The 71,860-nt window shown below is 43.6% G+C and overlaps 2 protein-coding genes and 1 pseudogene across 2 annotated transcripts in view; all 3 read right to left on the bottom strand.

The window, feature by feature from the left end:
- Nucleotides 1-16,391, bottom strand: part of SMC3 (structural maintenance of chromosomes 3) — a 32,332-nt gene extending 15,941 nt beyond the window's left edge. The window contains exons 1-12 of the mRNA XM_004265852.4: nt 16,253-16,391; nt 15,199-15,274; nt 9,916-9,954; nt 8,340-8,407; nt 6,366-6,437; nt 5,910-5,989; nt 5,555-5,633; nt 4,036-4,153; nt 2,890-3,065; nt 2,239-2,319; nt 1,846-2,010; nt 1,399-1,520 (exon numbers count right to left, since the gene is read on the bottom strand). Of these exons, the coding sequence (XP_004265900.1) occupies nt 1,399-1,520; nt 1,846-2,010; nt 2,239-2,319; nt 2,890-3,065; nt 4,036-4,153; nt 5,555-5,633; nt 5,910-5,989; nt 6,366-6,437; nt 8,340-8,407; nt 9,916-9,954; nt 15,199-15,274; nt 16,253-16,267 (1,091 nt within the window). The 5' untranslated portion in view covers nt 16,268-16,391. The remainder of the gene's footprint in view (nt 1-1,398; nt 1,521-1,845; nt 2,011-2,238; nt 2,320-2,889; nt 3,066-4,035; nt 4,154-5,554; nt 5,634-5,909; nt 5,990-6,365; nt 6,438-8,339; nt 8,408-9,915; nt 9,955-15,198; nt 15,275-16,252) is intronic.
- A 4,535-nt stretch (nt 16,392-20,926) lies between these two features.
- LOC101272921 (60S ribosomal protein L28-like) lies at nt 20,927-54,504 on the bottom strand (annotated as a pseudogene).
- On the bottom strand, nt 53,010-68,728 carry DUSP5 (dual specificity phosphatase 5). The gene is made up of 4 exons (XM_004265853.3): nt 68,134-68,728; nt 62,952-63,100; nt 59,677-59,896; nt 53,010-56,904 (listed from the first exon to the last, which is right to left on the bottom strand). Exons 1-4 carry the CDS (start codon nt 68,510-68,512, stop codon nt 56,498-56,500), a joined length of 1,155 nt encoding a protein of 384 aa, XP_004265901.1. The 5' UTR covers nt 68,513-68,728; the 3' UTR covers nt 53,010-56,497.
- Between the last annotated feature and the right edge of the window lie 3,132 nt (nt 68,729-71,860).

Here is a 71,860-nt window from a genome sequence, read left to right as displayed (position 1 = left end):
GAGACAATAACCATTTCTATAATTCCATAAAAGAAGGAATTAAAGGGAATTCCCTGGCAATCCAGTGGTTGGGACTTTGCTCTCTCACTGCTGAGGGCCTGGGTTTGATACCTGGTCTGGGAATTAAGATCCCACAAGCCGCATGGTGTGGTAAAAAAAAAAAAAAAAAAAAAAAAAAAAAGAAGGAATTAAGTATAAAAAGCAACTGTTATCTAATGGAGCTCCTGGGACTAGTTCTATATAACATTAATTTAACTGCAAAATCACAGTTACAGTCAGGTAAAACAGCCCATCCCCTAAGGATTTAAGGTCATTCCAGGTCTGGGTTAATCAGTAAACCTACACAAATCTAGTACCCCATATCTCAGGAATTTTCAAAATAGCTCCAACTATATTTAACTATTTGAACATTTTCAACTCCTTACAATAAAAGACACTATAAAGATTAAAAGGCAAGAGAAAACACTTACAACATACAGAACAAATATTAATGCCCAAATAACATAAAACAACCCTATAAAACGTAAGAAAAAAAATCAGAAAAAAGGGGCTTCCCTGGTGGCACAGTGGTTAAGAATCCGCCTGCCAATGCAGGGGACACGGGTTCAAGCTCTGGTCTGGGAAGATCCCACATGCCACAGAGCAACTAAGCCCATGCACCAGAACTAGTGAGCCTGTGCTCTAGAGCCCATGAGCCACAACTACTGAGCCCGTGAACCTAGAGCCCGTGCTCCACAACGAGAGAAGCCACCCCAATGAGAAGCCCGCGCACTGCAACGAAGAGTAGCCCCCGCTCGCCACAACTAGAGAAAGCCCGCGCAGAGCAACAAAGACGCAACACAGCCAAAAATAAGTAGGATAAAATAAATTATTTTAAAAAGCCGACAAAAAAAATCAGAAAAAAATGGACACAAGATATCAACAGGCAATTCATTAAAATGAACATAAGTGGCATAAAAACATGATAATGTACTAAATTGTGAAATCAGCAAACGTTGGCAAGTCCAATCTATGGATAAATATTAAAATGTCTAGATGTTAAAACGACATAAAGTGGAGAATGAACACACAGCAGGATATAATTTGGGTAAAAAAAGAACAATCATCATGCATGTTTTTAAATGCCCAACATTTAGCTATGTTATCTTGGGCAAGTTATTGAACACCCCCAGAGCCACAAGTTTGTCAAATTTACAGTGGTGATACTGTGGATCTCCTAGGGCTTTTGAATAGGCAATAAGCATACAATAATGCTTGGCCGACACTGCCTATTACTTTGAAATGGACATTTAACTTTTGCCCTTATTTACTGTACCTTCTTAACCCATAACTACTTAATAAGGTTCTATAGAGGAACAATGTAGAAAATTAGAATTGTTGGTGAAAAAAATCCCAGACCTAGCAATTCCTCGCTCTTCTTTTTCTTTTACACTGTTGAATTTAGGTTCTGTTTCTGCCAGTTCTTTCTGCTTTTCTTCTATTTTTTCAAGCAGCTTCTGCCTTTCTTTTAATAAGCGTTTCTGTAAATGAAGATAAGTAAAAATGCAATCTATTTAAAAACTGTTGTTTAATTTATAAGTCTAGCATAAAATATTTTCTCATGAAAAAAATGCATGAGACTGATCACGCAACACAAAACTCATTTTTAAACTGATCCTGCAACACAAAACTAACTTTTAAATGTAAGTAACAAAGATAGTACTCAGTTGCAACTTGAATGCAAATTATTTTAATGTGCCAAATCTTTTACAAAAATTCAAGCACCCGTGCCACAGAAAGGACTGTCCTCTGCAGTTCCCACTCACCTGAACATTTATATCTTTCATTTTTAGCACTTTAACTCACCCTCTGTTCACTATTGCCTGCCAATTCATCTTGTAAATCCTTGGCTTTAAGCTCCAACTTAGTCCTCTGCTTAATTTGTTCTTGTCTTTCAGCACTGAGCTGCTCCTTTTCTTCTTTCATAGCTGAAATTTTTGTTTTCAGTTCTCTAACTTGGCGCTCAATATCCTACTCAAAAAGTATCAAATAGAAACGAGTTAGACAACTAGAAATACAACAGCAAAATCAGGACACCACTGATTTGTCTCTTCTTTTTCTTTCATTTAAACTTTCAGTACTACTGTCTTTCCAATACTCAATCTCGGTGACACCCCACTTGAAGTTACCATTCTATAATTCTGGTACAAAAAGTTTACTGTGGTCAAAAATGTGACTAAACCTGGTTTATAACCTTACCTCCATTTTATCTCTTGCATCCTGCTGGGCGTCTCGTAATTGTCTGGATTTTTCTCCACTAGTCTCTCGCTTAGCAGAAAGCTGGGAAAAAAACCAAGCTATGATTTCTAACTCATTTCGAATTTGTTCAGTATTTAAAATTTTAAAATATCTGCTAAATTTTAAAATATCTGCATTTTTTAATATCTGCTAAGTATTTTTAGCAAAATTTTAAAATATCTGTTAAAATAAACATTCACTTAAAAATTTTTTTCCAAAAATAATTGTAGTGGTTTTAAATAGAAAATGCCTGTAGTTTTCAGCATTACCTAAAACCAATTTTTGTACAAAATGTCAGTAATACTAATTACAAATTACACCTTAACAAGCCAGGAAAAAAATTCATGAAACTTTAAAGGTGGCTTCCTCTCATCCTGGTCTGCCTGACATCACCACCTAATTATATTTCAGATACAACTACAGCAAGGACTATGTGGGTCTAGGCATTTTCCTTGGAGTAAACTGATAGTGTAAATTTGCTGAGTAATGAATTCACTAAGAGGTTTAAAAATTTTGAAGTTTGTGTTTAAAAATCATTGAAAAGTATAAATATAGAATGAGTTTAATATATTCGTAAAAATAAAATTAAACTGAAGTGGCAAAGTATTTTACCTCATCAAGTTTAGCACGAGTCTCGTTAAGTTCCTGATTGTAAATGGTGTATTCCAGGGCTCGTCTCATCTTATCCCACTTCTGATACTGAGCTAGTTCTTCCTTTTCTTCCTCTAAGGTATGTAATCTCTCTTCAATGTATTTTAACAACTCATTGATTTTTTCCCGTTTGCCCTCTTAAAAATAAATGGGAGAGGGGTGAAGGAGTTCAATAAAATTTTTATGTAACATCAATTCTCAAATATACCATGAGTTAAACTTAATCTTAAGAACGTTAGCATTATTTCTTTGATATTATGTGGTAACCAAATCCAAGATGCTAAAATTGCCATTAAAATGCTTTATTATGAAAAGCATTGGAGAATAAACACATGGTGACACTGATTCTTATATTACATGTGGTAAAGGCCTCTGTTTAAACTTCCTTTAAAAGCCAGTGTGCCTTCCCATGACATTAAAAAAAAAAAGTACTTAACATCACTGGTGTCACTGATTCTCAATTCTTACAACAGCATTATCTATAGCTACCATATATTGAATACCAACTATATTCCAATCGTGGTGATAGTTTGCTCCTCTACTCACCACTACAAACTATAAAAAAGGATTTCACAAGATGGGAAAGTTATGGACCAGGGAGGTCAAGTCTAAAGTCACAATATCAGGTAATTATTAGTAAGATTTTGAACCCAAAACTGTCTGACTCTAAGCCATGAGAGGGCACAGCACTTGAAAAGCAAAGTAGGGTTTCCATAATAAATGTACTAAGGAAGACTGAATTTCAAAATTTCATATTTACTTGCTCCTGAACAACTTAAAGCCTAATGCCAACTGATATTCCAGCAATTTTTTTTGAGGAATACATACATTATTATCCTCACTAATAATAAAAAGGACATTAGAGGCACAAAGTAGGTGACCTAGAAAAGCACTATTATCTCACAGTAACAACTCTTTATTCAAAGAGACAAATTATTGGAACTCTCAAACCTTAAGCTTCCTGAAACTAATTTTTTCTCCATTCAGTATATAGGCAAATTATCATACAATACACTTCTGAGAATAGATAACTCCTCTCAAGTATCGTAACACAATGAAAATGTAATTCACAACAAAAAGAATAATGTAGAATCATATTTATTTTACCTGTTTCCTTCATTAAAGAGATGCTTTCTTCTTTTCGTTCATCATACACTCTAGTACCAGCTACTTCTCTTAATAGTTTTAGTCTCTGAGAATCTGGTGCTGTTGCCATCTGGTTGATCTAAAAGTTTTAGAAAAATAATTATTTACAGAGCTACAGAATGCTCTTTAAGAGCTCTACCTTGAAAGTTATTCACATGCTAAGCTTTAAGTATGAGTTCACACTGGGGAAATAGCAATGAACAGAAAAGGTCTTGCCCTCGAGGAACCTACTTTCTAGTGGGAAAAAACCAGGAAGTATGCATACCATTACATTATAATTGCTATGCGGAAAAACCAAACAAAATAAGAAAATACAGCATAAAGAGTTGGAGTGACAGTAATGCTCTTGTAAAAGAGGCAGACATAGATCGCTTATATGAAATGACATATGAGCAAAAATTGAAATGATGTAAAGGGACCTACTATGTTGCATGTGTGCAGGGAAGACTCAGATAACGGCTTTCAAATCAGCCTCCTTTTATTTTATTTTTTAAAGTTTTTTTTGATGTGGACAATTTTTAAAGTCTTTATTGAATTTGTTACAATATTGCTTCTGTTTTCTGTTTTGCTTTTTGGCCCCAAGGCATGTGGGATCTTAGCTCCCCAACCAGGGACTGAACCTGCACCTCCTGAGTTGGAAGGCGAAGTCTTAACCATTGGACCGCCAGGGAAGTCCCCAGCCTCCTTTTAAAGAAATTTCTCTTATAAAGACAGTCTTTTCAAACTCTTGCTCTTAAAGTGAAACTCCATATTCTTTCTAATCACTTCTTCTGAATGCTAACTTTCCAACACATACCTAAAAAAGCCTCCAACATGAAATAAGTGGACATTTTAAAAGGATTTTCCCCTAGTTCAATATAGCACAACAGAAAGCTATTAGGACACTGCAGGTATGTTCTAAGAAAAAGAAATTATTTTAGATATATATAGTTAAAACATACGAGGAAACAGTAGAACAATCAGATAAAGTATATAACTCCTAAAAACTATAAAGCATATAAATTGTATTAAGGGAAAATAATATGTAGCACTACGGTAGATTTCTGGTAATTTAAGCATTCTAGCATTTTAACTCTGTGATATACTAACAGAGAGTATTAATTTCAGAGAGTAACTTTTTTCAAATGTGATTTTTATAAAGTTTCTACAACATCCTTAAATATGATTGTAACTTCTACAAACCAAAAATGTCTTCCAGTACAGTGCACCTTGGTAAATGATACAGATCACCAAGAAAATAAGATCCACTTAAATAATTCTACTGAAATACTTTTATCCCACTATGCAATGGATCTATTTTGTACATAAATTTATGGCCACAGAAAAGGTAATACAAACTTCAGTGCAAAATAAATCAATGAAAACAGAAGACAATAAGGTCTATTTTCACTCCAACTTAACCTCTAGAATGAAATCAAACTCATCATTCAATGAATATACTCAAAAAACAAATTCCACTTAAAAAGATACTATTTCTTACCTTTCCTTGTTTAACAATATAATAAGGATTGCTTCGAGAAAAACCAGCACTTTCAAGGAGATTCATCACATCATTTTTCCTGTTGATAAACAATTAAAAAAAAATTTCAAATACATAACAATCCAACTATAAGCAAAAAGAGTACACTAACTCCTGAGTTAAGGTGCATGAAGGAGTACAGAACAGTCATTTAACCCTTCTGTTCTATCAGCCTCAGAGAATCTTCTGATTCTTATGTTTATGCTCTAAATTGTGATTTGTTGAACATGAGGCAAAAAGTACCATATATGAGGCAAGTAAAAGAATACTTTTAGTCTTTTGTATAGAAATTACAAACGTAAAGAAAAATGCTTACGTGACCATTTTCTTGTCTAAGAAATACTGATCCTTTTTGGCACCGATAACTCTTCGAAGTGAAACTTCCTCTTTGTCGATCTAAGAAAAAAAGGAAAAGCCTAAAGTTAAATCTAATAGTAAAAGTGGAAACTTTATAGTTAATAAGGTCATTTCAGAGTCCCTCACCATAGCAATTATTTTGAAACTTCAATCATCTCACTAAAGATATGCCACGAATACTCAATACTATGACAAAGACATTTTTTCACAATGGCTTGCACATTCCCATTTGTTTACCAGAATATTCATTACAACTTTAAGACAAAATTAGTATGTAAGCTGTAGTTATTTTAGTATGAACTAAATTATAAAAGCCTAAGTACAACTATAAATAAGTGTTTCAAAGCATGAGAAAAGTCAGTTGCATCAATAAAATTCTCAATGTTACTGCTGAAAAGAAAAAGCAGTTACTCACTGGCAACCGGTTATCTGAATTGTCAAAAATAATCTCCACAAAAGCAGAAATAACACGAGGTCCTGTACCCTCCTAAAACATGAGAAAAATTAATATGTTGCATAAGTGGGATTTTCATATTCTTTAAATACATTTAAAGTTTAGTGCATGGTAACAAGCCTGATTCAATGGAGAAAAATTTCTATCAGACTAATATACAGCCCTCTTGCCAAAGCAGCAAACACTGGATTAGGATAATAAAACTCAACCAAACAGCTTCTGATTCTGAATTTTAAAAATGAGAACTATGCAAGAGACGTCAAAGTTAGATTTACATAGGTCTTGTTCTGCATATCACCTCATTAGAGCATAAGACCCCATAGCCACCCAATTTTACCTATTTGCTAAAATATAAAACACTTTGAGGCTTCTCTCTTATAGATTCACCTTAATGCTAGAAAGGAGCCCTAACAAGTCACATGATAAAAACTGTCTTTTTAAACATTTGAGATATTCTATATAGTTTTAAATCTGCTATGAAAACATATGCATTTAACATATGGGTCACATTCAGACCGATTTGTGACCCAACTACTTACATACCAAGCCCAGATAATTTCTAGACTGTGAAAACTGCTATTATGTAGTAGTTCAATACAATGAAGAATGATACCTAAAGAAATTATTCTTTTAATGCTAATCTGAGAAACCTAAAGAGAGATTTTTCTATAGGGAATCAATCCTGATTACTGGACTAAAAATTCAAATGTAAGAGGTGGGGGAGGGAATTTCCTGGCAGTCCAGTGGTTAGCACTTGGTGCTTTCACTACATGGCCCTGGTTCAATCCTTGGTTAGGGAACTAAGATCCTGCAAGCCACACGGTGCAGCCAAAAAAAGAGTGAGGCGGAGAAAAATATAATGGTGAGAAAAAGAACTTTAAGTCTGAGAGATACTGTGGAGATATATTGAAGAATCTCGCTTTCTGGTCTTAAAATTAATTATAAGCCATATTTAAACAAGACAGGGACTTCCCTGGTGGTCCAGTAGCTAAGGCTCTGCGCTCCCATTGCAGGGGGCCCAGGTTCGATACATGGTCAGGGAACTAGATCCCACGTGCTGCAATGAAGATCCTGCATGCCGCAACGAAGACCCAGTGTAAGTAAGTACATAAGTACGTAAGTAAATAAATAAAGTTACATCATTTTATCATAGCCTTTTATACTTTCTTATCCTAAAATTAGTTTATTATTCATAATTATCTAAAGAAAAATTCTAACAATTTTCATTACTATATACTGTCTTTCATATTGGATGTTACCGTTGTTACCAAATGATGTTACCATTTAAGTATAAATATGGCTAAAAGTAACTTTATGTTGTTTAGTTTGTAATGGTTGCTTTTCTATGCTCCCAATTAACTTATTTATTTATTTACTATTTATGTAGGCTACACTGGGTCTTGGTTGTGGCGCATGGGCTCTAGAGTGCGTGGGCTCTAGAGTGCGTGGGCTCAGTTGCTGCAGCACGCAGGCTTAGCTGCAGTATGTGGGATCTCAGTTCCCTGAGCAGGGATCAAACCTGGGCCCCCTTCACTGGGAGTACGGAGTCTTAACCACTGGACCACCAGGGAAGTCCCCACAATTAACTTTTGATTCTGAGTCTCAAAGTTTCTAATCCCCAACCTAACTTTCTTCTTTCTCAGCAAACCTGCTTCCAGACCGTTACCAGGCCATACTCCTAATAAAGAATTTATATTTATATGGAAGGCATATCCATCCATAGGGAACTCGCACAATTTTCTTACCATTATATAAAATTTAAGCCTTTATCCTGCATTAATATAGTAAGCTAAATTTCACAGCAGAATAACATACATAAGAGACACACTGTGTCATGTTCACAAAGGATCTGAAACTTGAAAAAATAATTTTGTTTACCAGAATTGACAATGTATTTTTAGAAGTATTTAATATCCATAAAGCAGTCTCACTCACATGTAACAAAGCCAATCTCTGTTCCGGACGAAGATGGCTAAACTCATCACTGAGAACAAACTGAATTGCTAGAAATAAAAAAAGAACTATTAGTAGGATCTAAAAAAGGATTTATGCCTTAGTTATAATTTCCCATACCTTCACAGAATACAGTATATCAGGTAATGAACAATGCAGATAAAGTAGATTACCTGTTTTATATAGACAAAAGGTATGCAGAAAATTTGCCTGTACTTCAGACTAATCAGCTAGGAAATGATGATATTAGAAAAACATTAAGTTTTCACTGAAATATTTAAGGTAAGAAAATAAAAACACTGAAATACACAAACAGACTAGAACTAAGGTGTACCTCTTGATCAAAGTATACATGGTTAGGTTTCAAGCTATAGTTGCTTTTATCCAGTAGATATAAATAATATAAATTAAAATATTTAACAAAATAGGATATATTCCTATAATATCCTTAATTGCATACTTTTTCAAAATAAATAGCACTAAGTAGGAAATGTTTCAGATTTCCACTTTCTACTGCAGTACTTACTTACCCTTTGTCTTCTGCAAGGAGCCATTCCTGCTTCCATAGGATGCCTAACTGGACCACCCTCTCCTAGAAATGGAACTCTTTACTCAACTGTTCTATTCCCAGTCCACCCAAGAGAGCTTTGACACTCTAAAAGAGGGAGTATGTATATATGAATGTGTATGCTGGGGGTGGAGGTGGGGATTGGTTTTCTTTTATAATCACCTTGGAGGGGACAGGTTCAAACTGCCCTCATCCCCCCTGGAGATCAGGAAATATTAATACTTCCACTCCAATCCTACTCTTCTCACCATCCCCAAATTACAACCACTGATGGGGTAAAGAGTACCCTTTAGCTTTGTAAGTAAACAAGGGATAGAACCTTTGCTATTACTACACCCTCCTTTTCCTCAAGCACTACTAAGAGGTTCAAATTTTTTTCAATCTACTCCTTGTACAGTCCAAATCTGTTAAAATATTTTTTCTCCCCAAAGAATTTAACAGAGGCATTACTATGCTTAAACTCATTTTATATTTAGAGATAGTTTTTAAAGTTCTACTTACTATCTCCTGACAACAACTGTCTTTGTTGAGTCTAGTTTTTTACACCCCTCCATCTTTTATTAAAATAATTGATTTAGATGAAACAGATAAGCCATTTTCCATAACAATATTAACTATTCTACTGCACTTACATTCTTTGAATCTCTCTCTCTCTCTCTGCATTTACAACATTTATATACAGCACTGAAGTTTAGAAAGCACTTCCATACATATTATCTCATTTGATTCTCACAACCCATCTAAGGTAGGCAGGGCAAATATCTCTGTTTTTAAACTGAAAGAGTACTTTGAGAAGTTAACTGTTTTGCCCAGTCTCACATGGCTAATCACTAGAGTAGAGCTCAGATTCTTATACTCTAAACCCTCTACATTAAATTGCAACCGCATTTGAAGAAGTATTTCTTGTGTTTCATGCAGACATAACCTCAGATAAACTACCATAAGATACCTAGGTCTTACTATGTTTAGAATTCAAAAAACAATACCTACCATAAAAAAAGTTACTTTTTCCAGATCCATTTCTGCCCACTACAAAATCAAAAAGTCCATGTTATTTTGTATAAAAAACAATAAAACTTTACAGAAAGTATTCAAAAAATATAAAATCCAATTTTCTAACATAACATCTTAAAAACTGAAATTAAGTACAACAGAACAGTGAACAACAAATCAATAAACAAAACAGCTTTAATTACCAGATGAGTGCAATTTTTGCATAGTCTTCAGATAATTTTTTTCTTAAAGGAATTTATTTCATTGTTTATTTTTTTGCTCTTTCCCAATACTTTAAAATTAACAGGAATAACTAAATATACTACCTGGTTTTCATGATTTATAATCATTACAATGGACATGTAATTCTATTTAATTGTATATAATAAAATATTTTTAACAATTTAAAGATTCACATAATGCTAAAAATTTTAAATACTTAAACAATCATTTAAAATTTTCAAACCATTTCCATGTTAAACAGTTTCTGATCAGCCCTATACATCATGTATAGTTCTTAGAATCACAAAAATATAGACAACTATGAGGCACTTTCTTTTATTACCTGAGTTCAGAAATAAGCAATTCTATACATAAAAGGATATCAAATATTTTAGATTTAATGAATTCATTTGAACTTCTTTTGTTTAACAAAATTTTCATTGTTAAGAGTCATGAATAACTATGCCACTCTCTCTCACAATCTTGACCAATCCTGAACAAATTAGCCCCAAAGTCATCACCTTTAATCCAAGATAAATTCTAAAGAAATCAGAAAGTAATGAAGTGCTTTAAAAAAAAAAAAAAAAGGCATATAACAGACACAGAGGCCAGCCTGAAGGGGGCTTCTATTAGCTAAATCTAGGACAATTTGAGCACCAAAATAATTAGATGAATTATAAATTAGTGCTGGGGCAGCGGTGGGCGGGAATAATCCATGAGTCCATACTGATAATAAAAAGATAAATATATAGCTAAGGAGTGAAGATGTTTGATTACAGTAGAATACCAAGTGGTAAATGTGAAAGGAGTGCTGGAAATGGAACATCATCATTCTGCAACCATCAGAATAAAGGCAAGAATTATCAATGAATGCTAAATCTAAGGGGAAATTTTGATAAGGAGCACAATATGTGCATAGTCCAAAAGTCTCTCCCCATCTCCATATTAGTTGCAAGGGAGAAAACACTAACTATACAGTGGAAAAATTGGACAGAATCTCTATTCAGTGATCAAAATTATCATCATCAATAAGAAGTAGATGGATATCATGTGCCTCCAGGTGGAATACCCTGAAAAGGACACATCATTTATGTAATATTTTTCAAAAATAACATTGTAAAAGACAAAGGAAGGCTGTGGAAATTATCCAGATTAAATGAGACTAAAGAGGCATGACAACTAAATGCAACGCCTGATCCTAAATTAAATCCTGTACTAGAGGGGGAAAAATGCTACAAAGAAAATTTCTGGGTCAGCCAACATAGCTAGAAAATAAAATAACATTATTGTATTGATGTTAAATTTACTGACATTGATAGTTACACTGTGATTATATAAGTAATATCCCTATTCTTAGAAAGTACACATTTAAGTCACAGGTAAAGAACCATGATGTACATAACTTACTCTAAGGAAAAATAAGTGTGAGAGCAAGTGCAAATGATAAAGCAAGTGGGGAAATGTTAACAGTAGATTTGGGGGACTTCCCTGGTGGTGCAGTGGTTAAGAATTTGCCTTCCAATGCAGGAGACATGGGTTCGAGCCCTGGTCTGGGAAGATCCCACATGCCGCGGAGCAACTAAGCTTGTGCGCCACAAGTACTGAAGCCCGCGTGCCTAGAGCCCGTGCCCCACAACAAGAGAAGCCACTGCAGTGAGAAGCCAGCGTACCACAACGAAGAGCAGCCCCCGCTCACAGCAACTAGAGAAAAAGCCCATGCGCAGCAACAAAGACCCAATGCAGCCAAAAATAAATACATTAATTAAAAAAAAACCCAAAACAGCAGATTTGGGTAAAGGATACACAAGTAGTGTCTCTGTATTCTTTTTATTTATGCAACTTTTCTGTAAATTTGAAATTATCACTAAATAAAAGTTTTAAAAGGTAATTTATCATTAAAAAATTACAGAAATAGTTCAAACCATAATCCATTCATAAATAACTGAAAAATTTATAATTTCCCTAAGAATTACTCCTACCCACACAGTGGAATGCTACATAGCAATTTTAAGGATGTTGAATACTTAATGATAGGGAAAGATATTTCAGTTTATTCTGAAGGAGAAAAAAATAGATTACCAAAAGATTACTACAAACCAATTTTTATTGAAAAAGGCGTACTTATATATATGTACACAAAAACTGAAGGGGTAGTGAGATAGACCCAGTTTATGTGTGTCCCCAGATTCACCTGCCCTAACCCAGGCCTTGGCTGCCTGTCAATAGAAAGGCTAGTCTCCCAACACCTCAGGTTGTTTCTGCCTACCCTGGGGGTGCATTCAGATCTGTGAAAACCCAAAGGAGGTTGCAGTTCCCCAACCACTCCAGGGGGGTTAGTCCCCAGAGTAACACAATCCAAAAGCACAGTGTGTGTGGGGGGGGGGAAGAGGGGAGGGGGGGAATCAATGCCCTATGTGGTAAACTTTGACCAAAGAGAGACAGAAGCCAGCACATAAAACCTTCTCCATACCTCTCCCACCTGAGCTTTCCAAGGTGTGGTGGGTTTACAAAGTCTGTCTGTAAGTTATCCAATGTGACTGCAAACCAGGTGTATCTTCTTTATAAAGCTATGACCACTACCCCCCACAACCCCTTGCCCTCAGACTGCTCCCTCCCATTAAAGCCTTAGCAGCTAAGCAGGCCTCGGGCTCCGTTTTCCAGGAAACCACAAGCTAGCTCTGGGGAGGATTACAGTTTAAATTTTTTAGCTTTTATGCTCTTTATGTTCTATAACTTCACGTATATTTCTTTTGTTAGAAGGCCAGGAAAAAGGTAAACTTAAAAAGGTTTATGGTTCTTGCACTTAAACATCAAACATTCAAGTATCAGTACATGAGGTATCTGCCTTCAAATCTTGTGTTTTTTTAAGGGTCAAAATCATTAAACAATCAAAGTGGTAAGCTTTCAAAAGACATTTTTAGGAACAATCTCACTGTATACTATTTTTGGTCTTTCTTATATGATTAAGGGACCTATTTTTAAAATATGTTAAACAAAGTCATATTATGTTTTTTCAGTTAAAACGAAAGAACATTTAGATAATGTCCTTTCTAACTGTGACTATTAACAATCTTAATGTTGCAACCAAAGTAGTAAAACAGCTGTCTGATAATAGCTAAAACAAAAATACTTGATAGGCCCTAAAGATATAATTTAATCATTCTAAGTAATAATGGCCATCATTTTACAGTTCATTTATAAAATTACAGTCAGTCCTCCAAATCCCAAATCCCTGTGCTTCACATCTGGGGATTTAACCAACTGCGGATTGAAAATATTCCGGGTGGGGGCGGTAGGGGAACTTTCCAGAAAGTTCCAAAAAGCAAAACTGGAATTTGCCACAAGCTGGCAACTATTTACACAGCAGGTATATTGTATTTACAACTATTTACATAGCATTTACACTGTGTTATAAGTAATCTAGAGATATGCTTAGGTTATATGCAAAAACACTAAGATTTTATAACAAGTTTTATACAAGCATTCAGGATACCAAGGGACAACTGTATACAATTGACATATTAAGATATTTATCCACTTTTAATTTGTAAGTTAAGGAAATAATATAAATCTAGTGATTATTCATTTTTCTCCATTTCTAAAGATTTTTTTATTGACGAAAATCAGAAGGCACTTATAATCAAAATGTAAGTAAAACTCTAGTACAATCAAGTTACCCTTATGGCACACCAATTCAATTAATGATTCTCCAGTAGGCAAGGCAGAGGGAAAAGTATGTTTTCTTTATTCCCAACTACAAAGTTGCAATTGATGTACCAAGGGCAGGTGTTTTCCTTGCCCTCAATTTTTAAATTGTATTATATATTCATTTATTTCAAAATAAATTATGATTCTCCAAGTTTCTCTGGGAACATCAGTATTCATTGTTCACTCTTTGCTGATTTCTCTATCTCACCTCACCCATGCTATGGACTGAATTGTGTCCCCGCCCCACCCAATTCATATGCTGAAGCCCTAACCCCCCTATGTGAAGCTTTTTGGAGAAGGGGGTCTTTGGAAGGTAATTAATGTGAGGTTAGGAGTGTGGGGCCTTTATGGTGGGATGAGTGCTCTTGTAAGAGGGTGAGGGAGAGGTTCTAACAAAGAAGGTCCTGTGAGCATGATGGAGAGGGAGGCCTACAGAGCAGTGAAAAAATAAATCCCTGTCGTTTGAGCCACCTAGTCTACGATATTTTGTTATGGTAGACCAAGCCGACTAGCATGCCAATAAACTCTGTGAGGACACTGTAGCAGAAATCTACGTCAATAGCAATCTTTGCTTTTCTGGTGTCTAGAAGCACTCATTTCACCTATCCTTTAAAAACTCAGCAGTGTCAGAAAACACTTTTGCTGTCTGTACGAGCAGAATGGAACCTTATCATCTGAAGAACCTATAGATTAACTATTATATTGAAAGGCAATCACCATTAGCCCCTTGTCCTCACACAACTGCCTTCTCATTTAATCTTCCCAACAGCCCCATGAGATGTATATCATTATTTCCACTTTGCAAATGAGAAAACTAAGCAGCTCAGGAAGTCAAGTTTGAAGAATACATGGCAGAATTGGGATTTGAACCCCATTCTGTTACAATTCAAAGTTTATGCTCTTCCCACCAACCTGTGTACTCTGTCCTTAGACATTATAATAGGAAATAAAAAAAAATCTGAGAACAATCTAATTTGTAAAAAAAGAATGGTCACCTTTGAAATAAGGCAATAGTGTCCACTTTAACTAGAAAATGACATACCAAGAAGAGCTGAAACGCTAAATTTAGTGTCATTCACTATAAACTTAAATCTGTCAAAACATACACATACGAGGCTACCAAATAAAAATGAGTAATTTATGATTGTCTTATTCAAGTATTTTAACCGTATAAAGGAAGCAATTTCATCAGTGCAGATAAAAAACAGAAAAGTAATTTCATATAGAAAAAAATACACATATATTTATGTAATATTCAGAGACAATTCCTGTCTCCTTAAGCCTAAACACAGGCAGGATTTAAACGGCTGTAGAGACATAAATCTGATCTAGTAAACCATGAACACTTACCAATAACATTATGTTTTGAACTGAAGGGATCTACAATTGTTTGATCTCTATAACTTCGAAAACCCTGGATAATAACCTAATAAATAAAAGAGAGATTTTTTTCAGAACACACCCCAAAAGAAATAACTTCTAAGCTAACATTTTCCTTCTGCACTCCTTCTGGTTTCTCATTTAACACAAGACAGAAAAGCTTCCATGTCCTAGAAGAAAAACTCATTTTGGAAAGTGATTTAAAAAAACTTCTAAACAGCCCGTTTATCAGTAACCATTGCCACTGTTGCTTTTTTAAGAGTTATAGTTAGTAACCTGTTAGGGAACTCTCAAAACCAAGCACCCTGTAGACGGTTCGTTGGAGCGCTAACCCTTAGAGGGCCGTCTAAAAGTCTATCAAGTATGCAGACCGGCCCAGCTTTCCTGGGAGCCCCTGTCAGTCACACACTCGGGCCAAAAAGAGCCGCCGTTCCAGGACAGGACTGCCTGGAGTCCAACACTCCAGCAGAGACACTTCTTGTAAAGAGTGTGAAGGGGCTCATCCGTGGGGTGGACTCCAGCGCGGGAAGGCCATTCTGACAGAAGTAACAACGGAATGAGGCGGCGCTACACATTCAGCAGGAACGAGGAGCCCTTTTACTCCTCCGGTTAAGTCGGGAGACACCCCAGCTTGGGCCTCAGGGGCGTCCCCGGAGCCGGGGAGACCCTCTCTCCACACATCCCACGCAAAAGGCCCACGGGGGGCTAGCCGGTCCCGCAGCACAGGGCCGCTTCTCACCCTCCCGGGAAGGCCCGGCTCCCTCCAAAGGGCCCCGCCCCGCCGACCCCTCCACCCCTCTCCCCGAGAACCCGCCTCCCTCAGGCGAGCGCCCTGCGGGGAGGCCTGGGCTGCAAAGCGGCGCCCCAATTCTCCGCGGCCCCCGCGCTTGCAGGCCGGGGCCGCACCCCTCCCACCCAGTCCCAGTCCAGCCCCGCGCCCACCCTGCGGGGAGAAGCGACACCCCCGCCTCAAGGAGCGGTCCTCACGGGCCCGTGAAGGGTGGGAGGGACGCACAGGCCTCACCTGCTTTATGTACATGGTTCCTCGCCCCGAGCCGGGGAGAAGGCCTCCCGCGAGAGAACCAACAACTCGGCTGCTGGATCAGGTGAGGCGCCTAGGAGACCCCTCCCCCCAAAGCGCCGCTCTCTCCCCTCTAGCCAAACAAAATGGCGGCGCCCAAGGAGGCGGAGTCCCCGCCTCGGACGGAACCACCCTCGCAGCCCCCAAGGAGCGTAGGGGGAATCAAAGTCAGATCTGCTCTTTCTTTTTGGAACAAGGAGCCCTTCTTCAATGTCTTTAGGTGAATTTCACTTGATTCCTCAATTTTTAGATGAGTTTTTCCTGAGAATTAGTCGGAAGCTTCACTCGGACAAGAGCCTTGATCGTGAGGTTGGCCCGTATTCCCTCCGAGCGTGGAGCCAATGGTTTCGACCACAAGGGGGGAAAGCTTCGGCGCCAAAGCTAAGACTGGGAGTCTAAGGGCCAGTAGCGGCGCGGGTAGGTGCTCACGTGGTCTCGGGCTGTTTGGAAATACGGTGCTGGCGCGCGTCCCCGAACACGGAACGTACTGGACGCGGGTGGGATTCGGTGTGCAGAATCCCTGCTCCTCCACTATTCTCTCTCGCTTTGGGAACTTTTATAAATTTAGAATTGCTCCCACTGGGTCTGGACCGCCCAGTCGCAGGACACCCCAAATGGACTTGACGCTCGAAAATTAGTTTTAATAATGTCATAATTATTAATACCCCGGGCGATTTTTACTGCTCTGCCAACTGCTATAAATCTAGGCAGTTGGACAACTGCAACAAAAAGAGATTTAGGTAAGATGAAAAGCTCCCCTCCCCTCCCTTTTTATAACAGCCTAAAACATACGAAGTGCTAGTGGCAACCCTGGGTGTATCTGATATGTTATCAATCGTAGGGGAAAAACATACTGTTAGAAATTGGATCTCCGGGTCCCTGTAAAATTACCTGCCACTCAGCAGCCACTCAAGTTGGTTGGTCCTCGCCATCCCTCCCGCGCTGCGGCTGGCAGTTCTAGACCTTATTCTTTCTAGATTGAACTGTTTCTAGTAGCCTCTTAACTTCATCCCTGTCAGCGCCTCTTAGTGCTGGCAGAATTCTTTATATACCGTTTTAATAGATGAAGGGAGAAGGACACTTCAGGGAAAACAAATGACTTATTTGAAGGTGAAAAGGGGGAGAGAAAGAGCACATAAGGGAAAACAAATGACTTTTAGGAAAGTCAAATGGGCCCTTAGGAGATCAGATGGGAGACCTGCTAGTTTTTGTGACTTTGTTTGGGTGTTACTCAGTGATAAGAGTCAGACTTCTCTGTGAGTTCCCGGAGAGAGGATTTATGACAGTTGAGTTACTTTGAGCTCTTTTGGGAGGCAGATAAGAGATTTCAGGAACTCAAGTACTTTAAGCTCAAAATAATTTTTATGCCACAGTAGTGGATTCTGGAGCCCTTCAAGAGGGTATTCAGAGTATACTTGCCACTTCCTCCCTCCCAGGTCTGAGGAACATGGTGTCAGTATAGTGGACCAGCATGATAATCTGCTCAATGATGAGAGAATTAAGCACTCTAGGCTATATAATGACGGAGAGCAAAGAAGTAATGTGCCCTTGAATGTGAATTGCTGCAGGCACCGTGGGAGTGCTCCGCTCCTTCCAGATGAAGATGAAAAAGAATACATTTTGCGGGATAATAACTGCCAGTCTGTGTTGATCTCTTCTAGTAAGGATTCTACCTCCAGCCCTGCAGCTGAGTTACTTCTCGCTTAAGTTCTGTTAGTCCACTGTCTGTCAGGATCAATCTGGTTTTCGCAAGGACCTAACGGGTGAATTAAATGGAGATTTAATGGGTACCACCCCCCTATCCTTTAAACCTTTGAGAGTGGCACTCATTTCCACCATTCTGTCCAAGATGTGGTACTGCTTCTAATTTATTATCTTGGCTGGCCTTAAGGCAGTTTTAGGGAGTCTGACTTTTAGATGAAAACATGGGAGTAAATCTTTGTGACTATGGATTAGGCAATGGTTTCTTAAATATGATACTAAAAGTACAGTGATGAAAGAAAAAAATATATACTTTATCAAAACTTCTGTGCCTCAAAAGAAGTAAAACGACAAGAAAATGTGAGTTATATATTTGACAAGGGACTTGGATCTGAAATATATAAAGAACTCTTACAATAACTTAGCAACTTAATAACTTAACAATAAAAAGACAAATAACTCTGTTTAAAAATGGGCAAAGGGGGCTTCCCTGGTGGCACAGTGGTTGAGAGTCCGCCTGCCGATGCAGGGGACACGGGTTCGTGCCCCGGTCCGGGAAGATCCCACATGCCGCGGAGCGGCTGGGCCCGTGAGCCATGGCCGCTGGGCCTGCGTGTCCGGAGCCTGTGCTCCGCAACAGGAGAGGCCACAACAGTGAGAGGCCCGTGTACCGCAAAAAAAAAAAAAAAAAAAAAAATGGGCAAAGGATTTGAATGCACATTTTCCCAAATGGTCAGTAAACTTATGAAAAGATGCTCACCATCATTAGCCAGTCAGGTACCACTTCACACCCACTAGGATAGCTAAAACAAAAAAGACAGACAATAACAGGTGTCAGCTTGGATATGGAGAAATTGGAACCGTCTTATACTATTACTGCTGGGAATGTAAAATGGTGCAGCCACTTTAGCTATTCCTCAAAAAGTTAGACATAGGATTACTATATGACCCAGCAATGTCATTCCTAGGTATATGCCCAAGAGAAATGAAAACTTCCACACAAAAATTTGTGTATGAATGTCCATAGCAGCATTATTCATAGTAGCTAAAAAGTAGAAATAACCTAGATGTCCATCGACTGATGGATGAGTAAAATGTGCTCTATCCATACAATGAAATATGAGTCAGCAATAAAAAATAATACCAATACATGCTGAAGACTGTACTGCCACATACACTCACTGCTATGGCCCGGGTTCAATCCCTGGTCCAGGAACTCACGTGGCACAGCCAAAAAAACCCCACAAATAAACATGGATGAATCTTGCAAATGTTAAGCTAAGTGGAAGAATCCAGTCACAAAAGAGCACATATTGTATGATTCCATTTATATGAAAAGTCCAAAATAGACAAATTCATGGACACATAAAATAGATTAGTAGTTGCCTGGGGCTACAGATTGGGTGGGAAGGTTGGGAAATGGGTTTTGGGGAAGGATTTTGGGAAGGGTTTTCAGAATATTCGAAAATTAGATTGTAATGATGGTTATACAACTTTTTAAACATTGTAAAAACCACTGACAACATTACAATTCAACTATACTTCAATTAAAAAAATTTAAAAACTGTACACTTTAAACGGGTAAATTTTATTATATGTGAAATATATCCCAATAAAGCTAAAAAAAAAAAAACTAGAAAAATTTTCATTATGGATTTTTAAACCATACCCAGGTCTTCCCTCGTGGCACAGTGGTTAAGAATCCGCCTGCCAGTGCAGGGGAGATGGGTTCAAGCCCTGGTCTGGGAAGATCCCACATGTCACGGAGCAACTAAGCCTGTGCGCCACAACTATTAGGCCTGCGCTCTAGAGCCCGCGAGCCACAACTACTGAACCCATGTGCCACAGCTACTGAAGCCTGCACACCTAGAGCCCGTGCTCAGCAACAAGAGAAGCCACCGCAATGAGAAGCCCGCGCACCGCAACAAAGAGTAGCCCAGCTGGTTGCAACTAGAGAAAGCCCATGCACAACGAAGACCCAACACAGCCAAAAATAAATTAAATAAATTAATTTTAAAACCCCACACACAACCATACCCAGATTTAGGTCATGTGCAGATTTATATAATGTACAAATTATCTGGGTCATTGTAGAACCATTCCATAAAAGTCACCAGTGATATGTATATATAAAATTATATATGTATATATAATTAAAATACATTATAATTTCAAATATGCTATTGAAATCTCATGTTTATATCATCTTTACTCAAAACTTTAGCTATTTAGGTTAGCGCAGAAATTCAAATTCTGGCTTGGAATCAAATATGCCCTCTTCCAAATTCTCGATTTTGCATTCTGTAATAACTATCACTACAGAGTTAAGCACAAAATTACATTCTTTAACCAATAAGATGATAAAATTTCCAATTTAATTGGTATTTTAAAATGTTCTACAATTTAAAAGTTATTTAATGCAAAATCGCCAAACAGTATAAGGGTTTTTGGTGGGGGGAAGAAGCAACACAATGCAAAAATGAGTTATTTACTAAGAAGAGGGAGGTTTACCTCCTCCCCGCACCTTTTCTAGAACCAGAGTTTTTGCTATAGGCAAGATTTAAAGACCCTAACCTCAGGACCAAGATTTTTTTCCCAAATTTTTGGCCTGTAGCCCAAAGTTAAATTTCTTTTTCCAGGTTGAAAGTCAGATGGACAAAAAGAATTATTGATTTAAAAATCATTTAATGCAGACATTGTATCATCTGTTTTTCTGGCTAAAGAACAAACAAAACCTCATTCAATCAACTTTCTCAAAAGCAACTTCATATTTTATACTTTTCAACATACAGACTTCAGCTTTGTTTGGCACCTTCCCAAAGAGACAATTCTCAAGACCCTGAAATCTCTGATCATTTTAAAACTCAGCACACTTAAGATTTGTTTTTATACCATTATACACGCATCAGAATGACTAAAATTAAAAATACTGGTAACACTAAAGGTATTAGAGCGAGGTCTTAGAGGAACTGAAACTCATACATTCATGATAGAAATGTAAAGTAAGTGGTAGAACCAGTTTGCAAAAAGTTTCTCTTCTTTTTGAGGCCAGTCAGCTGACAGCTTTATTGCATTGGGGAAGGGGATAGATCTGTCAGGACCCGTGGGGCGGGTCCGCTTTCTCTTCACCATCACAGGCTTCGGGCTGCGCAGGATAGCGCTGGCTCTGCGGGTGACGGCCATACGCAAATCCGTATGTTCTTTCGGATCACGTGCGGGATGCTGCTGAGGGTGGCCCGGGCGTTCTTGTTGATGGTGGTCCGCAAGAAGGAAGTGGCTACCTTTCGCTGGCCGGATCCTCGCTTCATGACCACCACGACCCCTTTGCCGTCCGCCGCCGGCTCCACGCCCACAGTCTTGTGGTGAATGAGCCCGTTGTAGCGAAAGGAGTTGCGGGCCTTCAGGTTATTGGGTTCAGTGCTGTACGTCTGCTGTTCCTCTCTATCAAGAAGCTGGAGCAGTTCCGCACGACCATCCGTTGCAGATGCGCGGACTTGACGGCAGCTTCTCTCGTGGCAGCGGCCGGATACGGAGTTTCTTTCTTATAAAACTAGATATACATCTACCCTAGGACCTAGCAAGTCCATCCATAGGTATTTGCCTAAGATGAAAACGTAAGTCCAACATGATTTGTATATCAACAGATGACTCAATCAATAAACTGAGGTATATATATTGACAACAAAAAGAAATGAATTACTGATACATGCAATGACCATTGATGAATCCCAACAATATTAAACTGAGTGAAAGAAGTCCTATCTACATGAATACATACTGCATGCCTCTATGTAAAGGAGGTTCTAGAACAGGTGAAGCAAATCCATGGTGGGAAAAAAAATCAAAAAAGTAATGATTACTTAGGGGAGGTTCCAGGAGAAATGAGAAGGATCGTAAGGGAATTTGGGGAAAGGTTATGGTAATTATATCTTTATAGGAATTTTGGTTCCAAGGTTTCTGCGTGTATCAAAACTCCATGACTATTCACTTAAGAATTTTGCATTTAATTGTATCTTCATTTTACATCAGAAGAAAGAACATACTAAATATAGAATTCTAGGTAATGATAATGAATGCTGAAGTATTTAGGGGGAGGTGTATTGTTGTCTGCAACTTACTTGGAAATTTATCCCCCCAAAATTAGCTGTGTAGACAGATGGACAGATGTGATGAAATAAGTGTAGTTAAAACATTAATGGGAAAGTTGAGTGGAAGGTATATGGATTTCATTGTAAAAATTTTTAAACTTTTTTGTATTTGAAAATTTTCATAAAAACATTCTGGGGGGATAAAAGTCCTAGAAGTTTCCAAAAAAAAACTAGCCCATTTTTGCCTCTCTGATCTCATCTCCTGCTACTGCCCCTCTCTGTTCTAGGTGCATTTAAGTGTACCAGGTATCCCCTACCTCAGGACTTTTGCACTTGCCCTTCCTGATGCCTGCATTTCTCTTCCCTAACATATCTATCTGACTTTCTCCCTCACCTTCAGGCAGATTTATAAGATTTCTGTCCCCTGGTGTACATGCCCTGTATAATCTCCTCCCCTTGGGTGTAGATGGGACTTGTGGATACGATGGGACATCACTCCAGGGATTAGGTTACCATATATGGCAAAGGGACTTGAGGGGATTTTGCAGATGTAATTCAGATCCCTAATCAGGCAATTTTGAGTTAATGTTTTGAAAAAGATGATCTTGGATGGGCCTGACCTAATCAGGTGAGCCCTTCAAAAGAGGGCATCAGAAAGGAAGTCAAGTCAGAGAGATTCCAAGCCAGAGATGCTCCCCTGCTGGTCTTTTAAGCTGTGGAGAAGGCCATATGGCAGAGAATAACAGGTAGCCTCTGGGAACTGAGGGCCTCAGTCTTACAACTGCAAGTAACTGAATTATGCCCCAAACCAGTGAGCTTGGAAGAGGCCCCTGAGGTTGAGATGAAATTGCAACCTGGCTGACACCTTGATTTCAGCATGTTGAGACCCAAAGAGAGGACCCAGTTGCATCGTAAGAGTTCTTTATATATCCTGGATACTAGACCCTTATCAAATACATGATTAACAAATACTTTCTCCCTTTTCTGTGCATTGTCTTTTTACTTTCTTGTTAATGTCCTTTGAAGTATGGAAGTTTTAAACGTTAATGTCACCTGATAGATCTATTTTTTCTTTGGTTGCTTGTGGTTTTGTTGCCATATCTAAGAAACTATTGCCTAACTTTTAGTCCAGTTTTTTTTGTTTGTTTGTTTTTGGTTTTGGCCATGCTGCATGGCTTGTGGAATCTTAATTCCCCAACCAGGGATCAAACCTAAGCCCTCAGCAGTGAATGCACGGAGTCCTAACTGCTGGATGGCCAGGGAATTCCCTAGTCCAATTTTTATAATTGGTATCTGTGAAAGGAGTCACCTGACCACTCCACACTACCTGGAAAACACTTCTACCAGACAGCCCCAAGACTTACCCCCCACTTCATTTAGGCCTTTACACAATTGTCACCTTATCAGCAAAGTCTTCTTTGATCACGTTATCTAAAGTAACAGTACCCTTTGGTCACTTACCATACTTTACACTGCTTTATATTTCTTTAGAGGACTCCTTATATGACACACTCTCTCTCTGTCCCTCTCTGTCTCTCTTTTCTTCTCTTTTCCATTTTCATTTACTGTATACCCCTGTGCCCATATTGGAATGTATGCTCCTGGAAAGAAGGAATTTTTGTTTACTTTGTTCACTGCCAATTACTCAGTGTCCAGCATAGACTCATAATAGGTGATCAATAATAATTTGATAAGTTAATGATTCCCCCAATCCAAGTGTTATCAAACTTTTTCATCTTTGCCAATCTGAAATATGTAAAATGATATTTTAATGTCTTTTTGTTTGCATTTTCATTTCTTTGAGTAAGGTTTAGCACCTTCTCATACATTAAAAAAAATATTTCTTTCTCTGTTAGCATCATTGTTTTCAATAGATGCTATTGTAATAAATGAAATATACACATCCCTTCAAAAGGATTATAAATGTTATAGTAGTTTTTGGTCGTTCTATTCTCTATCAGGGTTTGAAATAATGCCTTTTGTTGAATGCATGAAGAATGAACAGCTAGAAGGTGAAGACAGGCCCCATGAAACTTTTTGCAGTTTAAAAGGAGTCCTCATAATTGAAGGGTATTCTGTAGGCTAAAATATGGAGAAGACATATTTAGCTGTGGCAAAATACAAATAACATAAATTTTACATATCTTGACCATTTTTAAGTGTACAGTTCAATGATATTAAGCACATTCACATTGTTGTGCAACCATCACCACCATCCATCTCCAGAACTCTTTCCTCTTGCAAAACTGAAACTTTACCCATTAAATAATAACTCTCCATTTCCCTCTCCCCCAGCCCCTGGCAACCATTCTACCTTCTTTCTCTATGAATTTCACCACTCTAGACAACTCATACAAGTGGAATCATACAGTGTTTGTCTTTTTGTGACTGGCTTATTTCACTTAGAATAAAGACTTCAAGGTTCATCCATGTTGGAGCATGTTGCAGAATTTTCTTCTCCATTGTGTGTGTGTGCGTTTCTCTGCAACCGGCCTTTTTTTTTTTTTCAGTTGAAGTATAATTGACCTACAACACTATTTAGTTCCAGCTGTACAACATAGTGATCCGATATTTCTATGCATTTCAAAATGATCACCACTCTTCTGTTGCCTTTGAATGTTTCCCCATGCTTTTAGCCCACCTGCATTTCACACTCCTTAAAGGTCAGACTATTGGCTGCTTCAAGGTGTATCATGCAGTCCCTTGGAATTACATTGTGACTTATACATTCAGGTGTTGATTGTTTTTCACTCATTCATTCATTCACTACAAAATGTGACAATCATGGTTCTGCAAAAAAGGAAGGAAGATATGCTTAAGCACTTTGAAGTTTATACCTAGCTGACCTTGCCTCTTGTTGCCCAGGGCACTGGGTTTGCCTTCATCCCGTATTTTTATGCATCCCAGAGAAGGAAACTAATCAAGTGCCACCAGTCCTGGACCAGACATCCAAGTAAACATCAACTACAGGTACCTATTGGGCTAAAGAATCGGAAGTCACAAAATAAAATCTCTGCTCTTTGCAGATCATGTCTGAAGTCACAGTTACCTTCTGTTGATTTGTGAAAGGAGTAGAGGACAGTCATTGGGATCTTGATTATGTTATCTAAGCTGGTCTTATAGTCACCACAATGACTTCCCTGGGAGGAAAGCCGGTGAGTCTATTACCTGGAAGGAGACTGTGTCCCAGTGCCAAGGCTTGGTCCTGGCTGTTCTAGACAATGCCGCCAAGTACGACCATGTAGACTGTACTGCACAGCTCCTGAGGACACCATTCCTAGGCTTGTGTCATATGGAGAACTGAAGATAAAGATCTCAAATGGAAGCTCCTTCTCAAACAGGAAAGGACTGGGAAAGAGAGCATTGGTGGGTATCTGTGCTGATTGAACGGTGCCAATGAACTGACCCCTCCCCGCATGACTTTGTCCTGAGGAAGAGAGTGAGGGTTAGGAATCTGGTTGGTGAGATACCAGTCTCCCTCACACAGTGAGTTGATAGTCATAGTCATAGCATCTACTCTCCTGCAGACTCTGTGCAGACACTTCATGGATAAATCTCATCCAATCCTCTCAAAAACCATTTAATGGGTGAAGAAATTGTTCATTTCCTTAGAGAGGGAAATGAAGAGGGCATTAGATTAGGAGAAAGGTGGTTCACTACTTACTCACCAGTGGACTTTGGGCAACTCACTTAAGTCTTCTGGTCAATACTCAGTTCCCTGCAGCCCACGAACTGCTTGTTGCAGCACATGTGGAGAGCAGTACAGGATGAAGAGCAGGTGTTTAGAAACTCTCATGCAATTTGACGTCCAGTGCATGATCAGGGAACTTGTTTCATGCTGTCCATGAGTTAGGTGTATTGAGAGCTGTATGTATAGTAGGAAAATATTACCATGTGTGATATTTTAAGGGTTAGTTGGTCAACTGTAAACCAAATGCATACAAAAATCTGAGAAAATAAAAGCATTTAGGTCTTTGTATAATTTGTTATTTTTTACTTATTAAATATAACTTTTTTGTAAAAGTATGTTTAAAATTTGTAGATATTAGCTAAATTAGGAAGGCATATTATTTTCATAATAATATTTAACTATAACTTACAGTTGTCAAAACACTCTTCACTTGACTTCTTTTAATCAAGAAAAGACATACTTTTCCTAACACGCAACAGCAGCAGTAATAAAACAAATGATGACTGTGAAAGTGATTCTGAAGAAATTAAAACCAAAAGAATTTGTATCAGTTTTACTTGAAAGTATAAGTCTTCATGTGTTAAGCTCACTTTTGTGGACATAACTGATACTAAACCACTAAAACTGTGGTATGTTATCTGCAGAGATGTACTAGCAAATGAAGCTAATAAAGAAAGTCATCCATATAGATCAGTGGAACAGGATAGAGAGCCCAGAAATAAACTCACGCACTTATGGTCAATTAATCTACAACAAAGGAGGCAAGAATTTTCAATGGAGAAAAGACAGTCTCTTCAATAAGTAGTGCTGGGAAAACTGGACAGCTACATGTAAAAGAATGAAATTAGAAATTCTCCAACACTGTATACAATAATAAACTCAAAATGGATTAAAGACCTAAATGTAAGACCAGGTACTATAAAACTCCTAGAGGAAAACATAAGCAGGACACTCTTTGACATAAATCACAACAATATTCTTTTTTTGATCCATCTCCTAAAGTAAGGGAAATAAAAGCAGAAATAAGTAGGACCTAATTTAACTTAAAAGCTTTGCACAGCAAAGGAAAACAATGACAAAATGAAAAGACAACCTACTGAATGGGAGAAAATATTTGCAAATTGTATGACCAATAAGGGATTAATATCCAACATATATAAACAGCTCATACAACACAATATCAAAATACAAATAACCTGATTAAAAACTGGGCAGAAGAACTGAATAGACATTTTTCCAAAGAGGAAATGCAAATGGCCAACAGGCACATGAAAAGATGCTCAACATCACTAATCAGGGAAATGTAAATCGAAACCACAATGAGATATCACATCACACCTGTCAGAATGGCTATCATCAAAAAGAAAACAAATAACAAATGTTGGCAAGGATGCAAGAAAAGGGAACCCTCCAACACTGTTGGTGGGAATGTAAATTGGTGCAGCCACTGTGGAAAACAGTATGGAGGTTTCTCAAAAAACTAAAAATACAACTACCATATGACCCAGCAATTCCATTCCTGGCTATATAGCCCCCCCCCAAAATCACCAAAAACACTAATTCAAAAAGATTCATGCACCCCAACGTTCATAGCAGCATTATTTACAATAGCCAAGACATAGAAGCAACCTAAGTGTCCATCAACAGATGAATGGCTAAAGATGTATTTTATATATATATATAAATATATATAAAATGGAGTACTACTCAGCCATAAAAAAGAATGAAATTTTACCATTTGCAGCCATGTGCATGGACTTGGAGGGCATTATGCTAAGTGAAATGTCAGACAGACAAAGACAAATTATGCATGATATGTGTGGAATCTAAAAAATACAACAAACTAGTGAATATAACAAAAAGAAGAAGACATAGATATAGAAAACAAACTAGTGGTTACTATTGGGGAAATGGGGAAGGGGCAATATAGGGGTGGGGTGGTGGGGGGTATTGGGTGTAAGATAGGCTACAAGGGTGTATCGTACAACATGGGGACTATAGCCAATATTTTGTAATAATATAAATAGAGTGTAACCTTTAAAAATCGTATAAATAAATAAATAAAAAGTCATCAAATTTAGGTAGCATTTACAAAGAAAACAAAAGAATAAGTTTAAAACTTAAAGAATACTTTGCAAGACTATTGAATTTTTAAAAATTGATAGAAGCAGAGGTTCAAAATTTCCCATATAAACATTGTTAATTGTGTCTAATAAAGTAGGACTTTGGGATGCTAAAATTAAAAAAAGTAGTGCAAAACTGTATCAAAAATCTTGGAAATTATGGGTGAATTTGTGGCAAAGAAGGTAGGTCAAATATCATTCTTCATAGCTGGACAAATTCAGCAGCTAGCTAATGACATGGCAGATTAACTCACAAAACAAATACAGGTAGCAAAGTCTTTTTATTTCTTTTCATTGCAAATTGTTGAATGCACACATACTGCTAACATGACAATTAATTTGAAATATGTATATGCAATTTGAACATTGTAGAGATATGAGGAAGAATTTTTTTTCAGCCTCATTGATGACAACACAACCAGCTCTGAACTACATAAAACTGTGAAGGATTACACTGTTAAGGAATGTGGTTTGAGTTTAAATTTGTGTAGGAATATGCTCTAATGGTGCAGCTGCGTTGACAGAAAAACGTTCTGTAGTTATTACCCAAGTTAAAGAGCTTGCATGAGTATGTAAATCAGCACATGGCTTCCCTCATCAAGAAAGCTTTGCAATGAAAAAAATTTACAGTGTCTAGTTACGTAGTAAAAAAATGTGAATTATGCAAAAGCTGATGTATTAAGTTTGAGATTTTTTTCTCTTTATTACGTGACAACATGGAAGTTGATAACATGGAAACACCTATTATTGCGTATGATATGAGGCATGAGATTCCATGCTTACTGAAGGGGAAAGTTCTATTAACAATGTCTGAATATGAAACAAACTTTCAGTGTTCCTAGCAAGTGAAAAACGCACCTACATAAGGTCCCCACCTTTTAAATATGTGGTTTGGATGACAGACTAGTTTATTTGTGTAATATTTTTGGCATTTTTGATGATCTTACTACTTCTAAGCAACGAAAGACTGCAATATGATTTTCAATGGCAGATGGGATCGAAGAGCAAAAATAAAATTGAGAAGCTTGGAAGAACAGAGTTTCCATAGACTGTTATAACATGCTCCATAATTTAACAGCAATTATCAGTAAAGTAGGTGATGATATTGATATTGCACATCTGGGAAGTGTTATGGCCAAATGTCTTACAGATTTCACAGAATTGTTTAAATTTTATTTCCATCAAAAGAAGATCCATGATAGGAAATTTACAGATCCAGAAACCTTTGCTTTAATCGAAAGATAATTTGATTCAACTTTATAACCTTACAGGATAAATTGGTGGAAATGGCAATGGATTGAGAATTGAAGATGGATTTTGAAAATCAGAATCATTTGCTTCACTTTGGGTAAAAGTGAAAGATGAAAATCTTGAGCTTCCTGGAATGGCTTTAAAATTTCTTCTTCCATTCCCATTAACAAACCTCTGTAATACTGGTTTCTCCACTAGAGCTCTTATTAAAACAAAATTTAGAAACAGTTTCAACAGACATTGTACCTTGTGAGTAGCATTATATTCCATTCTGCCTGCATTAGATAGACTAATAAGCCATAAGCATGTGTATTTGTCCATTAAAAACACAATATTGATATAAATAATGTTCATTCGAAGGGGGGAAACATATCGTACTTATAATTTTTCTTTTGTTATGACTGAAGAATGACAAAAAAGTTATTCGCATAATAGCAATTGTCTATATTAATCGGTTATTACATGCACATTTAATGAACAACACATACAGACTTTGCAATTGTTTTACTTTTTCCTTTGTTATGTTTGTTCTGATTATGCTTATTGAAAGGTAATATTGTCTGTTGAATCTGATAGTAACAATTAGGTTTTTATTTTATATGTTTGTTTTTAAACGTAATTTATCTAGTTTTTTTATTTTTTATTGACTTTTTTTTTTTTTTTTTTTTTTTGCGGTACGCGGGCCTCTCACTGCTGTGGCCTCTCCCGTTGCGGAGCACAGGCTCTGGACGCGCAGGCTCAGCGGCCATGGCTCATGGGCCCAGCTGCTCCGCGGCATGTGGGATCTTCCCGGACCGGGGCACGAGCCCGTGTCCGCTGCATCGGTAGGCAGACTCTCAACCACTGCGCCACCAGGGAAGCAGTTGATTACAATTTTGAGTGATGTGAAGTCCAGTAAGTTAGGAAAAAAGGGCCAACTTTATTCCAGCAGGAAAGATGAACATTGTTCTGAGTTTCACTTTTTCATCTTTCCCACTAGAGGGCAGTCAAGAAGTACTTATAAGTGTTGGGCGTATCATAAAGCCAAAATTGCTCTTTAACTAAGAGATTGAAGTACGGAGAAAAAATAAAACAGAGCAAGATCAATTACCCAGCGAACGTTTATTGGTACCAATACTGTACTGTAACACACTAAGACTCGATGAAGAGCTCGAAACCCAGTGTCTATGTATTTATAGCTAAAATCCAAGATAGTAGGTAAAAATGAGACAACACAAGGGTAAAGAAAGAGTTTTGCAAGATGTTGTTTTATATTATGTGTATTTTAGAGTGCATGCACGTGCAGGAGAGAGAGAGAGAGAGAGAGAGAGAGAGAGGTTGATTCATTCCTCAGGCCTGAAGCCTGGGTGGGCTGAAACCATCTATATTGACAGTTCCAGTTCATAAGACGTGGAGAAGTAGAGGGACACAGGCTGCACATCACAGGTGTTACTGAGCTGTTGCTCTGGGGGACACACACATACATACACTTACTTTTATACTGATTGTCACTACAAATCTTAGCCCATCTCTCTATTCCAGTTTCCTAGCTGACTTCTTTAGGCAATTGCTTTCACGAATTAGTTCATTCAACATTTGCTGAGTATCACCTTGTTTCCAGCACCTTGTAAGGCTCCGGGTACAGCTGTGAATGAGCTTCTACTCTCAAGGTGTTTAGAGAATATAGCTTTTTATGTTTGGGGCCTTGAAGGTCCTGGCAACTGTTTTTATTTCAAGTCAGCATCTCCTTCAATCGGTGACAAGTGGGCCACTTGGAGCTGCTGTCTCTCAAGTGTTCTCTTGCAAAGGTGGGAACACAAGAAAGAAAAAGAGAGAATAACTGTAGGACCATAGTGTGATCCAGAGTTGCCTTGATAACAAGATTAGAGAAAACAGCCAAGCCTTTGAGGTGCCAGGGCTGGACTCAGCCTTGGCCAACTGTCCATGGAAGCATGTCACCTTTTGACTTTAACAGAACTTCACTGAAGTGAGTCTTTGAAATCCAAAGGAAGAGGGGCCCACGCATTGAGGAACTCATGCCACACCTACTCCAGCCTTGTTCCGATTCGTGTAGGAACACACGATGTTCTCACTTTAAAGACTGTCTGGGGCTGCTGGAGGCAGTATAGTGGATGGGTAAGAGTTTGACTTAAGAATCAGACAAGCTGCAGTTAGAACTCAGGTTGGACCTCGTGGTAGCTGTGTAACTTCAGACATTATGTCTGAGCCCTGGTTTCCCCACTTGAAAGTGGAAATAATAATAAGAGTAGCACCTCAGAGGGTGTCGTGAGGATGGAATCACATAAGTGAAGTTCTTAGCACACTGCCTGGCATAGGATAAGCACACAGTGAGTGCTGGCTTTAAAAAATAAGCTGAGCTGGAGCTCAGGGATCATCTCATCCAACTCCATTCTACAGATGAGAGAACTGAGGCCCAGCAGCCTCGTGACAGCGGAAAGATCATGAATTTTGGAGTTAGACAGACCTGGTTTTGAATCCTGGCTCTACCAATGGACTTGAGGAAGGTCACTTAATTTCTGTAAGCTTCAGTTTCCTCATCTGTGAAATGGGACAATAAGGTAACTCTGAGGACTAAATGGTATATATTATGTAAAGCACCTGGCACAAGGGCCTGGCACATAATAGTTGCCCAATAAAATGTTCCTTTGCTTCCTTCCTGCTCTTCCGTTGTCCAGAGTCATACTAGGTCCTAACTTTAAAAATGTAGGCCTCAGGGAGTTCATGCTGACCTTCATGATGCAAATGTGGAAGTCAAACTGGTCTCAAGTCAAATCCAGTTGCTGACCTTGGGCAAGTGACTTATCCTCTTTCTGTTGCATTTAACTTGTCTGTAAAATGACGTTAATAACACTACCTACCACCCAAAGCTGGTGTGAGGATCATGCTCTCTTTTGAAGTGTCCCATAAATGTTTATTTTCATGTCCTTCAAACATGGCTCTGATCTGTAGGAGACTCTCAGGTAGATAAGTAGTCACGCCCATGTTCATTCATTCAATCAGTCATTTTTTTTGTTGTTGTTGTTCTTTTGTGTGCCAGGGTGTTATCAGAGCTGGGAGTCACAGAATTAGACAAGGCTCCTCCTCTTGAGTTGCTCACAGTGTAGAGGACTTAAACAATGGCTACATAACTGTGGGTCAAGGGCTTTGAGAGGCTCGGTCATCAGCAGTTAAGAGTACAGAATCTGGGGCTTCCCTGGTGGCACAGTGGTTGAGAGTCCGCCTGCCGATGCAGGGGACACGGGTTCGTGCCCCGGTCTGGGAGGATCCCACATGCCACAGAGCGGCTGGGTCCGTGAGCCATGGCCGCTGAGCCTGCGCGTCCGGAGCCTGCACGTCCGGAGCCTGTGCTCCGCAACGGGAGAGGCCACAACAGTGAGAGGCCCACGTACTGAAAAAAAAAAAAAGAGTACAGAATCTACAGTCAGACAGCCGAGGTTTGACCTCAGCCTGCCACTCTGGGATCTTGTGCAAGTTACTTAACCTCTCTGTGCCTCTATAAAATAGGGATTACCACTGCACTTCGTTCATGGTGTTGCTATGAAGGTTAAATGGTTTCATAGCTGCAAAGTGCTTAGAACAGAGCCTGGAACATAGTAAACACACTCTGTGGGCTTTTTCAATCAATAGGAGCATAAGCAAAAATGACATCAGTAGAACTTAGGGGAGAGGGTGGAGTCCTAGAGGAAGAAATAGGGAAACCCAGGAGAAATTCAGTGCAGTTTCTATACCTCAGCCACCCTACATTTCACATTTCAAAATATTCCCAGCAGCCAAACCTGGAAGGAATCTGGAGAGCTTTTCATCAAAGACTCACAGTTTGCAGATGAGAAAACTCAGGCCAGAGAGAGAAAATGGCTTACCCAGGTGAGGTAGACAGAATAATGACCCCCAAATACGTTCAAGTCCTGATCCCAGAACCTATGATTATATAGCCTTACATGGCAAAAGGAAATTTGCTGATGTGATTAAATTAAGGATTTTGAGTTGGGAGATTATCCCGGTGGGTGGGTCCAGGGTAATCTCAAGAGAGTCCCTAAGGGAAAGAAGGAGGCAGTCAGAGGGGCAGACGTGGCATCAGAAGCAGCGGTTGGATTGATGTGGGCCAACAAGCCAAGGACAGTGTGTGAAATGGGACCTCTGCTTCCCCCATGCCCCTTCCCCACGGAGGCCCTTCCATTGATCTAAGCCTTCACTTCCTGTTATTTGTCCCAGGAACCAAATTTGCTACTTTCAGCTCTGATAAAATGCCTGCCTCCCCAACTCCTGGCTTTAGAGAGAAAGCCAGAGCCTCACTCTCAGAAGTGTCCACAGAAAATGAGTGATATTAGCTATCTGTGGAAAACATTTAAGGAAATAACTCACCCTAGATGAGATTTGTGAACAAGGCTGATGAGATTTGGGAAATGTAGTCAATAGCAAATAAGCAGTCATCTAACTAATCATCAGCAGTCCTCTGTGAAGCAAGGCTTGGTGGCTGTGATGGAAAACTGGCAGGAGACGATAGTCAGAGTTTGTATCTCCAGAACTAGACAAGGTAGAAGAGGCCTTGTGAGGCTGGGAGACCAAATTTATGTATTTGGACAGAAAAATCCTTAGAACGGAGAAGAGAAAGTGATCAGGCTACCGCTGCTGGAGAGAAAAGAAGGGCTGGCGACAATCAAGATAGGGGACACTGCTGGACTTGATAGGTGGGAACACAAACTGACATGAAGTTTTTGGAAGCCTGTTTGTAAGTATGGACCAACAATTCTCCCTTAGGAAATTCATCATAGGGGAGTAATAAAGATGTTCAACTGCTAACATGTTCATTTCGGCATTGTTTATAATGGTGAAAATACTCAACAATATGGGATTGGTTGAATAAATGATGATATGACTATCTGGTAGGACACTATGCCAGACATTTTTTTAAAAATGATGCTGTAGAAGACCAGTTAAAGACATGAGATGATGTTAATACACACTCATAGGTGAAAAGAGCAGGTTGGAAGATGGAGTGGGCATAGGATCTCATCTTTGTTTTAAAAAAATTATAATACACAAAAAGCCTGGAAGGACAAATACTAAAATACTACCAACAGTTCCCTCTTGATGATGGAGAGGTTTTGATTTTTTCCTTCTGGCTTGTTGCATATTTTCCATATTCAATAAATAGCATGTGTTACCTTTGCAAATGAAAGTTATCTATAAAAAATAATTAAAAGAAAGTGACCACTGGGTGATATCTAGTTTGTACCTGGATCTTCCTGTATGTTATCTCATTTACACTTTAAAGCAGTATGAGTTAGGTGTTATTGTGCCCATTTTACTTACAGAGAAACTGACACAGAGACTTTAAGTAACTTGCTCAAGATCATACAGTTCATAAGTGCTGGACCTATGATTTCAAACCAATTGCTTCAGACTCTAAGGCCACCTTCTTTCTACGACATCACTTGCTTCCTTGTAAAGAGTTGCCAGGTCCCTCTGTGCTCTTTCTATGTTCTGAGCAACCTTCTGCTTATATAGTAGCCTCGGCTTGCCTTATCCTGTAGCAAAGAACAATACTGCTGCTGCTGGACTCAGGAATGGCCTGATAAACTAATACATTAGTTTCCTATTTCATTATTCCCACTCTTGTCATTACTTAGAATAAATTGGTCCCTCCAGAGCTTATTAGGGCTGGGGGAACAGGTGGGTCAAGTCCCAGGGTCCACGCTGGCAGGCTCTGGCTACCCTGGCTGGTTTCCTGCCCAATCTCCTTTAGTCTAATTCCCAGGGGGTCATTTGAAATAAGCTGTGACTTCTGTAGAGACTAGAAGCTGGGTGATTCCCCAGCGTATGTTAACCCAAGGGCATTGAGATAAATGCTCGGTTTCCGTCATGTGAGTTGACCAAGGAGAGAGATGTGCCTAAATTGATTCCGTATCCACACCACGTGCTTGGCAGGAAGAAGTCACTTGGTCGATATAGAATGTATCCATGGCCACAGGAAACCACCGAGGTCACTCTCCATGCCAGCAGCTGCCTTTCCTCTCCCCTTGGGTCAAACATTGCCCAAACGGCCGAGAACTGATCAAGCGGTTAGTATTTTCTGGAAACCTGCACTGTGTCCTATTATCTGAAATGACTAAAGGGAAGGTTGCAGGAACAAACAACAATTGAGCACCTGCCTGCCATCAGCATTCTCCTCTTTCCAATATTCATTCATTCGACAAATATACAACTTGTTGAATGTGTACCGTGAACTAGACCTTGCACTGGATGCCAGAGAGAATAAACAGGTAAAAAGGATGCCATGTAAGGAGCATCTTACTTAAAGCATAGGATTAAAAATTTTTTTTTTGTTTTAAAATTATTGTTCAGTAAAGTTGATTCTGCTGATATACAGTTCTATGCATTTTATTTCTTTTATTTTTTATAAATTTATTGATTGATTGATTTATGGCTGTGTTGGGTCTTTGTTGCTGCACGCGGGCTTTCCCTAGTTGCAGTGAGCTGGGGCTCCTCTTTGTTGCGGTGCGCAGGCTTCTCATCGTGGTGGCTTCTCTTGTTGCGGAACACAGGCTCTAGGCGCACAGGCTTCAGTAGTTGTGGCACGCGGGCTCAGAAGTTGTGGCTTGATGGCTCTAGAGCACAGGCTCAGTAGTTGTGGCTCACAGGCTTAGTTGCTCCGCGGCATGTGGGATCTTCCCGAACCAGGGCTCGAACCCGTGTCCTCTTCATTGGCAGGTGGATTCTTAACCACTGCGCCACCAGGGAAGTCCAGTTCTATGCATTTTAAACATGTATAGATTCACCCTGTTAGCATCACAATCAGAGCACAAAACAGAGTATAGGAATTTTAATTTCCAGTTGGCTGTTGTGGAATTCAGTCCCAGAGAGTTTGAGCAATTCTCCAAGGTCAAGGTGTCCAGTGTTTACACAGATGACAGGAGGAAATGCGGGTTTCACCTTGGAGTCAGCAGGAGGTCAAGGAAGGGCTCTGTGGCCCAGCATTGGTCCTTGAAGTGGAAATCCCCTCTTTTTCATGGATGGTTGCAAACTTCTTGGTGTCGATGAAATCTACTCTGTAGCTTGTCTGGAATAACTGATTTAACAAAGAAGTATTTTGACTCACTGTCTTTAAAAACAACATGACTGCAAGGTAATCTTTTGCCAGTAACTCTTGGTCATCTTGGTGACTGTCATTTGAGGTACCTTATTCTGACTCCTCTCTTGGGGAAAGTGTGCTTGCTGCCCTCACCACAAGCCCGCCTTTAACCCGATGTGTTTAATGAGCTCTATCCTGGACAATAAACACTGCAGTGTGGTGAAAACTGCAAACTGAAAGTCAATAAAGTTGAGTAAAAGTTGAGAGCCCCTTCTAGGGAGTGTCACGCACTTGCAAAATCCAGTACTTCCGTTCTACTTCTTAAATCACCTGCTGTCGTTGCTGAAAGCACTTTGGAAAATTTTTAAGCCAGCATTTTTATGTTAGTTTATGTAAGTAATAAATGCACATGATAAAAATGACACTAAGTGACTGAGAGTCTCCCTCCTATCCCCAGACCTCGTCCCTTGGTCTCCCCTTCCAGGGGCAAATGCCATGGTCAGTTTACTGTGTATCCTTTTGGAAAGTCACTAAACAATCAGAAAGCATTCTATTTATTGTCTATAGAATGTGCATTTATGTACTGCCTAAAAGAAATATGCCACCCCACTTCTCCTGACTCTATTCGTTCAATTAATTTAACTGGGGGCTGGTACCAGGTATACAAGGACCAATAAGGCAGCTGTGACTTTCAAGGAGCTCTTGTCAAGCAGAGGAGCTGGGGGCAGCATTTGTGTAAACAGGACTAAACACAGACTACTTGGGTTAGTGGCCCAGATGCCCCTTAATCCCGCCCATTTGGTCCTGGCCCATCCACCACTGGCACCATCTTGTGGCAGTGGCTGGTTTTCCAGATGTACCTGCAGGGCTGGTCCCAAAGCCTCCAAGGTGGGGCTAAGCTTGCCTTCCCTGGGGGAAGGGAAATTCTTCTCCTCAAAATCCCCAACAGGACCCCAGAGGCCATCCCCACAGCTGGTGACCCCTAGCCTGGAGCGGGCCTGAGGAACGCTTACTTTCCGAAGTGCTTGGAATTCCCACCCCTGCATCACCAGACTGGAAGGGACTTGAGAGAATGAGCCACCCCCTTTCCTGACTCCCGTTCCCACACAACACATCCCCATCCTGGGGACTTCTGACCTCGTGGGGGTGGGAACACACCAAGGACCAGGCACTCCTTCCCTGGGCAGCCCACTCAGTGGTCACACAACACAAGTGGTGAGAAAGATCTTCCCTATATTAGACAACACATGTGGCCCAGTGACACCCATCCAACAGGCAGACCAAACCGGGCTGACAGGATCAGAAAGTGGAGGCATCTGAAAGCATAAACAAATTTTCAAGGGACATTGATATTTGATACTATTTAAAAAAAGAAAACAAAAGAAACGAAAACACTAAAGTGGTCATTGTGAGAAAAATCAGAACCTTATTGGACATCCTTATACTTGTTCTTTAGGAATTAGATTGCTTGATTTTATATTACCTCTGGGAGGAGGGTGGGCAAGAAATATGATCATTAGAGGCTTAAGACTTCGAAAGATCTTAAACAATATTCCTGGATTCTGCTCTCGGCATTTACCCGGAGGAAGCGTCCCCCACCAGACAGCCTTTCAAATATCTGGTGACTTCTTCCGCTCTCACACTCAACGTTCCTTGCAGTTTGTCAACCTCCAGGAAGCCCTTTCTGTGCGACTGGGAGAGGATTGGGGTTTCCCCCAGCACACACAACCTCGTTTGTGTTTGTCTTTCCACTCAGAGTCCTGACCCCTGTGCTTGGAGACAACAATATCCCCTGAGTGGGTGCCCAGGAGGCACCCATAGGGTCAGTGACTACTCCTTACTTCATGGCTAAGGCTTGAACATTCGCCTACCTGTCCCCGTCAGCCTTACATCACAGGTCTGGAGGGATGGGGTCCTCGTTCTTTACCCTCCTTACCCAGCCCCAGGACAACCAGGGTCTCCCGCCAGGCTTTCCATAGCAGGGTTGTGGAATAGGGCTGAAGTCGAGAGCTGGTGCCTCTCAACCTGGTAGGATAAGGGCACAGGAAGGGGTGACTAAGCCTCCCTGGCAGCTGGGGGTCATACGTATCATGGCTCTTATTACTAAACAGGGCTCTGGAGCACAGGGGACCCTGAACGAAACAGGAAGTGGTCACTGTGATTCAACCACAGAACTTTTTCCTGTCATCTGGTGGGAGTGACACAGCTTTTGGGGAAAGTCAGTGCTGAGGTGGGAGTGTGGGTGGGTGGGTGGGTGGTTGGATGTTCAAGTTATGGGCCGGTGCTGCCGCAGAAACTGGGCAGTGAGGCCGGGAAGGAGGGCAGACTCCTTCCTGTAGCATCGGTGTCTCCAGGGAGTCACAGCCAGCACCAGTCCCAGCTATGTGGGAAAATGCTTCTCCGTAGAGGGGACAGCTCCCAGGAGGCAGCATCTCTCTGCTTTCCTGGAGTCAGAGACCCTATTTACTAAAGCTACCATTTGTACAGGTTACTTTACTTCTCTGAGCCTCTATTTCCTTATCAATATAATGGGAATAATAATGGAGTCCACTAACAGCTTTGTTGTGAAAATCAAATGAGATGTTACGTTTATCACTTAGAAAAGTGCTTGGTATATGGTAGATGGTAATAAACAATAGCTGTTATTATTTAGGATTTATTATAATCAGGGACTCTCAGAGGTGGAAATCTTAACCTGAATAATCCATTTTAAAGAAAAGAAATCTGAGGTGTCAAGAGGGCCAGTGATATACCCAAAGTCTCACATTGCTAACCAGAGGCACAGGTGTGCCTAGAACCGAGGTCTCCTGCTTCGCAGCCCCTTTCCCTTGTTCTCTCCCCACCCCCGTTCATCATCCACCACTAACTGGGTTCTTGTTACATGCCAACCATTTAATGTATATGATATCAGTTAATTCTCAGAGAAGGTAGGCAAAATTTTTCCATCTTTCAGATGCCATGTCATTCAGCATGCTTTCAGACATCTTCTCATCAATTCCTTTAAAACTCTCTGCCCAGGAAGTCCTCTGGCATTAAACCTTCCCCAGGATTCTAGTCCCTCCCAAACACCCTACCCTCTCAGCTATTAGCCGACAGCCTGATCTAGCAGATACATCTTGCAACCATCAACAATCAACATAAACATGAGGAAGGACAAACATATGAAGGACAACATCCTTCAAACATGGGTCTTTCAAATCATAACTTTAAAAATTGTTTAAAATACTTTTATAATAAACATAAAGTAGCAGCCATTTTTTGAGTATTTATTTTATGCCAGGCTCTCTTCTGATTCACATGGAATATCTTTAAATATGCATTTCTAATATTCTCAGCAAGTGAGGAGAATTCCATGGCGGCTCCCATTCTTCCAAGGTGTTCCCTGGCTTCTAGCAGCTCACTTGAGGCAGTAGCAGCTTGTGAGCATCTTCTGCCCTTAGGAGAGGTCCAGGCACAGATGAGGCCACAGAGCCCCAGGATGGCAGACAAGGACTAGAGGGGGGCAAATACCCCAGGTACATCTAGGGACAGCCAGCCAAACATATTCATTGTGGTGTGAATGTATTTCTGAGGGAAGATCTGCCGCCTCTGGTCTGTGTCTTATTCTCCTGTTTCAGTGTCAGCCTGTGATGTAAGGTCCAAAATCCTTAGAGGACGTTCTCAGCCTGGTGGGCCCTGCGTTACTCTGTCCTCTCCTTAATCTCTGAGACCTGCTTACCTACCACTCCTTCCCCTGCCTCGTGACCTTGTCTCTACTACACCAAAGAACTTTGCTGTCATTCCCCCTAATAACCCCAGCTGGAATACAGCTAGACTTCTGCACATTTCCTTCCCTGCCCCGGCACTCCCCCTCACCCCTTGCTTGCTTCCTGAGGACATTCATGCAGAAGTAAATAAATACTCCGTTTGGGCTTCTCTGCCCTGATGAAACTGGTGGGCTCCTCAAAACAGGGACTGGGATTTAATCTTAACAAAACTTTATTTACAAAAATAGGCTGAAGGCCTATGGGCCTTAGTTTGCCATGTGATTTTTAAAAAATATTGCATTAAAATATTATTTTTTGGCACTCCACCCCTCCCTTAGGTTTTTGTACTCAAAGCAAGTACTCAATTCTTCTCACACTATTCCCCGTCCTGTTTGTATCCTCAGCCCAGCACAGTACCTGGAGGTGTGTCAGCTCAGTTCTCACAGTTGGATGAATGAATGGATGAATGGATGAATGAAGTGGAAAGGACACCAGAGTGGGGATCGAGAACTCTGAGGTCCAGGCTCTGCCACTAATTATGGGACCCAGGCATATTTGTTAATGCTGCAGACCTCAGTTTTCTCATCTGTAAAATGCACAGACTGTGTTAGGATTCTTTCTGCAAACACTCAACAAACATTCATAGATAAAGTTATGGCTCAGACATAAAAAGAGAGACATGACCGAGTTCGTTGCCCTGGAGGTCCTCACAGTTGAATGAATTTAGTAAATCTCTGAGCCTTAGGTTTTTCTTCTGGAAAATGGGATGATGTTTGCCTAGAGCTGTCGGTGAGGCTCAAACGAGAGAAGGCAGGCATTCTGCACTATATTACTCCAAGTCCTCTCAAATCTTGAGCCCCAGGACTTGTTTAATGCTTTTCTATAAACCAGTCAACAAAAATACTAACATCACACCCTTGTACTGGCTATGGGGAGCAGCTGAGTGCCAGGATTTCAACTCTGTCTGGGTACTTACTGTGTGTCCTTGGGCAAGTTACTGAACTCCTCAGGACCTCCATTTGCTCATCTAATGAATGGGAATGACAGTTAAGTGTTCTCCCACCTCACAGCATTGTTGCCAAGGTGACTGGAAATTGCCATTGCAAGTGTATTGAAAACTGAAAACACCATATTTGGGAAGTCATCAGAGGACTCCTCCTGGCACAGTGAAGTTTTATGTCCGTCCCTCCCCCATCACACCTGCTCTCAGAAAAGGAACAGAAACTACTGCTTACTGACATGGAAAGTGATCCCCGCCAGGGGAAGCTTAACTTTTACTGGGCATCAAAGCCTTACAGAAGTGAAGTAGAATTTCAGGTGTTGGGGAGTTGGGGGGTCAGAAAGCCTTTCTGAGCCACTGAAATCGCACGCAATTAACAATGTCGTGGACAGCGCTTCCGAAAGCTCCTGACACTCTCATTTGGTCATTTCTTATCGAAACTTCAAGTAGACCAACTCACTTCTGCTTGGGCCTCAGTTTCCAACTGCATGAAAGGAGAGAGTTGGGCAAGGACAGCTCTGAGCCCCCTGCTTCTTTTAGGTTTTAATGGTGTTTCAGAAGGCCGGGAGGTGTGGTTGGGAGGGGAAAGGACGATTTCATTTCCCTTTGCCCTCCTCAGTTATCCTTTCCGGTCACTTCATTCCCACACTTCATTCCCACACCCCACCGGGCATTGCCAGGGCGTATTTGCGCCCAGGTAGGCTGGGGCGCATCCTCTGCCTGCCCGCGGCACCCTTGGATTCCCTGCCGGCTGGGCGCGGGTGCCCATTGCGCAAGCGCTTCCGGGGAATGTGGCCGGGGCAGTTCCCACGGAGCTCCCAGCTCAGGGTGGGACCCTCTCCTCGGCCAGGCAATCAGAATCACACTCTGCAAAATACTAATTATTGTTGTTTCTAAAGCTCCACCGCTGGCCGTTGCCGGGCCCTGCCCAGGAAGTCCAAATAATCAGCACCTATGGCATTTTAGTCACCCCTGGTGGGGAGCCGGGTCACGTGATCCCTGGGTGCTCGGTAGGCGGGAGCCACTTCCTGGAGCCCAGCCTGGGACCGGCAGGTGCCAGGAGGCTGGAAGGGGCTGGGGCCGAGTCGGGGTGTGTGTTCGTGGGGGATGTAAGGTGAAGAAGGGAAGAATATGAAACTCTCCAGGAAGAAGGAAGAAACACTGTCTAAGTGAATTTATACACGATTCTCTTCATTTTCCAGAAGAGGTTGAGAGATGTAAGAAAATTGCCCCAAGTCCCAAGCTGCCAAAAGGAAGAGCCAGGGCACTTCCTACTACACTAAAGGCAGGTAATTTCACAGGCAGGATAAACCACCCCAGTCTAAACAGTGGTTGAGCATATTGGGAACGTGAGAAAGCAGTGGGCAGGCCTGCCCTGTCCAGGTGACTATGGGGCTGTGGGACTCATACTCTTGGTGGCAGTGAAAATGCCCTGTCAAAATTCAATGAAGGGGACTTCCCTGCTGGCGCAGTGGTTGGGAGTCCACCTACCAATGCAGGGGACAAGGGTTCGAGCCCTGGTCCGGGAAGTTCCCACATACCATGGAACAGTTAAGCTCTTGAGCCACAACTACTGAGCCCGTGTGACACAACTAGTGAAGCCTGTGCACCTAGACCCCGTGCTCCGCAACAAGAAGAGCCACCGCAATGAGAAGCCCACGCACTGCAAGGAAGGGTAGCCCCCACTCACCGCAACTAGAGAAAGCCCGCGCAGAGCAATGAAGACCCAACACAGCCAAAAAGAAAAAAAAAAAAAATTCAATGATGTGGTACGCATCCAGTAGGGTCCTGTCCCATGACCTGCATCAGATCTGTGGGAATTTTAGGAAACAGTCTCTTGAAAGTTTCTTGAACAAATTGCTTAATTGATGTCAATTAAGCATCAGTTGGTATTCCAAAGAAGCATTCCAGAATCAGAAACAGTTTTTGAAAAAACACTCATAATTTGTAAATGCATACCACCCCTCTTTGCCGCCACCCCTCCAAACAGTGGAAACAATACTTGGGGAATGAGTCTATCCACTCCACCGGATATTTTGCAGCTCCTAAGAATGATGATTACAAAGAGTCTTTAACAACATGAGGAAGTGCAGAGGCTATAAGGTAGGATACACAACTGTACACACAGGATGATCACAGCTGTTTGAAAGAAAAAAAGAAAGAACGAAAGAACCCAAACCAATACATAGAAAACAGGTTGGCAGGAAACAGCAAAATGTTGACAGTGGTTTTCTGTGGGTGGTAGGAGATTTCATTTTCTTCTTTCAACTTTTCAGTATTTTTTAACTTTTCTATCTATGGCATATATTACTTTATAGTGAAAACTAGCCATGTTTTTTACTTTAAAAGAGAGAAAGTGGATTATAAGAGTAATAATAATAATACTAATAATTACAACAACAATAATAGTAAACTAACGTCTACTGAGCATTTACTGGGTATCTGGCACTGTGCTAGGCACTTTACTTCTTTAAAAGAAAAAAATCCTCATGGCAATCCTGTGAGGTGGACATTATAAATGTCTCTATCTTATTTTTTATTTTTATTTTTTTGGCCACGCGGCTTGCGGGATCCTAGCCCCCCAACCAGGGATTGAATCCGTGCCCCACCCACAATGGAAGCGCTGAGTCCCAACCACTGGACCACTAGGGAATTCCCTTAATGTCTCTATTTTACAAAAGCTCTGAGATGTTAGGCATTTCCGGGACATTGAGTTTTTCGGTATCCAGGCTCCAAAGCCCCCTGACGTATGCAGGACTTACCCTTGTGTGTCGGCTTGGAGGAAGGAAGCACCCTACCTCCTACCACTGAGGTCCAAGGGCAAATCCTCCCCCTTCCAGCTTCCTGGCAATGCGTGTGGGCACATGACCTGAGGCTTGGGCCCTGAGCCCTGGAGTGCTGGAGAGTTAGAACTCTGTTCGCTGTGGTATCTGGCTGCAGTGACATCGGCATCCTCAGTAGATGCTTCCCGGCCAAAGGGTGGTTTTGTGCCTTCTGCTGCTCTGGGCCTTGAGCACTGCCTTAATTTCTGCTCCTTTCCCAAGACTACCCCTGTTGAATCCCTGCCAGTTCTACTGCATTGGATTCCCTTTTTTTTTTTTTGTTAAGATTGTCCAGGTCCATCTCTGTGGCTTGTTACTAAGAGTTCTGACTGATACTGGTGATTTTCCAGCAGTCTCAGAGCAAATGGTGGAAACAGGACTGTAACCCAGATCTGTCCACCCAGAGCCCAAGCATTTAACTAATCCTTTTGTGTTGTCCACTCTTCCCCAGAGTATGATAAACATTTCCTGAACTCCTAGAAAACAAACCGGAAACATCAGCTTGAAATTTTTCTCAGAAATTGGCGGCCCACCACCCACTCGACTGCCGTGGGAGCCTGGCAACCCAATCGGTGAAGGGCAGGAAGCCAGAGACAAAAGCCAGGTCAGGGTGGAGCCAACTCCTGCCTCCAGTGACTGGGGCGCATGGGGTTGGGGAGGAGAGGAAGCAGAGGCGTCTCAGGCCTCACTGGCACTTCCTGGCTGGTGCCAGAGGACTGACTCAGCATACAGTGTCCTCATCCTGGAGGCCTTCCTTGACCTTTGGAGAATGGGAGAGGAACCCCTAGTTTGATCCTTATGGCACCTTGCATCTTCCTCTCCCACACCAGGTTGATGACTTATTTACACGTCTACCCCCATGCAACTGTGACCTTCTAGAGAGCAAGGACAGGGTCTTTCCCACCCTGAATTCCTCTTGCCTGGCACATCAATGTTATTGGAATGAATGAGAGAATAAGTGAATGAAGGGCTCTCCCCACCCCTATGCTAAGCAATGGGAAATCTTAAACCCTGGGACTTTTCCAAGTCATCTTGGTGAAAGAGAACAGCCATGGGCTTTGGAGTTGACAAATCTTGTTTTAAAACCTGACTCTCGGGTTTCCCTGGTGGCGCAGTGGTTGAGAGTCTGCCTGCCAATTTAGGGGACACGGGTTCGTGCCTCGGTATGGGAAGATCCCACATGCCGCGGAGTGGCTGGGCCCGTGAGCCATGGCCGCTGAGCCTGCGCGTCCGGAGCCTGTGCTCCGCAACGGGAAAGGCCACAGCAGTGAGAGGCCCGCGTACCACAAACAAACAAACAAAAAACCTGACTCTCTTACCTATAAGCAGATTCTTCCTTAACCTTTCTGGGCCTCAGTTGCCTCATCTGAAGGATGGGAACAGGGCCTAAATTCTCACATTGAATGATTGGGCAGATAGGAAAAGTGGTTGGCACACATTAGGTCCTCAGTCTCAGCTAGCTTGCTTCCTCCTCCCAACGCTTCATTCTGACTTGCTTCCTTCTCCCTGCCCCTCACCTGAGTAAATGCCCAACGATAGGCAAAAGGTTAAATAAACTATGGCATACCAAAAATATAAAATGTTAGGCAGTCGATAAAAACGTTGTTTAACCAATAATTTTTAACGGAATAGAAAATGCTCATGTATTCATGTGAAGTGAAGATAAGGCTAAATTATTCAATACTGTATGACCTCAGCCATGTAAAATGAGTGTGCATATACAGGCTGGGACGTGCAATAGGCAATTTCTGGAAGCATACTCAAGAAACTCTTAACAGTAGTTTCCTCTTGGGTAGGAATAGAAAGTTAGGATAGACTTCAACTTTTCACTTTATAGCCTTCTGTCTTATTTTTAATATATAAAATAATATATATGCAATATATAATTTTATGTATATATATTTGCCATGATTATATATTAATTTTTAGATAAAAGCCAAAAAACCTAGAAAGAATAGAAAAGAAGTGTAACAAGATTTCAGCAGTGGTTATTTGGGGAGTTGTGGAATTATGGGATTACTAAAATAATTCTCCCTTTTATATTTTTCTATATTTTCCAAGTGTTCTTTGATGAGCATACAGTTCCTCTATAATCAGAGTTAAGGCAAACATTAATTGGAGCAGCTCCCCTGGGGTAGGGGGAAGAGGGAGGACGAGCAGGTGACTGTGTCCAAAGGGCCAAGGGAGCGTGAGGTGTATCTGGGCAGAGGTAGTTGCATTTTTGGAGCCATGTGGTTCCTGCTGAGTCAGCTAACTAGTTGTTTGGCCCCAGCTTGCTGGTGGAGGCAGGAAATCCTCCCACTCCGGCCCTGGGTTACACTTAGTCATCCTCTGGGAAAGCAGGGTAGGGGTGGGAGCAGGAGGTTAGTTGGGAACCTCCACCTGCTCTGGGAGCCTTCTAGGCAGAGAAATCCCCCAAAGATGTCTAAGACATAGGCATCCTATCCACCTCACAATTGCCACCTTGGGGTAGGCAGCAGCTGGGAGCGAGCAGGGAGGGTTGAGGGAGGGGTACTCGGACTATGGCCCTCTGGCCTTTGGCAGGCAGACTGCATCCTCCTGTGGAAGCTACTGTGAATATTAATTACCATTTGTCCAGGGCTTTTAGATTCCCCAGATGAAAGACGCAGCAGAAGGAGTGTCACGATGAATATGTATTTACGGTATCGACTTTCATCCCAAACATCCATCATGACAGTCATGTGTCTCTCTCCTAACCTCCCACTTGCCCTGACATCATAGCCTCAAAGCACAGAAGTTGAGCATCAGTATCAAATGATGCTGAAGGGGAGGAGGGAAGGGCGGGGGCAGCTGATCCCCCACAATCCTGCATTTCAGATGGGTAAACTGAGGTTCTCCATTCCCCCACAGGTTAAAGGGAAGAAATTATGATGAAGCCTATGAAACTGAGGAAGGAAGCCTTGGAGAGAGGCGCTATGGATTCCTCTGGACCAGAGTCCAGGATTCTGCCCCTCTTGTGGATTGAGGAATGGGAGGAATCCCAGAACTCTCTGGCTCAGAGCATGCAATGCCAAGCAGCTTCATCCCTAGATGCACAAAGTAGATGGAGTTTATTCCAACTTCTAATTCCTCTAGTAAACTGATTCACTTCTTTTTGATTGCTTCTGAACACTTGACCACAGCTGAATTCTGTCATCTTCTGGCTCCGTGAATTTTGGAGGGGGAAACTCTTTGGTTTTCTGGACTCTTCTCATTCTGTCTTTCCTTCTTTATTTTATACAAGATGATTGATCTGTAAAGCTACTTAATGTGTTTCTGGGCAGGTGTACAGAGCAAATCCAGTGGAGAGAGGATTATGAAGGGGCCAGCCCCTCCCTCAAGGAGACACATTCTTATAGGAGAGTCAGTCCTTTGCTTATGAGACATTTAAACAATCTAAGAGAGCAGGCAGGCAGAGAAAAGGCCTGAGCCCTGAGAAAAGCAGGATAGTTGTGGACAAGAGAACTCAGGAGACTTTCCCAGGACCCAAGTATGGAGGTGCAAAGGGACACAGCCTAAGTGGAGACAATGAAGAGCCCACTGAGGCCAGAATGGAAGGTTCATGTGAGGATGTGGGCAGGCAGATGGGCAGGCTGGAGGAGATTGTGAAGGCCCTTGAATGTCAAGCTAAAGAATTAGGATTTTGTCCAGAGGGCAGTGGGAACCCACTGAATGTTTCTGAGCCAGAGAATGATACAAGGCAGAGTTTAATAAAAGGTTAAACATTTTCACCAGGAGGGGAATCTTAACATCTCTGAGTCAGCAGCCCTACCATGAAATTCACCATCTCTCTCCTCAGTCCAGCTCCTGAATTCTATTTCAGCTAATGACACACAAGCACAAATGTCACCTCCCCTGGTTGCTCTCTGACACACTACCCAGTGTTATTTTCTTCATAGCACTTATCACCCTTGGAAATGATCTTGTTTATATACTTGTTTACTTCCTTTCTCTCTGTTGTTCATGGAATGTACAAAATGGGGTAGATGGGCGATTGTTATCTGTTTTGTTTGCTGCTTCCTTTCTATCAACTATGACAGTACCAGGCTGGTGTCAGATGCTCAATGCGTATTTGTGGAATGAATGAGTAGATGGATTGACAAATACATTAATGGCACACTATTTTCTCAGTCACCCCGTCCCCACACCCCGTGGTGATTCTTGACTCAGCCTTCTTCATCCTCTGCAGAATCCAGTCATTCATTCCCATGTCTATGAATATTATCTCTGCATCCCTCCCTGCCCTCCCCCTACCCCTCTGCATTTACGCCTGGACCCTCCCAGACAACTCTAAGCTTCTTCAGGACAGAGGCTCCTCCCCTTCATTTCCTCCATGGGGGTAAGCACAGGGCCTGGGCAATGACAGTTCCCACTGGTCCAGTCTTTACAGTTTTCCAAGGGTTTTTCACATGATCCTGGTATACCTCGGGCAGGTTCAGACTCAAACCTCAGCCCTCAACTCTAAACCACACACTTATTCAGTTATTCTGATTTACGCATAATTTATGATGAGTGAATGAATGAATGAACAAATGAGTGAATGAAAGCTGGAAGTGCTCAAGATCAGTTGTAGAGGGAGAAACTAAAATTGGGAAGACCTGTTGAGGAAAATGTTGGTCCCCAACATACTGATACAAAAGGAGAGAGACTGGAGGTTGGGGATAAGGGGGATAGCCAAAAGCTGGGGCTAGAAAGGGCTGACTCCCCAGAGGTTAGATGACTTGGTCCCATGTGTCAAGAACCCCCTCCTCCATCGTCTTGTTTTTTAAAATGGAAAGACATGTAGCCAACCTGGGAGAAGACACCAGAGAAGAAGTTAAAGGAGCAGGGGATTCTGAGTCCAAAGGAGATATAACTTATTGGTTTGTGAGCTACTGTGTTTGTAAGTAATAAGTATTAAAAATATAAGCAATTCCATTGGACAAAAATTGCAAAGGACAAAAATATATAAAGAAAAAATAAACTGAAAATCACCAGTTATTTCACCATCCAGAAAAAGTCATCCTAAATTTTGATACACATCTGTTCAGACTATATAAATGTAAATATCAATATAAATATATATATTACATTTATATAAATCTATTATATATACTTATAATTTTATTATATATATTGTATATATATTTTACACATACAAATATACACACACTTTAAAAAAAATAAAATGGGATACATACAGTTGTGTAAACCTGCTTTTTGTTCATTTAATAATATGTAGTGAACACAAAAGAGATTTTATAAGCCCAAAGGGCAGTTTGATAACCTTTGGGATAAACAGGAAACCAGAGAAGATATAAGAGCATGAAGTGAGTAGTTAAGCTCTGGGTTTTGATAAATATTATTAAAGTAAATAAAACTTAGATGTCCTGCCAGGTTAAGTAAATTATTAGCTCTCTATCAGCAAGTCCACTAAGTCGTAGACTCATAGGATGTTGGTACTTGAAGGAGCCTTTGAGTTGATCTAATTCAACCCCCTTCCCTTAGGTATTGAGAAACTCCAAGCCCTGGGACATTAACTAATGTGCCTAAAGAGACATGACTGGTGAGCCACAGAGCAGGAGTGAGAACAGAGTGCCCTGACTCCCAGTCCAGTGCTCTGGCCATTAAACCACACAGGTCAACAGTGTGCATGCTCAGGCACTGATGTGCAGAATGGGACAGGGGAGATGAGGCCCCAGACCCAGTAGCTCACCAGCTGTATAACACCAATGGAGGTGTGTGTGTGTGTTAAGACGGCAGCAAAGTGTCCCCAGGCAGGTCAGCAGCTTTGATGAAATAAACAAATTATTTGAAAGACATAAACAACCAAAGTTCACTCAAGAAGAAATAAGTGGGGCTTCCCTGGTGGCGCAGTGGTTGAGAGTCCGCCTGCCGATGCAGGGGACACGGGTTCGTCCCCCGGTCCGGGAGGATCCCACATGCCATGAAGCGGCTGGGCCCGTGAGTCATGGCCGCTGAGCCTGCGTGTCCGGAGCCTGTGCTCCACAACGGGAGAGGCCACAACAGTGAGAGGCCCGTGTACAGCCAAAAAAAAAAAAAAAAAATACAGCCGGCATACAACCTGCCCATATTAAGTGCTTTTTAAAAGGTCTTTTTAAAGGCCCTAAGCAGGCTTCCCTGGTGGCACAATGGTTAAGAATCCCCCTGCCAATGCAGGGGAAACGGGTTCGATCCCTGGTCCAGGAAGATCCCACATGCCGCAGAGCAACTAAGCCCGTGCGCCACAACTACTGAAGCCTGCGTGCCTAGAGCCCGTGCTCTGCAACAAGAGAAGCCACTGCAATGAGAAGCCCACGCACGATAATGAGTGCAATGAGAAGCACTCGCCACAACTAGAGAAAGTCCACGCGCAGCAAGGAAGACCCAACACAGCCAAAGATAAATAAATAAATAAATCTATAAAAAAATAAATAAAGGTCCTAAGCAGTTAGATTACCAAGGGTCTGGCAGCTCTGCTTCCTGATTCTAAGTCTACTATTCTTTTCCTCGTGGGCTGGAGATAAACTGTTTTCGCCTTCCTACGTTAGAGATATATTTGAGGCTTCACTCTCTGGGAGGTTTATTCCTCTCGAGCAGCACATTTTCTCCTGGCTGCTGGAGAAGCCCAGGATGAAAAGCATAGGAATGCTTCAAGGGTCTATTTTAAACTACCACCTAGTGGCTTCTAGGTTTCTATAAACTTTATAAGTGAATGGGGGTGGATGTGTGTGGCAGGAAGGGATCTGACCTGCTACTATAAATAAATACTACCATGATTTTAAATTTAGGTACCCTAATTGATAATATGAGGGCACTCACCGGAGGTGGGACAAGAAGGGTAGGGTTGAGTTTTCCTGTGCCCAGGCTATCTGGTCATCTCCAGGGCCTTCTTATTGAATACTCAGTCTTTGGGCATTAATTAAATTCTTTAGTGGCAAGTTAGTCCAGTGTGTGGCAGGATCTCCACCCCTTCTAGCTGAAACTGCTTCATCTACAGTCCTTGCTCAGGGATTCTGAACTAGGCAGCTCTCTGAACTTAGAGGAAACTGATTGGTGCCAGGGTGGACACCTGACCCAAGGTGTCCATAGGCTGACCAGTGTCCATAGGCTGACCAGTGACCAATGAGGTGATGTGCTGACATGGACTCTGGCCAATATGGTAGCAGTAATTAAATCTAGGAAACCTGTTTCCTTTAGGACTGGGGAGGGATTCAAAAGTGGGACCTGGGGTTAACAGGCTTATGAGCTTATATGCAGAGGAGAGCATGGGCTTTGAGAGAGATGGAAAGAGCAGCTTCTGGTTCTGACAGCTTTTCATTCCTATCTTGTCATTCATTCACTCCTTCACTCAACCAATACTTATTGAACACCTACTATAAATCAGACCCTGTGCTAGATTCCTCTTGAAATTCAATATAATCTTTGCTCTCCTGCTGCTTCTAGTCTGATGACAAACATTAATAAAATAATCACAGGTAAATGAATAATTCTTAAACTTTGGTGAAACATGAAGAAAAGATATAGATAGGGAGCTATGAAAGATTGAACAGGGACGTCTGACCTAGTCTGGGAGCCTGAGAAGGCTTCCCTGGAGAGGCGAAGTTTGAGCTGAGAAGTGAAGGACAAATAGGAGTTATTTAGTTGAAGGGTGAATTTAGGGGAGAAATGTGTTCCAGGCAGAGGAGCCAGAATGTGAAAAGAGGCGGGAGGGAGCATGGCTTGTTGAAAGGAGCTTGTCATAAATCCACTGTAGCTGGAGTGGAGTGTAACTGGGCATTAAATGCCATTCATGTCTATACACAAAAGGTTGTGGTTTTTTTGTTTTTTGTTTTTTTTGCTGTACACAGGCCTCTCACTGCTGTGGCCTGTCCCGCTGCGGAGCACAGGCTCCGGACGCGCAGGCTCAGCGGCCATGGCTCACGGGCCCAGCCGCTCCGCGGCATGTGGGATCTTCCTGGACCGGGGCACGAACCCGTGTCCCCTGCATCGGCAGGCGGACTCTCAACCACTGTGCCACCAGGGAAGCCCAAGGTTGTGTTTTTTCTAATGTGGCCTGAGGAGACTCTCTCCCTTGAAGACAAAAGCCCAATGGACAAAAGTACCTTGTATACCCCAGGTGCTCAGAGGGGTACAGGATCAATGAAATAGTTTCATACCAGTCTCCACCATTTACTAGCTGTGTGATCTTGGGCAAGTTACCTAATATCTCTGAGGCTCAGTTTATGCATCTGGAAATAGAGACAATAAAATCATTTGTACCGTGTTGTGTTGAGGATTAAAGAGATGATGCCTGTGTGCATGCCTAGTTTGACTTGTGGCACATAGTAGGTGCTTAATGCACACTTTTGATATTAGCCAAATGACAGAAAGGACCATGGCTCGGTAAGAACTCACTTCTTTTTTTTTTTTAAATTTATATATTTTTTTAATTTTTATTTTTTATGGTATGCGGGCCTCTCACTGTCGCGGCCTCTCCCATTGCGGAGCACAGGCTCCGGACGTCCAGGCCCAGCAGCCATGGCCCACGGGCCCAGCCGCTCTGTGGCATGTGGGATCCCCCTGGACCGGGGCACGAACCCGTGTCCCCTGCACCGGCAGGCGGACTCTCAACCACTGCGCCACCAGGGAAGCCAGAACTCACTTCTTTTTGCACACTGGTGGGGGGGTGGAAGTGGGGCAAGACTAATACAGTGTTCAAGACAAGGTAGTAAACAATGCAAGAGAAGCTGAGGGATGAGCCAAGGCAGGGGTCAGATGGTTAGCACGGGGAAACACAGCCATGTCCACGGGCTGGCATAGCTGGGAGCTTGGGCATGAAGCATCCTGGGGCCAGAGGGGAGAGGATGGAGCTGGAGCCAAGAAGAGGGGAGCTGGGGAAGGGGATTGTGTGGGGCTGGGGACATGGGTCCACCTTGGGAGGCCAGCTCCACTCTGGGACAGAAAGTCCAGTGGACAGTCATCAGTACTTATGAAGCTCTCTTTCCCCACTGAATCCCAGGTTCTAGCAGGTGCTCAGTGTTAAATGGATGGACGGATGATGGTTATCTAGGCACAGAGTCACATCCATCACATGCAGTGTGTGAGGGTTGGGAGCACCTATGCTGTGGCTTTGAGCAATCTGTCCATCTGGTCCAGGGCTCCCCCCATAGAAAGTCACCAGCAGCGGAATATAGGGTCTCAGTGCCAGAGATTCTAAGACATGGAGCCAGGCCCTAGTCATGGGGTTTGGGTTCTGGACAGGGTTTATTCCAGAAAGAATACAAAACTTGGCAGATTTACTGAGAAGGTGAAGATTTATACAGTCCCATGGATAAATCCTTCAGAGTGAGAGGGAGAGTAGCAACACCGAGGATGTACTGGCTTCTCTCTACGTTCATATCACCTCATTCTATAAATGCACTGTGCTATGTTTAATATTTATTGCCCAAGTGTTGTTCTTTTTTAAAAGTTACTGTGGAAATGGAAGTAAAGAAAAATAAAGTTGGGAAATTTTAATGGAAACCAGGTAGAGTTGATACCCAAAATATATGCCATAAGGTCCTATAAAATTGCCAGAGGTAGGCTAAAAATTTGGTTCTGAGCTGTCTCCTTGCCTGAGCAAAGAGGGAAACAGGGGTGGTCACCAACTTTATGGTGTTCAGAAGAGAAACCACCAGCGACTCAGTGAGATGCAGCCTTTCAGGGTATTGAGATCTGGGGTGCTTTCTCCCTGGGTCCTCACACAAAGGAGAGCCATGGGTACACAGGGCTCCTGCGAGCACATTGGTGTGAGCTGCTTTCACATTTCCTGCCCCTAGGTCAGGCCTAGCTCAGGAGCTAGGGTAGACCTGAGGAGCTCACCCACAGACTCTGCTGGGGAACAGAACAGAGAATTAACATTTCTATTCTCCCAGACACATCTCTGCCTGAAGCATTGCTGGAGACCAAGAGAGGTGTTCCTTCAAAACCTGGGGATGAAGGAACTGGATAACACCAGCTTTAATTCTCCACCTGGCACTGGAAGCCAATGTAAAGTTGGTCTTGGCAAAAATGGAGGTGTAATTAATAAGAAGACTATTAAGGGAGTGAGAGTTACGGAGCCATCCCCAGCTGTGGGGCTTCACTTGGCTTACCCTCCAGTGACTCACTGGCTTATGAGCAATCCTCATATGCCTGATTTAGAGGACTTACTCACCCTTCAGAGAAAGAATTTAATGCAATAAAGCAAATGTCAGCAAGTGGGCTGCGGCTTAGCACATCACCCCAGCCTGCATCCAGCTTCCCCCTCCCTGGCTCTCCCTGCTTGCGGCCCCTCCAGCCACTCAGCACCTGGACAGGCCCACACAATGGGACACATTCCAAGGCAGAGCGGAGACTCAGAGATATGAAACCAGGGAGGGACCTCAGGCAGACCAAGCCCTGAAGTTTGGTCCAGCAAGATTAGAGATTAGCTCTAAAGCACTAGAGTCAGGGGCAGGGTGAGGGCTAGAACCCAGGATTTCTTCCTCCTATACAGCGCCCTTCACTCCACTTTCTTCCCCTGGAAACCGTGCTTAGATTATGCAGATGAGGGGTGCAGGCTGAAGCAAATGCAGCTACCCCAGTCTGGGTGACATTCTTATCTGAGGACTCTCCAAGGACCAGTGGGGAAGGAAAGGTGTGTGGGGAGCAAAGTCTCAAGCAAAGTCTTTGAGGTGAGACGTGTAGAAAGAGCTGGGCTACCCTGGGCTCGGCCGCCATCTTGCTATTTGTTGACATGGTGCTTGCTGTGGGGGAGCTGGAGGCCTCTCTGGACGCCCCCCCCCCCACCATAATCAGGTGGTATGGATTGGAATCCCTGTGTCAGGCAAGTATGGTATCATTCCCAGCCAATTTCCCGTTCCCCTTGATTAGGAAACAGGCCCCAAGAGTTAGGCTGGAGCAGAGGCATAAGCCACGGGAATACGCAAATATTTCCCCTTCCTTCCTCCACCACACAGAGGAAATTACTCAGAAGGCAAGTTGATTCAGCCTTGGATTTAAATCAACTCATTGAGGGATTTACCTAGGAACTCCTGAGGGAATTATCTGGAAGAATTAATTCCAAGGGTAAAAGAGGGAGAACAGGCATTTAAGGTAAACCTTTACCTAGTTCACTTATCTGTCCCTTGGTCGTTTTTCCAAACTTTTCTGAGAGTCTGCCACATGCCAGGCACTGGAGGGAGGGGGCTGACCACAAACTTGCCACTCAGGTTTGCTGGAATCAAGGGTCTTGAGCTCTAAGGGGCTTTTGGGATCAACTAGCTTAGTTCACTCATTTCATGGATGAAGAAGTGGAGGTTCAAGTTGAACTCTGCCTGGGGCTCACAAAGAGCCCGGCGTGGGCGGATGCTCTGACCACGTCTCCATGTGGCCTGAGCCTAAGGAGTTCTCTTGCAAGTGAGCCAAGGGAAACCTCCCAACAGGAAAGCATTATTCTGTATTGCTAAGATCACCAGCTCGTGAGCAGACGCACAGCCTCATGCCTCCAACTGCACACCCACCACCATCACCTTAGCGTTCATTCGGAAATAAAACCCAGTGAGGCAGGCTGGGCCCCGCCTCAGTGTATCCCTGCCTTACCCCAACTCACCAACATGAAGAAGCGTTTTTGTTCTTCTCACTATTTTTATTTTGCACTATAAAAAGCAACAACATCAACAACCAGTAACATACTGCTTTTCTTCACATTCATATGGATTTTAGGAAATTATTGCCTTTTCCCCTGGAGAAATAACCTACAGACAAAAAAGAAGTAGTACCACATTGAGAAATCTGCAAATCCCAGAAGTCAACAGCTTGAAGACAACCCCAAGGGGCAGGGAAGAAAACAAGTGTCACCAGAGACCAGACAAGCACATGTAAGGACAGCAAGCTGGGGTGATAACCGTTTCAATGCCACTGACTCAGACAGTGGGTACCCTTTCTCTCCTGGCACCCAGTGCCACCACCTCAAAGGGGTGATTGTTGGTCTATGGTCTAAAGAACTCTTTTCAAATGACGCCAGAGTTGCTTTGAGGAGAGGTGCAACGAGAAAGGTTCAAGTATGAGTAAGAATCATGCCAAAGTCCAAAGTCAGGGTAAAACCCACAGTGAAGAGGAAACCAGAAGTGTTACTGTCTCACTACTTCACCCAAATGACTCCACCTGACCCAAGACAGAGTCTCAAAAACATCTGAGGGTTCAAACGAGCATATACATCATGTCCCTAAAACCCTGTAGGGTTACTTTCCTGACTAGGTGGTGATCAGCTTATGCCCTGAAGCAACACAGACAGATACGGAGACTGCCAAAGTTAAAAAAATAAGGTGGAAATTGTGCTTCCTTCAAAATGAATTGGCTTTGTTACTGCCTTTTCTCCTGGTCCAGCAACTGCTTTCTCTCATATTGCTGCAGGTATTTATTGCCTTATGCTTGAAATGAAAAGGCAAACTTTGAGGTGCAAAGACTGGGCAGTCCTGAGGGCAGGGGGTCTGGAAATACAGTAGTCAGCACGTGCTGTGCTCTCATAATGGCTTGGCCTTCCTTCAGTCCCAAGAACCTATCCCCGAGGTCAGTCTGAAGTTTGTTTGCAAACCTGGTGACCCTTCACTGGTCCCACCAGGACAGCGGGACAGAGTGAGGTCTTCAGTATTGCACACGTATGAAATGTTCACGAGTCAAAATACAAAATCACAGTTGTTCTTGGAGCTGGGCTGGTTTTCCCACTCTGGTCTTAGCAGGATGTGGCTGTGGCCATGGGGCTCTGGCTGAGCTCTGAGACCGTTGAGTGGGTGGGCAACGGTGCCAGCACCGAGGTAGGGAACGTGCAGTAGGAACCCTGCACGTCAGGGCTCAGTGTCTGTAAATGGGCTATGAACGAAGGGCCGGCTGCCTCCCCTTGGGAGGAGGGAGCCTGGGGGCTAGGCGCGCAAGGCAGGATCTCGGACTCATACTGTAGGAGCTGGCCCATGAAGCTGAAGTTGGGCGAGACCACACTCCTCCTCTGCTTGATGTAATCAAAGGCGTCCTTTAGGTGGAACTGCTTGGTCTTCATGAGGTAAGCCATGCAGATGGTGGGTGAGCGGGAGATCCCAGCCTCACAGTGAACCAGGACCTTGCCTCCCTTTTCCCTGACACAGTCTGGAAGAAAGAAAAGACAGTGGAAATGAGCTGGGATTGGAACTCAAAGGCAACTGGATTTAATTAAAGAATTTAAAAAAAAAAGTGACCTAGTAATCAAATCATCCTCCCTGCTCAACGTCTGTGGTCCCACACCAGGCTTTTGCCAGTCTTTAACCTCCACTGCTGAGGATAGACTTTAGGGTCCCACCATGATGTCTATCTCTGCGTAGGACCTTCACAATCCTTAGTTCTCCAGGATGCTTTCACAGGTTCTGCCACTGGAGGTGCTGGACCTGGAGTAACTCCTTCCTGGGGATGCCATCTTAACTCGGGTTCCACGGATGCGTTTCAAGAAGACTTTGGAAAATCTTTGAAGCTGCATGCAAGTTTTCGTTGCACATTCACATTTCCCTGAGAGGGTCCCAGGCTCAAAGACTGACTTGGAGAAGCAATTCCTGCCTCTCGGGGTCTGATTCTAATGGTGATGACCTAGCCCTCATCCTGGTTGAGGCCTTCCATCCTCCCTGGGATCCCTGTTTGGCTGTGCCAGGGCGGGATGCTTGGCTCAGCACCGAGGGTTCCCAACCAAGCAAACATACAATAAATAGTGCACAGCCACTAATTATAGCCTTGGCTAAGTAACGCTTACTAGACGGAGGATATAAATGGCTTTGGCAAACTCCATCTTGCACAACAATGGGAGTCACTGCTATAAAGCTACCACCTTCAGTTAGCATTCATTAGCTCAATATGACAAAAGCGGGGTGCCCTCCTTTTCTGTTCTACTCCTCCCCCCAAAAGAGCTCCAACTGTTAAAAATGAGCAGGGGCAAAAGGTTAAACACATATACACATCAAATAAAAACCACAAAAAAGAGTCTTTCCAATTCCCTCTCTTGCTAGTGAGGAAACAATTACATCACAGGAAGTTAGATGTCCATGGCACTATGTAAGGCCACAGTATGCAACAACATTTAAGATTTTGAAGGGAAAATAAAAAGTCAGCCCCCTTACCCACCTCCCTCCTCAAGTTCAAGAAATTTGCAAATGCATCTCTAAGATCTGAAAGATCCAGTTTCTGAGGAGTCAGGGAGGAACCTGGAGTCTCCCCAACAGAATGAAAATCCCAAAGGACACCCCAGGGTTCCTCATTAGAAGTGCCCCAGTCTCTGATTCAAAAGAAAAAAAAAAAAAGTTCCTGTAAATTAGTTCAAAAGAGACTCCAAGTTCCTAGGATTATAGGGTCGTGACTCCAACCTTCTTTTGCTCCTCCACCAGCAAAAAGCTGGTAGTCTAGCTTTTAATTGGCCCAGAGCCAAATCCCAGAAAGCAAAGGGCCTACAGTGTGTTGCTTCTGGATCCCACTTCACCCCTGGGGGCTTGCCTTCTACGTGGCCCTTGGAAGGGGTCAATGCATGATTCGGCCTCAGTCCCTCCTTCCTTCAGGAGGGCAAGGAGTCTGGGGAAAGGCATCTCGTGTGCCTTCAGAATGCTGTGGGTTTGTGCGGTTGTGTACCCAGACACAATGCACACACAGGATGGGGAGGGAGGCTTCTGAGAAGTGATGGGGGCGGGTTTCATGACTTCACTGAGAAGCTATCTAGATAATTGAATAACAGGCTGACAAGGGCAAGGCATTCCCAGGGACAGGGAGAACAAGTCAAGGGTTTCCCACCCTGACCCCATCATCTTGACTGTCTCTCAGAGACTCCAAAGGAACCATCGCAGCCCAGAGGCTCAGGGAACAGGGAGGCAGGCTCGGCCTTTTGCCTCTGGTGAGTTTCTCTGCAGGCTTCTGTGGAGTAGAGATTGTGTGTGCTGAGCAGAGGGCTCACCACGTGGTGGAAGGGGGACCTTTAACGGCTCCCTGCACTAAGTAATCATTGCTGCACCCAGCACCGGCCTTTCTCCCTCCAACATCCCTCAGAGCACGAGGCAGGAAGATCACTGCTCAGCTTCAACAGCTATGCATGTTAAAGGGAAAGAAGGACTCTGGAAAGGGAGGCAAGCCCACAAGGATGGGGAGTGGTGGGTGCTTGCAAATCTGAGACACAAAAAAGTCAGTCCAGCCCCCAGGGGAGATGGTTGAGGGAAACAGAGATGTCCAATGAAAGAACAATCCAGCCTGTTCGAGGAGTTGGAATCCCAAGGCCCAAAGCCCTTTCTAGGCAGAGGGACGAGAGGTTTCCAGGCCTACACGATGGAGTAAATGATAACTGCCTCACGGAACGTACAAAGGATGCAAAAAGATGCCAACTTCTCTGTGCATAAAGCACAGAGCTTGAGACGAGCGCTATCTTTAGTCCCAAATCAGCTGAAAATGCAAAACAATTGCCCCCAAAGCAGTTTGCCAAAAACCGTGGAAAGCTGCCAGGGCCCTGGGGGCTCAGTGCGTAAGGAGTGCTCTCTCAGTCCTTCTGTTTGTTTTCAAAAATATCCCAACCTACGCAGAAGCAGTTTGGGTGGTTCTTTCCCTCCCCTGCTTCCCTGGCATGGAGCCTCACACACGGATGCACCCTGCTTCCCGCCCAGCCAGAAACACTAACAAGAGCGACAGAGTATTGCTATAAAATTGTAGTAATTCATTTATCTTGCAAATTAAAGCTCCTATTAATAGCAACTCAAATCCTCCCCTCTGTCGTTTTGGTCGGTGCATCCAACGAGCCAAGTTGGCTCTACAACAAGATGCTTTTCTTCTCACTGACGGGAACCCCCATCAGTACATCAAAATCCAAGAACACGCTCCCCTAGGGGGCCCCCAAAACAACTGAGGGGGAATGGCTGCACCTACCAATGAAATCTATTGCTTCTTGAAAGTGGGAGCTGATGTTAGCCGCATGGCTGTCTTCCACGGGGATCCATTTGTAGTGTAGGTGGGTCGTGCAGGCCTCAGAGGTCCGTCGTGAGACATTCAGCAGAGCCGTGATGTGCAGGTTGGCGAGGAACTCACACTTGGACGCATGGTAGGCACTTCCAAGGTACAGGAACGGAAGGATTTCGACTGGGCCGCCCTGGAAGGAAGGGCAAAGGAGGACAACCAGGAAATGTTGGATTAGCTTGCTCTTTGGGGAGAAGAAACAAAACAACGCTGACCTATTTGTTTTCAGGTGGGAGGTTCCCTTTCTGGTTTCCAGGTAGAGAGCTCAGAGTCAGCGCAGTTCACCCAAGAGTGTGTGGGTGGAGCCTCTGTCCTGGTAAACTCTCTACCCTACATTACTGCCTTGTGACTCAGTGACAGCAAATCCCACACAGCTAAGATTTTCATTTTCTTATATATATTGAGGTGGTAGGAAATGCCGGCAGCCTTCCTATACTGACAAGGATGAGAAAAGGGTGGTGTGATGGAAGACTTGAGAGGCCCGTGCTATAGTTCTAGCTGCCCTGAGAGTGCCAGAGTGAGTCCTTTAACCTTGGGGGCAGCCTCGGTTTCCTTCTAGATAAAATGGAAAATGGTTCAACAAGGTGAGCCCCCTCCTTTACAATCCTGACGTTATATATATATATATATATATAAAAAATGTGTTTCATCAAACCTAGGACACTGTTGATCCTAAGATGCATTTGGAGCTCAGAGATGTTAAAATATGCTTCCCCCGTCCCCCAAAAAAGTAAACTTCTCAGAAGTGAAAATGACCACTATCTATCCAAAATCCTCAGATAATGAAAAGCTGTTAGGCCATGAGCAGGGCCTGATCCTTTTTTTTTTTTTTTTTTTTTTGGCTGTGCTGCGCTGCGTGGCATGCAGGCTGCAGGATCTTAGTTCCCCAACCAGGGATCAAACCCGTGCCCCGTGCAATGGAAGCGTGGAGTCTTAACCACTGGACTGCCAGGGAAGTCCCAGGCCTGATCTTCTCGTGGGGTTGAGTTTTGGTGAGAGACGCGGACATCTTCACCCTTTTGGGAGACCACCTATACCTGAGGTTTCTAGTTAAGAAGGATCCCCAAAGAACCAGAGACCATCTACCCTGAGGAAAAGCTAAAAAGAACAGCTAGCTAGTCAGACTCTGGCAGTCTCAGCATTTCCAGGGTGGCAAGAAAAGCCATTGTTCCATACTTGGAACAATGGGAGCCCCTGGAGATTTAGAGGGAAAACACTGAGCTGGGGTGACAGTGGCTGTGTCTTTGGCAGCCTTTCCCATATCATCCATCCGCTTCCTGTGTTTCCATTTCCTGTCCTGGAATAAGAGTAGAATGGAAACTCTCTGCCAGACCCACAATAGGGAAAGGGGCACGGGACAAGGGCCAGGAGAAGGCAGTTCTCAAATTACCCCGCATGGGTGTTTGCTTTTTCTTTCCTGAGAAGTCAGGTGTTTAAGGCAAAGGCCAGTTTGGCCACTTGAAAGAAAGTTATAGAGATTTTACAAAAGGTAGTAATAGTAACCAGTATTTTTAATAGCTGGCCCCTGAGCTTAACACTTTAGGTGTACCTACATAGATCTCTCCCTCTCTTTAGAGCCTGGAAAATGCTGACACACCAGGCCTGGGAACCTACTCAATTTCTCCTGGAGCTTAGCCCAACACCCCTGAAACCATGTTTCTTTCCTTTTTTGAATCTTCTTTTTAGACTCAAGAGGAAGAAACCAAAGGCCTTCAGAAACCCCAAAGGTTAACACGACCTCACCCGGCTTCTCTCAAGGCAGAAGCGCTACTAAGAGTAGCACTAGGGGGTTCCCCAGATGAACCGTGGAAACACACCAGGGCCTCCCTGGTCCTTGCTTGGCCAAAGGTCTGCTGTGCTTTCACAACATCCTGCAAATTCTCGTTTCTCTTTCACTTTCTGAGAATGGAGGAGGAAAACACCACCCAAACAAACAAACAAAAATAGAAATTCAGCTAAGCCGGATGCCCATGGCTTGAAAGTCCAGGGTTCATCATACACTGTAATTTTAATAAAAGAAAACAAACAAAATAATAACCCTGGCACCTCGCCAAGCTAATAGGTTTCCATCCAAGGAAAAGCCACCTGGCTGTATTTGGAAGTTTATCCCCAGGGGCAGAGCTCTGCTCTTGGCAGGCAGCTGGCATCTTACACAGTATCTAGAAATCTTCCTTCTATGATTTGGGTATGTTCTTATTTTGTGCAAAGAGCTTTTTGTGCAAAAAGCTCCTCCTACCAAGTCAGATGCCTAGAATGGCCCTCTTCCAAAAGAAGGCATGTGGAAAGCAGAACAGGGTCCTGAAAAAGAACCAGAACAAGGAGTTAAGAGAAGGGAGTTCTGGGCCTAGTGTGGCCATGAACCCAGCTGCAGGATTCTTGGCAAAATCAATCATCCCACCAGCTGTGACAGTTTTTCCCTCTGTAAAATGGGAAGGTAGGTTTTGATCTCTGTTTTCTGCAGATTTGGGTCCTTGCTGGCTTTTTCCACATCCTCCTGCATTGTATAGGTAACCCCTGCCTGAGCCGTCCACTTTTTCTTCCTCTAATGAGTTGCCAGAAGGTACAGTTCTTTGAAGGGAAGAAACCCACATGTTTGTAGACACATGAAATCCTCTAGTGTGTCTTGATCTCTGGTTTCAGAATTTATGGAATTATAAGCATCAGAAACCCCTAGGGGAGGCTGCTTAGCCATCCAAATAGTAATTTCTCTACAACCCTCCCCCAATCTTCCTCCTTCAGTTAAAAATACCTAGACACGCCTTTACAGGTACTGGGTTGGTTTGCAGAAACTGCAGAGCATGAACAGTTACGAAGAAGATCAACACAGGAAGCCTGAAAGTCAGCTCTGAAACTTCTTCAGGGAAACCTAAACCGATATTTCAAAGCTTCTCTGCACCTCCCAGGCCAGCTAACAATAATGTATATTTCGCTTCCACTTTTTGCCAGAAGCCACCGAGCATCCTGAAGCGCATTTGCTCTTGTCAGCTTATTTGCTGGAAGGAAGCCCATTTACTCTTAGATGGAAACTCAAGTTGGCAAGCAACAGAGGCTCTCTAAAGCTAGAGGCCTCTGCCAACTCCCTGATCCGCAAACGAACCAACCAAGGTTGCTGAGCAGGGAGTGGAAGAGCCAGGGTGCTGTGCAAGGAACAGAGCCAGGAGCCGGGACGGTACTTCCACACCGTGTACCTGGTCATAAGCCGGCCTGTAGCTGATGTTGAGCACTGACTTCCCACACTGACTGATGAGGGCTGTCTCGGTTTCAACCTTCTCTGGTGAAATGGGTTTTACGTCCACGCAACACTCAGGATATTCCGAGTGGAAAGTCTCATATCCCCCTAAAAGACAAAAAAAAGGCAAGAGAGATATAAGCATCGATTTTTCTCAGGCTGTCAGAAAATGCCCAGAATTGATCCATACCCTGAGTGTGGAATAGTAAAAAAATATTCAGCTACTATACATTTTGGTCATATTAAAAAATTGAGCCAAAACAAGTAATAGTTTTAGAATAGAAACGGGCTCCACAGACACACACACACACACACACACATACACACTCTCTCTCTCCTAAAAAGCTATAATTCAGAAAGGCAGTGATGAAAGTTTTCTATGCCTATCAGAAGATAGGCATAGAAGAAATGAAAGTTTTCTATGCCTATCAGAAGAAGCTTAAACTGTGAAAGGAAATATATCTGACATGTGGCAAATATTAACCAAATCCCTCCAGAAAACAAAAGCTGTTTTCTCTCATTTACCTAAAATGCAGGTGTGATTATGCAGAATTTCAGTAATTTGTGAATGAGACTCTAAACTGGTCTGGTTCATCCCTAGTCCCTTAGCTCTAAACTGGATTATAGACGAAACCTCCTCTATTCATAAGGGAATGGGGGCTAACACGAGGTTTAAACTCAGGGCAATAAAACAGCTCTGCCCTTTCTCTTTGCCAAGGTGCTAAGAACACTGCTGACAATCCTCTCCATAGGTCCAATGTAATCAATCTAGTTAATTACCTTCCAAACCAGAGCAATGAGGCCTTCTGAACTTAATTCTTAACTCCTTAAGTAAAAACTCCTTCTTTCTCCTTGATGACCACCTACTCTCCCTTTATCTTATGACCCTCCCCTCCTGAACTTTCTCCCCAGCTACACACACACACACACCCTCATACCTGGCAGGTATGATTCTATAAAAATCCTAACTATATTTAAACTTCTCCAAATGGATCAGATCACTTAAGGTAAAAACTACTTTCTGACCGAGTCATAGAAACTTGAGTAGGTAAGTTCTCAAGCCCACACACGAGGTAGGGAAGAACCAAACGAAACACTGGCCTCGAAGCCTCAGAATGCCAAATGCTGCTGGGTGCATAGGCCAGACTTGTGTGGGGAAACACTTTGCTTCCAATCCAAAGGGACCTAAGACACTTCCAAGAGCCTCCAGAAAACCTGCTTCTTTTTCTGGCCCAGAGAATTCACTTGGGGTCAAATCATCAATTTTTTTTTTGTTTTTTTTGGTCCATGCTGCACAGCTTGTGAGATCCTAGTTCCCAGCTTATGGGATCTTAGTTCCCTGACCAGGGATTGAACCTGGGCCCTGGCAGTGAAAGTGCTGCCAGGAATTAGGAATTCCCTAAATCATCAATTAAATAAGCATTCTGAGACCATGTATTTTTCCAAAAAGGCCCCCTTTTTTTCTTCTGTCTTTTGGTGTTGTAATAGCCCCACAGTGGAGCACATGGTGGTTTTTTAAACCCCTGCAGTAGGCAAATGGTTAATGGATTACACGGCAGTCTCCAGCTCTCTCCCAGAAGCTACAGCCAATTCCTAGAATGAGTCATCTAGCTATTACTGCTTCCTCTCAGCTTGCTGGAACTGCCCCCAACCCCATTTAGCACACCCAAATCTCCCCTGTGGTCACTTCAACAAATAGCCAATTGGGCCTTCCCAAATGAGCTTCTGGACCTCCACAATGACCACGTTCCCGGTCATGATGACAGGCCATGCCGGAGGGAGGCGGAGGTGGAAAATTTGAAGGTGTCTGTGGCTTAGTTTTCCCTCCCTCCCCACCATTGCCCCCACCCCCTTCCCTCCCAGAAGGCAGAAAGAAACCACACTTACACTGACCCTCAGCTTCCTCCGAAGAGGTGTCCCTAGTTAGCAAATCACTTCCTGTGCCTGGGCCTCAACATTTTGAGTCCCAGGAGACAAAATGAGTGATAGGGGATGGGAATCTGAAGTAAGAGTGGCCCAGGCCCTCTCAAACTTCAGAATGAAGCTTGGGAAAGAGAAGCCTTCAGGCCACCCCATCTCTTGGCTTTAAACAGAGCACTTAAGAGTTGGCTGTTGGGCTTCCCTGGTGGCACAGTGGTTAAGAATCCGCCTGCCAATGCAGGGGACACGGGTTCGAGCCCTGGTCTGGGAAGATCCCACATGCCCTGGAGCAACTAAGCCCGTGTGCCACAATGACTGAGCCTGCACTCTAGAGTTCATTGAGCCACAACTACTGAGCCTGCGTGCCACAACTACTGAAGCCCGTGTGCCTAGAGCCCGTGCTCTGCAACGAGAAGCCACCACAATGAGAAGCCCGTGCACCGCAACGAAGAGTAGCCCTCGCTCGCTGCAACTAGAAAGCCCGCGGGCAGCCATGAAGACCCAACGCAGCCAAAAATAAAATAAATTAAAATAATAATAATAATAAAAAGAGTTGGCTGTTAGGAGGACAGACAGGAGGTGCGGGTGTGGGCTGGGTCCTGCCTGCCTGTTGACAAAATAAGGCAGGCAGACAAAGTCTCAGTGTAGTTGAGGGACAGATAAACAGGGTCCTGCCTCTTCTAGCTGGGGTCAGGAGTCCTATAGATTAGACGGTCTGTCTTTCACCCACTCCCATCAGAGGCGTGGAGAGACAGAACATTCCTCTCTGGTGCCTCACTTGAACTCCAAGAGCCGTGGCAATTCTTTTGGCAGCTTCAATCCTCTTCAGAGTGATTCTGTTTTTGATCACCACCGCATTACCAGGGGAACTGAGCAGAGAAAGCACACGGACACTATATATAAATACGCACTGACAATGCCGTTCGGTCATCTCATTTTAGTGGGTTTTTTTGGGACTGGAGGGCATTGAGGGAAGTGTAAAAGGCATTGCAGGACTTCCCTGGCAGTCCTGTGGTTAACACTCCGTGCTTCCAGTGCAGGGGGCGTGGGTTTGATCCCTGGTTGAGGAAATTAGATTCCACATGCTGCGTGGCCAAAAAAAATGGTTTGCCCCACGATCTGGGATGCCACTAGATTAAAAACCTGAACTCTTATCTGGATGTGAGTCAGGTAAAGAAAAAATTTTCTTTGGCAACAACTTAAAGTTTAGTACTGTTATAAGGGTAAGTATTAAGCAATTTCTACTGAAATTTAAAACGGACATAACTTTCGACGTGGCAATTCTCATAATTTTACTGAAAGATAGTGCACATGCAAAAGCATTTGGACAAAGGTATACTCTCCCACACTGCTTCAAATACTAAGGCTGGAAGCAACCTACTTACTGGCTATCACCAGGGGATGGGTTTAAAAAGTGAATAGGACACGTATGCTCTGATATGGACAAATCTCTCAAGATCTAGTTAGATGAAAGAGGCAGGAACAGGAAATATACAAAATCATTTTATTTTTACTCATGGAAAATTAATTTATCTAAAGATGAACAAGAAATAGTTGACTGTTGTCTCTGGGGAGTAGAACTGAGTTCTAGGGTGTGCAGAAGATCCACTTTTCATTGTACAGCCTTTGTGCTGTATGTTACTTACATTAAAAAATTTTTTTTAAACATTAATTTTTCTGAGATGTGAGTCTACAGAGCTGCCTACTTCCTGTGGCAATAACTTCCAAACTGCTAGCGTGGCCCCCTGCAGAGGGGTGGGGAGCAGAGGTAGGACCCGGAAGGGTTTCCTGGAATGTATCTTTCGTGCTACTGGAGAGGCAGAAGCTTTTTCTGTACTCACTGCTAAGAAGCGGAGACAAAAAGCATATCAAAAAGAAATCAGGGACTATGTGTGAAAAACCTCTGCAGAGCTTGGAGGGCACTCTCCATCTCCTGGGGGCTGAGGCTGGGTAAAAGAGGAATATCATTATCTTCTGCCTCTGTTGTTTCCCTAACAGGAATCAACAGGGGACCGTCTGTAAGAGGTGCTAACAGAGGTGGGAGCTGCCCGTGTGCCTCTGGAATCTCCTGGCCTGGAATGTGTAAAACTCCACAAGTCGCACGGTTTTAAAACAGCGCTCTCACTCTCTCAGCTCACTGCACCTGAGCTCTGAACCACATCAGTGTTACATCTCCAGGTGTCCCCGTCAGAGTCGGCCGGTGCAGCCTAGGCTGAGTCCTCATGTCTGCCCTACAGGCTATGCCTTCAATACGTTTGAGGTTACAAAGGACTCAAATACAAGGCGGCAGCAGTTATAGGAAGTGACACAGAAATCAATATTCTGGAGTCTGAGAGTAAATCACCCACCCACCACCAACGTCATCTCCCCCAGCAGGTGGAATGGGCAGACTGGTGAAGCAGCTTCTGGGGATCTCAAACCAAATGCGACGCAATCCCCTTCACAGCCACCCTGTGGCACCTCTCACGTGTCCTGGCTCGCTGGCCAGCCTGCCTACCACCCCTGGCAGACAGCGTTAGGCCCGCCGGGTTTGGCCCACGACCAGTACAGATGATCCTGGGGTGGGGGAGAGGAGGTGAAAAGGGTGTCAGCTCCAAACGGAGCGAGAGAAAGGCCTGGGAGGGGAGAAGGGGAAGCCAAGAACAATAAAAAGCAATAAAATGAAATGGAAAGGAAGGGGAGGGGAGGAGAGGGACTCGCCAGGGTCAAAAAGGCAAGAGGGTCGAAGACGACACAGCCTAACATACGTTAATCGTGCAGGAGGGAGAAAAGGGGACACCGCGGCGCCACACTTCGGGGGTGAGGGTGTTACGACCTGCTGATCCCTCCAGATCTGTCCATCAGGACGGCTCCAGAGCGCAGGCCCCAGCGAGAGCGGTGAAGCCGGCGCCAGGAAAGCCGGCCCGCGCCCAGCACTAGGCGACCGACCCCCAGCTGAGAAGCAGCGCCCCCGGCTGCGTAAGCAACCCCACCCCACCCACCCGGGCCGAAAGGCCGATCGTCAAGCGCTTTCGAGGAACTCGAGTGGGGAAGCTGTGAGCGCTGACACTAGCAGTGCCCTCCCTAGAGCACGTCAAGCCCCAAGGTGCAGACTCCCGCCAGCGGAGAACCGCTCGGGTTCTAGCGTCAAGGAAGGCGCCCGGCGCCAGCAGGGGACCCCAGAGCCCGGGGCCGTCCCGGCGCGGACGGTGACAGGGGACCGGCGTCCCCGACGCGCTCACCTTTGAGGAAGTAGACCCGCGGGCCGGCGGGCAGACAGGCGAGCAGCGAGGTGAGCACAACGCGCGCGGCGCTCTCCTCGCGCAGCTTCTGCCAGTGCCGGCTGCCCTGGTCCAGCACGACCACGGCCGCCACGCCGCCGCCGCCCTCCTGCAGCAGCCGCGCGCGCGCCGCCTCGTCCGGCAGCACGTAGCGCGCCGACACCGCGCCTCCGCGGGCCCGCCGCAACACCACCGAGTTGAGGTTGACGTTGAGCGAGCCGCGCACGCTCGAGGCGGCGAAGGCCAGGTAGGGCCGGCAGTCGAGCACCACACAGCGCGCCGCAGCCTCCTTGCGGAGCATCTTGCGCAGCTGGCGCCCGTCGAGCGACGTGACCTTCATGCCGCCGCCGCCCAGCGGCCCCGCGCAGTGCGCCCCGCAGGTGCCCACAGCCAGGGTGCCCGCCGGCGAGGCCCGGGAGGGCGACCCGCGGGCCTGCGGCCGGCCGACCGAGCCCGGCGCCGGAGCGACCGCTCAACTCTTCTTTCCCGCCCTTCACGCTCGGCACCCGGCCCGGCCACTCGCCGTCCCAGAAGCCGGGGATTCCGCCGGCAGCTCAGCGTTTTATGTGAATGGGTGTACAGCCTGTGACGTGGCTGCCCATATAAGGCCGAATAAGAGTATTTCCCCGCCCCTTCGGGCTGTGGCCACGCCCCCCGGGAGCCGGACGTGCTGGGCGGGCGCCGAGCGTTAGTCAGCCTGAGAAAGAGGAAGTGGCAGGCAACTTGCCGTGCTCTCTGTGGCGCTGCGCGGAGACACTCACTTGCGCATCACCGGGGACTGCTGGTGGGGTGTCAGGAACGCCACGAGGCCGAGGTGACCCACGCTGTGCGGGAAGAGGAGGAAGCGGGGGAGGCGGAGCTGGCGTCGTGACATGGGTTTAGAGTTTCATAGACGTAGGTTCAGAACCCGCTGGGGGCCGGGCCAGGTACCGTGGTAGGCAGAGCTAGGGGCAGCCTCGGCCAGTGCCCCCAGATGGATCTGACGTAGATTTCGATCCTTACGCCTCTTTACGCGGGGAATGAGATGATAGCTGGAATTTGCTTCGAAGGCTGGGTTATCGACTCAAGATTGGGCTTGTGTTGGTATCGTTGAAACTTGGTGACGGGTACCTGGAGGTTCATTATACTGTTTTCTCTACTTTTCTTTATATTTTGAAATTTTCCATGATAAAAGCACCTCAAAGTAAAAGTGGAGAGAGAAGAGCCAGCAACTAATCTCCCCAAATGGGTTCTGCCCTCAAAGGGTTGATGGTCCTTTTCTTTGTCACACTCCCAGTAAAAATTAGAATAATTGTTTTTTGAGGAACCGTTTTCTGAGCCCCAGAAAAATCTGTCCTGAAATCAGCTGCAGCATCAACACGCACCGTTGATGGAGCTCAGCCCAGCCAACTGTACAGGTGGCTTCTGGATTTGGGGGATTATCTGTGGCTCAAGTATAATCCCAGGCTGTCTGCACCCGCCAGTCCCCAGCAGCTTCAGGCTTCCCATCCCCAATCTTGGGGAACTGGACACGATTCACCCATTCAGCAAGTATTTACTGAAGGTCAGCTTTGTGCCCTGGTAGCTGCAGGGACATGCTTCTACCCCCAAACTCAGGACGAACCATTTTATTGTGAGCCTGAGGCAGGAGGGGACTGCCTGATGGAAAACAGCCTGCCTCCACTAGGGTGGGGCTTGTTTACTACCGACAGAGGGGAGTGAGGTTTTTAGAAGGAAGCAGAAGTCCAATTCTGAAATCAAATGCAGTCAAACCGGACAACAGCCAGCTGGCCGTTGCCTCTGGGTCTCAGATGCCTTCAGTCAGAGGCGCTGTCCTCACCCTGCCACTGGAATCCCAACGAAGATGTGATGCCGGGGGGTTTTCTTTCTCTTTGGGATTATACCTGCCAGCCTTCCCTGCAATCTGCTCCTCCTCTAGTGTCACCGGAACCACCCAGCCTCAGACGTTTCAACCTACAACCACATGGCCAGGCTCTGTATTGGTTGCTGGACACCAAAGTGAGCAGTCCTCACTCTGCTCCAGCTGCCCCCAGCTAGGAGACGAGGCTTGGTCCAGCCCAGAGGCCTCTTTTTTTTTAAAATTAATTAATTAATTAATTTGCTGCACCGTGGCGTGTGGGATCTTAGTTCCCCGACCAGGGGACCAGGGATCGAACCCCTGCAGTGGAAGCGTGGAGTCTTAACCACTTGACCACCAGGGAAGTCGCCACAGGCCTAAGGTCCTGTAGTCAGTGTGGAAGAGCATCCACAGCGTGCGAGGTGGGGTAGGGATGTGGCCCTGGAGAAGGCCACTCAGCGCAGAGGAGAGCTGAGGTGAGCTTAACGAGAGTGAATCCAGGTGAGCCAGGCCATGGAGTGGGAGAGTGGAGGACATTCCAGGCAGAGAAAACTGCTTGCGGTAAAGGGAAGAAAACCAAGAACCCAGCGAGGTATGTGCTGGAGGTACGTGGGAGACTAAGGCATTTCTGGCATTTATTAGAAAGTTAAGCAGGCTCAGGTGACGGAGCGACTTGTGTGTCATTTAAGGCATTTGGATCTTATCGTTTGGCTGGAGCAGCCACGGATGAGGGTGTTACTCAGTGACTTGGTCAGGTGAGCATTTGGGGACCTCACTGAGGTGGCACTGTGGAGGATGGATGTTTTATTTGCAAGTGGAGATGGGGTCCAGACCGGCGTCAGGGAGACAGATAGGCGGCTTTTGTGGGTAATCCAGGCCTGAGCTGATAAGGGCCTGCCGGAACTTGGCAGTGATAGCAGCAATTGAAGAGGCCACACAGATGGGAGAGACATTTAGGAAGTAAATTGCCGGAAGGGATGGGATGGCGGAGAGAGGAGTAGAGGGTGACTGAGTAAATGGTGACACCTTTAGATAGGGACCCTACAGGAACAGGTCCGGGTGTGTAGCAGGAGAGGGGTCGGGGGTGAAGTTTAGACTTATTAATAAGTAGGAGTTGATCCTGGGCCACCCAAGGGGGTGGTGGAAAGGTGGCCTGGCAAACAGTGCAGGAAGGTCATCCATCAGTGGATTGCTCTGTCACTTCCCACCCCAACAGATCACCAAGTCCCTGGCTTCCAAAGACTCTGCCTTCCAGATCTCATTCCTAACCTGCCCTTTCTAGTCCCATGGCCAGGGCCAGCTTCCTGGGTATGTGACCTGTGTGACCACAAGGCCATCCTTAGAAGGGCATGATGCTTGGTTTGATGCTCTGCTGTCACTCTCTTGAAATTCTTGATAATTTTTGGACAAGGGACCCTGAATTTTCCTGTTGCACTGGGCCCCGCAAATTATGTATCCCGTGCTAGCCGTAGCTGTAGTTAAAGGGCCCCATTATCCCCTGCACTGGACCCTACAGTAGCATCCTGCCTCCCAATCGCCAAGCCCTCTCCTTTCTCTCTTGTCTTCTGCAATGTGATCTTTTTAAGCTTAGATCAGAGCACAGAGCCCACCTGCTCTGCTCGAAAACCCTCAGTGGCACCTATGCACTGTCTGATAAAATCCAAATTCATTAGTGGAACATCAAGGTCCTTGTTCTAGCCAGTTGGCCATAACCCACCTCCAGCCTCGTTTGTCTCCTTCCTTCCCCCTTCCCCCTTCCCCCAGCCCCAGGCTCCAGTCACACAAAACTACCTATTTTCCTAAACTTGCCCAGTATTTTGCTGCCTCCACACTTTTCTACAGGACTTGAGC

The sequence above is a fragment of the Orcinus orca genome, chromosome 14, assembly GCF_937001465.1.
Source record: "Orcinus orca chromosome 14, mOrcOrc1.1, whole genome shotgun sequence".
Classification (NCBI taxonomy): Eukaryota; Metazoa; Chordata; class Mammalia; order Artiodactyla; family Delphinidae; genus Orcinus; species Orcinus orca.
Note: the sequence above shows the minus strand (reverse complement) of the source record. Positions and strands in the feature narration are given on the sequence as shown.

What these genes read in the sequence shown, in the direction of transcription:
- DUSP5 (XM_004265853.3), bottom strand. Translation starts at nt 68,512, where the DNA reads ATGAAGGTCACGTCGCTCGACGGGCGCCAGCTGCGCAAGATGCTCCGC. An exon ending in GCGGGTCTACTTCCTCAAAG is followed by an intron (nt 63,101 to 68,133) that starts GTGAGCGCGTCG and finishes TTTGTCTTTTAG; the next exon opens with GGGGATATGAGACTTTCCAC. An exon ending in AGAAGCAATAGATTTCATTG is followed by an intron (nt 56,905 to 59,676) that starts GTAGGTGCAGCC and finishes TCTTTCTTCCAG; the next exon opens with ACTGTGTCAGGGAAAAGGGA.